General features: G+C 39.4%; 1 protein-coding gene across 1 annotated transcript; it reads left to right on the top strand.

Annotated features, from left to right (window-relative positions):
* Positions 1 to 27,476: 27,476 nt before the first annotated feature.
* Positions 27,477 to 56,623, top strand: SDHAF3 (succinate dehydrogenase complex assembly factor 3). Its single transcript, XM_005518819.3, has 2 exons — positions 27,477 to 27,646; positions 56,248 to 56,623. Exons 1-2 carry the CDS (start codon positions 27,485 to 27,487, stop codon positions 56,446 to 56,448), a joined length of 363 nt encoding a protein of 120 aa, XP_005518876.2. The 5' UTR covers positions 27,477 to 27,484; the 3' UTR covers positions 56,449 to 56,623.
* The last annotated feature ends 15,466 nt before the right edge of the window (positions 56,624 to 72,089 follow it).

The raw sequence follows: 72,089 nt of genomic DNA, 5'->3' as shown, positions 1-72,089 counted from the left end.
GATGGAAGGATGCACATGTGAACTTGGGATCAAAGCCTGTGTGGTCCCTCAAACACTGGTTCAGGCATTGTTTTAGTCATCCATCCAAAATGGTCATCCGTCTAAAAGGGTCATTTCCCACCCCTGGAACAGCCTTTCTCTTCCAGTTTCTTGTGTGTGCCCAAAAAACACCAGGCCTCCAGTTAATGAAGCAAACCTGTCACTTTGGCATTTCCATAGCTGATGGATTCACTGCCAGGCTTGGCCACAGACTAGGCTCTGCTGGCCTCGCTTGTCCAGCCTGTAAATTGTACAGCACATAAAAACCATGACATACAATGTTAGGAATTAGAATTTGCTTTTTTAGGGCAACCTGTGACCGTCTCTTTCAGTTGCCAAGGAGCTGCTGACAGGAAAAAGCGTATGCTTGCACCTATTTCCCCCAAATTGCAGCAGTGTGAGTGAAGAGGGGAGCTAGGGCTTCTTGTTAAGGTCAGCTGTAGCAGCCTGAGTCAAATGCGGGGGACAAGATGATGTTAAGAGATTCCTGAAGACGCAAGACTCCTGCCTGCATCCCGCCTTCCCTCCTTTCTCAGGGCATGTGTTCCAGGGTTGCTGAGGGGTTGCTTAGGTGTTTCTTGATGCATCACAACCTTCCCAAGGCAGGGCATTGCTTCACAGTCCCCATTGAGTCACAGTCAGCTCCTCCAGAAAGGGAAATATTCAATGAACTCGACCATTCCTTTACGTTTTGGAGTTCTGTCCACATGAGCTCATGGGGCAGATGGGGAATTCATATTATTCTTCCATTCAACAAATATGGAGATGTGCTCTGAGCTGGGTAGGATGTTTCAGGAAAAGTCTGTCCTAGTCTTTTTTTTCCATTTCCAGCCCATATGCTTCCATTGCAATATAACACTGGCCTCTTTCTAAGGAGCAGCGAGCCACCATCAGAAAACTTCTCCCAATGGAGTTGCTTCAATTGATGTGAGGCCCAGTGGTTTCAAATAAAGCCAAGACACAAGTCAGATGGAGCCCTCTCCAGATCTGCAGTTTGGGTCAGCAGTGAGAACTGCAGAAGCATGGCTCCCTGCACAGTTTCCTGAAGTTTCCATAACAGATGTTTGAGCATGGATCTGGAGCTGCAGGGTCAAAGCTGCTGCTGGAGCTGCTGCTCTGATGCAGAGCATGAGCCAGCACCACTGGAGAGCTGAATGTAAAATTTCTCTTTGCCAGAAATGCTACAGGGAAAATATTTGTTCTAGCTGCTCTCGCTGCCCAGCAGCGGTGCCATAGGGAGGGCACTGCAGACATCTGGCACGGCAGACAGTGATGGCAGTGACATACTGGGAAGGGCCTCCAACCAAGAGCAGGGGAGGAAAGGACCTCAGCTGTGGCAGCAGGAGGGGCAGGCATGAACGACTTCAGGAAATTCAGCATCCTGGATGAGTGGGCAGCTGGGCTGGATGACTGTAATGATCTTTTCAGGCCTTAAAATTTATTACTGTAGCTCTTAGCTCTGGGTAGCCAAAGGCAGTTGCTCCTCGAGGAAGAGGGTTGATTCATCTCCAGCACAGGCATTCACTCTGCTTATTTTCTCTCGCCTGTCACATCTCCTTCAGCTGTAACTCACTTGTCGGCCTCTCAGATAGGAGCAGGGTTGCTGCCTCTCTGCGGGACTTCAGATGTGAGATAAATCCCTTTGCATCCCAATGCCACAGGAATGCTTTCCTAGACCTCTGACATCTCTGTTAAAAGATGACCGCTCAAAGAATTCGAGGCACAGCTCTTCAGGCCCTTTGGTGTGCTTTCAGCAGGGCAGGGCAGGGCACGGCTGCTGGCTGAGGGGCTCAGGGAAGCCCGCCTCCGGGCCCTTGTGGATTTTAACTTACAAATCTCAGGAATTAAGCTTCCAATTTTCCTTTTACTCTTTTCATAATGATCTAATATGTTGTTTTCCTACAGAGGTCAGCCAAACTTTTATAATTTAGACCTTGAAGGATTTGCAGATGATGGCAGCCTTAGGAAAAAATCTTGAAAACTCCTGCTTAGCTAATGCCTGTGCAATCAGCTCGAGTCAGGCAGTGTTAAACCTTACACAAATCCATGAAGAAATTAACAACAGCAATTAAATGGAGGGAACAGTGAATATGAGAAGGGACACTGAACAATGGATAAGGACACCTTGCAGGTCAAAGATTAAAATGGCAAATGCACGTGTCTTGTCATATGGTTTTGTTTCTATTACTTATTTCTTACGTGGTCTGCCTGGCCTTACCTACTAAGTTTATCAATGTGTATTCACCAACAATGCATATATCCTAGCTAGCAGCAGAATATATCTACAAAATGACTTAAAACATGCATCTGTCATAAAACCCAAGTTATGTCCAGTTCTTCAGCTATAGCTTTGCCTTTTTAATAATACTTCTAAAGTAAATATATGCTTGGCTTTCCCCATGTAATTCCAGGGAATTACATACATTATTTTATTTCATCTCATCTCCTGCCTTAGGTTTTATGTCCTTCACTGAAATGCACACTACCATAATTCAGACTTGGTCTTCTAAAAGTACCCTATGCGGTACAGGGGAACCTTCTTCTCTTTCATCTTTCAGAATCCAGTCTGCAGCTGCAAGCAGCCCTGCAGGGAAGTTGGATGTCACTGGCTGCGTTGTCACTGCTGTCTCTTCAAGGGGCTCTATAAGGTCACCACCATATTTATAAGCACAGAGGAAAAGACTTTTCTTTTTCTGGTATTCATTTTTTCATCTTTGAATTACATCTTTGTCCTTGAAAGAGGGCCTGCTGCAAGAAACATCAAGATTCTCTGCTTTAAGATTCATTTTACATTCCTGTGAAGATCTTAATTTATTGGAAAAATTGAGGTTATTTTCTTCTTCAGCTAAGACTTCTTCGTCACAATGTTCTCTAGTCAGTGACTGAAAAATAGCTCTTGGGGCTGTATAATTTGTGCTTATGCAAGCCTGCTAGTTCTTTTATTATTAAGAAAATGCCTTGGTTTGGAAATGAGAAATAAGGTGGTTTTCTTCAGGGGCAGATTTTGAATATGCAGACACATATTTTGAGGAAGAGTATCCCCTGGGTGGATAGCTACAGAAGGAAAATAATTTTAATTAAAGATATTTAAGTGAAAATACATTTTGATTAATAAGAGAAATAAGGTGTGTTTTACAATTTTTCTTTCTTCTTTCAGAAAGCATAAATTAATTTTTGAAAAAAAGTCCAAAAGGTTATGGTTGCTTCTGCATGACTCATCATACTTTTTCATGAAGATGCCTCCTATTCCAAGTGAGATCTTTGGATCAAGCAGCAGAAGAAAGAATGATGGAGACATGGCCAGACAAGGTTGTATGGTTTATGCTGTACAGGAAACCAGAGCAAATGATTGCTGTGTTCCCTTCTGGCCTTCAAATCTTTTTGTCAGTTTCATAAAAAGTTCCACTTTTTCCTCACATGCTGCCAAACAAGATGGCACCACCCTGATTTCAGAATTATTCAGTATTGGATAGGGTGTGTGCTTGATGATGCCTGGCTTTGTGACTTTTCATCACTTGAAGGAACAGCAGTAAACCCTACAGCTCTTTACAACAAGGTGTGAATGGTCACATCTTCCTTCTTCCCTGATCTCCGCGGGGAACCCACCTGACACAAACCACCACCATGACCCATGTCCTGCTAAAGCAATAGAAAGGGTTTCCATTGGCTTCAGTGGGAGTGGACGGAAGTTTTGTGTGCCCACGTTCCCTCTCCTGGTTCAGTACCTGGAGCGACGGAGCTGTAGATTCTGCCTTACCCTATTCATTGCAACACTCCTGCTTGGCTCTCAGCTGTCCTTTCTTCACCCCATTTTGCTGGAGGACTCCACTGTGATGCGTTCGATATAAAATTTTTTCTTCCTCTGTCACTTGTTAGTGAATTGAGGCTGCTGAGAAAACCTTGTCATGCTTGCTGTTGCTCTCTGCCTCAGTGAACTTGCAGTCTAGAGAAGGTACGGATAGACTGAGAAAGCCATTGCCCTTAAGCCTGTCCTCAGTCTTTTTTGCTGTGTTATACAAAAGATGACAATTATCCTCTCTGGCTTTGGAAAAGAAGCTAGATAAAATGCAGAGATTATGAAGGGGAGCAGTCACATTACAACAATTCTGGGCAAAGAAATAATAGTTGTGGGTGGAGTGAAAGGATGGTAGTGTCATCCAAATGTGCACTGGTGCCAGTGTGAGTCTTTCCAGCCACAGTCAAAAGAACTTTATGAAGCCCTTTGTTTACTCTCACACTATGATATAAAAGGTGAAATATTCCATAGACTGAAGTGACCAGGATGTCATTAGTGTTATTTTACATAGGATTTCAGGGGAGATGGCTTCAGGGGTCCATACACAGGATTTGGAGTAAGGATCTCTATCAAATGTAGGGTTTTTTTTCGGTGAAGTAATTGGTGGTGTTGCAGCTTGAATGGAGCAGAGCTCTTTATTGAGGGCTGCACATTTAATCTTTTCTCACTAGGACTTCAGGAACTAATAGAGTGTTAACAAAAGAGTGAGAATCTAATTTTTCTGCACATTTTGTTTTTATAATTGTAATATTATAGTGCTGTTTACTCAACCAATATAAACCCAGTGCTCTTGGCAAATACTTACAATGCGTGTGCTCTGAATTTATTCTTTGCAAAGCAGTCTTTACACGCCACAGATGAAAATGCTTCAGCCTTTATTTAAATAGGAAATAAAAGGGATTGCATTACTCTACTTCTTTGCAAGCTGAAAAAAAAAGGCATTGTCCTCTTTCAGAGTTCAGATTTCATTTTCTTCAAATGAAGTTGCAGTGGTTAGATTTACAAACCCTCTATTCTCTTTTTTTTTTTCCACAGATCTGCAAATTTCCTATCTTTAAAGTGTTTGCACAGAGTCAAAAAGGAAACAATAGAAACACAAATCTTCATGCTGACATGAAAAATGGCAAGAGCAAGATTTAAACACTTCTTAATACCAGTGTAGCTGTGAGATTACTTTTAAATTATTTTTTCTGAAAATCTTGTACTTTATTTATGAGGGCAAATCAGAGTGTAAAGTAGAGGAACCATTTCTAAAGATTTTCTTGGACTGTTTAAAGCTACATATAGACATATAATAGAAACACACGGACCAAACTACTATTGTGTTTTACACTTTGGCATTTTTGCAAACTTCTGTAATTATGTCTTTTTAGTACATTAAAACAAACAGCAAGGAAATAGAAAATATTTCTTCCACAGCTGTGTTTACAGCCTTAAATGTGTTGGTTTTTTTTTTCTCAACCAGGCAACCAGTCTGAGCTAAGAGGTTTCCCTGCTGTGTAACACAGCATAATCAGAAGCACACACAGCACCTACCTGGAGTATTATAATACACAAGAGTAGTGGAAAATTAAAGAAATAGAATGGAAAAGTCAATAGCTTTTTCCAGTGAGACACATTTGACACAACAATAGACATACTTTTAAAATATATAAATGTACATAAGATGTTGGAGGATTTCTCTGAGTGAAAATTCTGTTCATACAGGGGGGAAAAAAAAGAATATTCAAACTTTCTTGAAGAAATCCAAATTTTAATTGAAAAGTTTTAAAACAGATCCCCATTTTAACACAAAGTGAATCATGATTTTACACTTTTTTTACTACTTTGGGGAGCATATTTTACATAAAAAATAGCGTAATAAACTATTCCTGGTAAAATGAAAATAATTTAAAATAAAATAAAAGAAGTCAAAATTGAAAATATCTGAAAAATGTTTTTTAGTTGAAATCAGCAACACCTTCAGAGATTTCCTGGAGAGTTTTAATCTACTTGAATATCTGTTGAGAAATGATACTGAAATTTTTTTATTTTTACCACCATTTCTGTAGAAGAAAGAAGGTGCAAATTCACTGCTGAAAATTATCTTTCCCTTGAAGTTATCAGTATTACTTTCTGATTTTCAGCCATTGCTAATATGATGTAACCACTTTTCAAAAAGTTCAGACATCTTTAGGTAGGATTTTATTTCACCAGAAAGTTATATGGATCTTGTAAAAACTTTGAATTATCACTCAATAATTATTCCAAATGCCATAGGAATCAGAAATTCTGATAAAATTTTTGGGTCATGTAAAACATACATTTTTCCTGACTGAAATGAAATATTTTATTTTAACTTCAAGTGTTTCTTTCAGTTCTTTCATTTAGTATAAAGGAAATGAAATAAATTATGTAATCATGGAATAAAAATGTGTTGTAAAACATCAAGATGGACTTTCCAGGCTTTCATACTACTTTGTCTTTTTTTTTTTTTTTCCTCAGTATGGACAGCTGAAGATAAAAACTTCAGAAATCTAGTGATGAAATATTTCTGTCTAATCAAATTTACAGTTTTTGTTAGAAAAAAACCTTGTCTGAAAAAAAGTGATTGGAACCTACTTTATTCTTTAAATCAAACACTGGCCAATGAAGCATTAGCCCTGAGAGCAAACAGGCACATGGAAAAGGAGGGTCATGAAGCTGGTAAGGAGACTGGAGCACCTCCCTCATGAAGACAGGCTGAGAAAGTTGGGGCTGTTCAGAAAAAGAGAAGGTTGTGCAGAGACCTCACAGCAACCTTCCAGCATCTGGAGGGGCCCTGCAGGGAAGCCAGAGAGGGACTCTTTGTCAGGAACTGCAGTGACAGGACAAGAAGTAATGGCTCAAACTGAAAGAAGGGACATTTATGGTATCTAGGTGGAAGGAATCCTTTACTGTGGTGAGACACTGGGACAGAGAAGCTGGGCATGGCCCCATCCATGGAAGTGTTCAAGGCCAGGCTGGAGGCAGCTTTGAGCACCCTGGTCTAGTGAAAGGTGTCCCTGCCCATGGCAGGGAGATCGGAACTAAATGATCTTTAAGGTACCTCCAACCCAAACTATTCCATGATTCTATGATTCTGTGATTCTAAAAGTTCTCAGCAGCTTAAACTTTAGGCAATTTCTTTTGTCTTGTTTGAAGGTTCTGCCCATGAACTTTGGGCATAATCTGGTCAATTAACCTTCATTAACATGGTCTTTGCAGCTTGCCTTATTTTAGCCACATAAAGTTCAGGTTTCAAGTCTAGGCCAGTACCTTCAGCTTCCATTGCTGACATGAAGAAGGACTGGATGTATCTCAAGGTGGGATCACTCTCCTAGGAGAGACATTATGGGACAGCTGTGTGGATGAAACCCTGAACTTCTATCAAGAATATGGTCACACTCAAGTGTTTAGGATACAGATGGATATCTTACAGATAATGTAAGCTAATATAACCTGTCAGGAGTAATTTCCAGATTACCTATAATAGAGTCTGAATATTTAGCACTCTAAGGGCATATAAACCAGGACAACCACCAAGAACCATCAAATAAAGGTGTTTTTGTTCTGTGTGCATATATTCCACGAGTTTAGTGTTTGAGTCTTCAAACTCTTAGTTAAACCCATTGTCTGGCATGAATGCCACCCCAGGCACTATGAACAGGTATTCAGTCACAGGGACAAGTGTAGCATGTTCTCAGGAGAATCTGAAGTCAGAATACTCCAAAGAGAAGTGTCACAACTCTTCTTAATAATGAAGATAATTAAACCTCAGACACCATAGTCTAAGCAAATGTCATGGCAAATTCATTGCCATCAGAAAAATCATGTCAAAAGTGTTTTGGAGCCAGGCTGCTCCCACTGGTGCAAGGAGATCTTAACCATAGCCTTCCCCAGAAGTCAAGTCAGGTCAGCACCCATCTTCTGCAAAATCTCAGCTTATCATCATGAGCTCTAGTTTTGTCATTGGATAAGAGCCACCAGATGAAATTTTGTGTCTGTGCTGCAGTAGATGAAGCTGGTGGCTTGCTCTTCTAGCATGTCACACTTTACTACATCCTCCACAACACCTGGCTTTAAATGGGACTTTGAGAAGTGTTTAGAAATAGTTTTGGTTATGAGAGAGCTTAGCAAAGTCTGTATCAAAGCTTAATAAGGTAAACGCAAGCTATTCCTTAAACTTGGGAGGTGTTTGTTTAACTCAGTTCACATCCCTGGTGGGCTGGCCTTGTCCAGCATCTCAGTACCCACACTGCTGCTCACTCACTTCCCCCACCCAGGGGAAACAGGAAGAGCAGAAAGAACAAAAGAACTCCCAAGGTGCAAAGGTAGTTTCATTCGTGAAGAGACAAAAACAGCAAGCAAAGCAAAGGCCCACCACCTCCCATGGGCCAAACAATGCCCAGACAGTTGCTGAACGTCACCAACTTGGAAACTGGCTCTTCATCCCTCCTTCTTCTGCCTCAAGTTTTATTGCTGAGTATGATGTGACAGCATAAGGAGGTGAACAGCTGCAAAAAACTGATCATTCCTCAAAGGATGTGTGAATTTCTAGGCACTTGTAACCATTAAAAACAGAAAAAGTAGATATAGGGATAGATTTGTCCTATCCTGCTATGCCTAGAGAGTCCTTTCTTTAGGATGGTATTTGAGTCATGGAATGTGAGTTTCCTTAAGGAGGATAACTGGATAAAGAAGCATTTTGTTTTTCTTTCTCTCTCTTTCAAAAGAAAAAATGACTGTTTACTTACACAAACAATGCAGTGAACCTTTCTATTCCCTTTCAGAAGAAACCTGGAGTTGCAACCAGTTAAAAATCACTTTCTGCAACAAAAAGCACTGTTCTGCTCACTGAGATATTTATAGAGGAAATTAGCACAACTTCTTCATGAATCTGCTGGATTAAAAAGTGATGTGGCTGGCAAACACAGTTTCCCTTTTTAGCTTCTTGCACATTTCTGTCATAACAAACATTGTCCCCCAATTGTGGCACCCTTTCGTTTCACAAATTTTTGAGTGCTGCTGGAACACACTGATATGATTCTCTTTCATTTCTGACACTGTTATGTCATTTTATGGATTTGCACTGACAGCATTTCATTTCGACATCATTATAGCACCTCAACTGACTTTGCACACTGAGCACACCAAGAGGCTTTTGTGGTGATGCTATACTAAGAACGACTAGAATAAACAGGTTATTAACATGATTACAAATAACTTCACTAAAGATTAAGTATTATGCATGACTATGAACAGATTTTTTTTGGTAAATTTTCATCTGTTGCAAAATATTATATTTTCTATCTTTTACAAATGGTCAAGAGATTCAAGTTATAGGTAAAGCTACCCTGCAACTGGAGGATGCAGAGCCTGGTGGATTCACAGACTGCTGTTATGGCTAGCAAAAGTGGGCACGGCACTCACCAGGAGTCAGGAGCCAGTCCATCATCTTTGGTTCCTTGAAAGGTGCCTGAGCTGGGCAGCAAGGTGCCCAGGTGGGAACTGAGACACCTCCACCTGACAGTAGGAGGAACCAAATAGGGTTTGACCTGTCAGTGTTGGACCAGCTTCTTAAGGTGTGATGGGATTTTGTTGGGACCATGGTGGTACCAACTGCAGAGGGAGGCTGGAGAAGTGAAAGGTGTCTCTGCCCAAGGCAGGGCAGTTGGAACTAGGTGATCTTTAAGGTCCCTTCCAACCTAAACCATTCTATATTTCTCTGATTCTGTGAATTAGCAACACTGCTTTAATTAAAAAAAAAAAAAAATAAACTTAGGAGAGTCTAGTTCTACCCAGAGAGGTAAAAAATAAAAGGAAATTGGAGAAAAATACAATAACAGAAAACAAATAAAAAAAGGAAGAACCCCTAACCTCCAACACATCTCTTCTTAAGTCTTGGTGCTGCGTCTTAGAGATTCACAGCTGCACAAGTCAGGGTGTGCAAAGGAATCCCAAGTGACAAGCCTAAGCCAGATGCCTTTCTGAGGCCCCTGTGATTAGAGGGAATCTATGATGGCAGAGGTGCTCTTGAAGTGACATCCATGTAGGCCAGCAGTGCAGCCAGCCCAGGATCAGGTATATTCCTGGGTGCCATGGCTGGTGTCCCTGGTTCCCTGAGTTGAGAACTCCTCTCATCCAGGTAGCTGGGCTTGCAAAATGCAGATTGAGATGCAGATTGAGCTCTGTGTGGGAGCACAAGACAAAAGGACTGTCAGCCTTTGAGACAACAAAGGCCACAAAGATGTGTGACAGCTGGTCTGGTCAAGGTGAATGGACACTGAGAGACACTTCAGGAGCTGGGAACTGCTGACCTTTTGGATGTCAAAGTAGATGAAGATGGGTGAAGACTCCTTTGTTGAGGGTGCTCCTCAGACACACCAGCTCTGTCAGTTTCTGTGTTACTGCTCTGTGAATAAATGGAACTAGACATCTAAGACTCTGCTCTGGGAAAATTAGAGGTAGGGAAACCTGGTCTGACTGTATGAGTGGAGTGTGGAGTGAGTCAAGTGGCCCTCCCGTCGGCACACTGGAGCTGCCCTCTCTGAAGGACCTTTAGTCCCAGCAGTCCCAGTCTCTGGTCTTGGGAATGTGACTGGCAGAGAGTCTCAGAATGAATGGTTAGGCTGGGGTAGTTTCCTTAACACCTGAACCTTGCTGCAAGACCTCCACCTGCACCTGAGCGTTCCCAGACTTGCATTTGCTCTAAGCAAGAAAATATATGCAAACTCATGCACAATTACATTGAAAGTTATAGAATATTTAAATAGCAGCAGAACCAAATACAGCAAAATTAGATTTTTCAAAATGTGCAATATTCAGAAAGCATTCATTCATGTCCCTTCTGGAAGTGTGTTCTAACACAGGCTCTAATTACATCATCAACCACTATTTTTTTAAAATGAATTGGAACATTTGTGTTGGCGAGGATATCCAAGGCATGCTTAAGGAGTGAGATAGGTCAGTATTTTTACTGCAATTTTAAAATTAGTGATCTTTACAACTAGTGCATTTGGTACAACAAGTAGAATCAGTTATTTCTCCATGGTCTTCTGCAGAAGTGGGAATTTTCTAGTTTCTGTAGTATGGAAATGCCTTAACAAACTTGATAATGTTTTTCCTTAGGTGAAACGAGACAATGAATAGCATTACCTCCACTGTTTTAGATAGAAAAATGAGACAGAGGACACTTACTGGAGTCTAGATTAAAGTCAGCATTTTGGGCTCCCATATCCATCTTGCCACTGTCTCCACCTCTGTGAGGATATCCTCAGGCAGATAGAAAAACAGAGATCTATTTTCCTCTCCTTTACATTTTATTCTTTACATTTTTCTTCTCCTTTACACCTTCACACTGCAATGGCATAGTCAGTTGTATGGGAAAAAATGTGCACCTGAAAGAAAAAAAATTGATGGTGTGTTTTTAGTCAGCTAAATCCTCAAATAAATGTTCCAGCAAGCTCTGGATGCATGGGATAGGGAACAAGACTGTGAGGAATCAGATGAGGAAGTAGTGAGCTGGGAATGCAACTATTTAAGACAGTGCTGCATATTTTTTATTTGATATTTATGGATCAGCTGATGTAGATCAAAAAAATTACCAGGGGCAGTTCTAAATGATCTTATTCGAATGAGAAATCCCAGGTAAATGTGAAAGTCTGGAGGCACAGCACTGGGAGCTCAGAAGCCTGAGACTGCTCTCAATTGAGTAGTACAAAGTTTCCTTCATGTGCTTTGGAAAACCAGCAGCCATAGCATGTATAACAGGAATGTGGAATGGTGTGTAGGAAATGGGTATGCCACCTGTAGCCTGATCCATGAATTTTTAAGTTGATGTTTAGTCACAAATTTTATTTTTTTTTTGCAAGAGAATACTTTGGAATATTAATAAAGACTAGTTCTGCACCATGGATAGCTCAAGTTGCAGGTAAATTTATCTGTAAGACAGCAGGTGAGGCTGCTGTGATCCTTAAACATATTCTGTCACTGTACAGCCCCGAGGACACTGCTGTAGTACCTGTGGACCTCAGTCTGTTTGTTCATGCAAGTGCAAGAGTTTGGTTGTCTAGACAGTCGAAGGGGTGCTCATTTATAGGACCTCTGTATGTATACCATACACCTCCTATCCAAACTTGGGAACAGCCACAGTTCCCATCCATACTTGTGGGTGACCCACAGAATCCCAGAATGAACTAGATTGGAGAAGACCTTTGAGGTCATCAAGTCCAACCTATGACCAACGCCATCTCATCAACTAAACCATGGCACTGAGTGCCACGTCCAGTCTTTTTATAAACATGTTCAGGGATGGTGACTCCACCACCTCCCTGGGTAGATGATCCCAGTGCCCAATCACTTTCAGTGAAGAATTTTTTCCTGATGTCTAACCTAAACTTCCCTTGATGCAGCTTAAGACTGTGTCTTCTTGTTCTGCCAGTGGTTGCCTGATGGAAGAGACCAACCCCCACCTGACTACAACCACCTCTCAAGAAGTAGAGAGTGATAAGGTCACTTCTGAGTCTCCTTTTCTCCAGGCTAAACAACCCCAGCTCCCTCAGCCGTTCCTCACAGGGTTTGTGTTCCAAGCCCCTCACCAGCCTCGTTGCCTCCTCTGGACACATTCAAGCGTCTCAATGTCCTTCCTAAACTGAGGGCCCAGAACTGGACACAGCACTCCAGGTGTGGCCTCACCAGTGCCGAGTACAGGGGGAGAATGACCTCCCTGCTCCTGCTGGCCACACCATTCCTGACACAGGCCAGGAGCCATTGGCCTTCTTGGCCACCAGGGCACAGGGCTGGCTCATGTCCAGCCAGCTGTCACCAGCACTACAAGTCCCTTTCTGTGGGGGCACTGTCCCCGTTAGAAGTATTCAAGGTCAAGCTGTATGGGGCTTTGGGCAACCTGATTTAGTGAAAGATGTCCCTGCCTATGGCAGGGCCTTGGATGTGATGATCTTTAAAGGACCCTCTCAACCCAAACCAGTCACCTACCAGTGCAAAAGTCTCCCAGTCCAGGAAGAGTTTTAAATGTTTCCATGAATAAGCAAGAGGATGAGCCACTCTAAGGGAGGAACAGTGTTTCTCTTTTGCCACCTCAGCTTATTCCTGAGCTAGTGAAGCCTGAGCAGACATTTGTGAAATGAAGCTTGTCCTTTCAGATCCAAGCCTATGCCTTTCAGCTGCCTCACCCCAAGACAGATGTGCTGCGCCAGCCTCCAGAAAACCTGATTCATGGCTTCATCCATAGCCCATTGCCAACAAGCAAAAGATTTCCGTTGACTTCACTCAATTTCACACTGGCCCCTGGGACTCAAAACACGCTGCAGAAGGCCAGCTCTCTGCTGAATCTGTCAAGTGTCTCCTGTGTTGTTAGAGCCAGCAGGGCCTCACTGGTTGCTGCCAGCAGGGAATTTAGGTCTCTATGCCATTTCCAGTTTGCAACATGGATGTCGCAAGATGATGGGTAAATGATTTCTCTTGAGTTGTTACTGATAAAAAATATGTCAGACTTTTTGGAAAACCCTACCTCTTGTTCTACTGCCAAGTGTTTCCTTCTCTATTACTACCAAGTTTTGACTTCAAATGGAACTTCCAAATTACATCACAAATATTATATCATGTAAATTTGGAACCTGTTAACATAGTCCAAAATAAAATAGCTGAAAAATAACAGACTACAGCCTCTTTTCATTACACTCTGAAGGTCTAAAAAGTTCTGGAGTATAAATTCTCAGTCCTGTCTGAGTACTGAAGAACAGATGACTTCACAGCAGAATGAGCTGGTTGCCTAAAGAAGTTTTCTAATCCATGAGACATTATTTCTATCTTCTTCTGTTGGCATCTTTTGTAATAGTTTATTAACAATGATTTGTGTCCTGTTGAGTAAGCTGTGTTTGTATAACACCATTGGCACTACATTAGCTGAAGCCAAGGGTACTCTGACTAGTTAGTCACAGCTATCAAATGCTTGGAACTTAATTTTCACTCTTTTCTAGCTAAGCATTTTTAACAAATATTTTGCTGCAGGGTAGAGACAATCCTAAATACTCAACAGTATTGTTTGCAGGACCAGACAGGCATTTGCAGCCAGATGAATATGTTTGATGTGCTTTTGCAGTGGAAACACAATGACATCTACTGGCTGATGAAGACGGCTGTCAGTGTCTGCTGCAGCAAAACAGTCCAGAGTTGACTGTGCAAGGAAAGGGGGTGACATTCTTCTGAGAGGCAGGATGACAAATCAGAACAACACCCATTGATACCTCAAGAAATACAATAGAGATTGAAAAACAGAAAATAGAAGGTATTTTATTTGTATGCCACTTGTTTATTGTTAGTTGAAAAACAAACAACACAAATCCTCTGATGATGCAAAGTTTCTCTGTTGTCCTCAGTAGTGGCTGTCAGAATTAAAAAAGTTAAAGCAACTTACACTGAGTGTAGGCAGCTAAAACTCACAAGATCCAGAATGCACAAGGGCCTTCTCTCCTATTAAAGAAAGAGATACATGTACCCTAAAGTGATGCAGTTCTGCACGACACTGATATTAGTGCATTTTTTCTCTTAACACGATGCAATCTCTGTAAGTCTTGTGCAGAAGACTATACCTAATCAACCCCAAAGGCATGGTGCTCCAGCAGTATGGTATTCCTCTTGCAAATAGTGTTGTTAAAAGTAAATGAGGCAATCAAAACATGTCTGTTTCTGAAACTGCCAATGCTAACAAAAGCAATGAGAACAAATTTCCTACCAGCTCACACTTCTTATGTTTAAAATGCGTATAATTTTGAAGTCCCTTGTCTTCCATCAATTCTGCTCCTGTAATTTTTAGTTGTGTTGCCTCAACAAAATGATGCAGTGCAGCAGAACCAGCTCCTCTGAAAATCATCATGCTTGCTTTCTAAAATGGATAGGCTGTGGAAATTACTCAGTGAGCGGCACTAGGTTGGAAATGTTATACAGCCAGTACATCAGTGCAGCATCCAGAAGAGCAACTGTGTGGAAAAAAAGTCTTTGGCTTCTGTTCATGGAAGCAAAACAATCCAGAACTAAGGAATACAGCATAGACTAGATCTTGTCCATGGCTGTACAGGCTTCTAGATGATGACAAGAAAATAGAGGCTGTCCAAAATTAATGAATATTGCGCATGGAAGTAAGAGCAGAAAATACAAGCAATGCATTAAATGTGGTCACCATACTCCATGGAGACTTTAGTACCATTTCACATTGGATTTAGCAGGAGTCAAGAATGTGCTTGTTATGGAGCAGCATCTTGTATAATGTGAGTGCTCCAAAGCTCTGTACAATTTTGCATGTCACTTAGATTTCAGCCCTTACAGAGGAGATGGGGGAATGTGAGCAAAGGGATTTGATCCTAATGTCACAACCCTACTGCTCAATAGGCCTTTCACGATGCTGTTGCAAGGAAAAAATGTGGCGAAGAGAGATGGCATAACACAAACAAGCAAAAAATGGTAAGGTCTTACTTGTTCAGTCTGTGATTATAAAGATCTAAAAATTGTCCTCATAGCAATAAAAGAGAAATCTGTGATAAAAGTGGTCTGGCCATCAAAATACTGCAGGAAGTTCTCACCAGACCATATACAGCAGATGATTCCTTCTTTACATTGCATAGCAGTGGAACAGCTGTGGGCTGGATTTCCCTCCTCAAATAATTTCAGAGCATCAGAATTGGCATTTGATTCCTGACTGGCAGTATTCAGGACCCAGGATCAAATAGGAATGTGCACATCTGTGAAGCTGCTTGTTTGCATGTGTCATCCAGGGTTTTGGTTCTGAAAGGCTACATTCTATTGAGACAAAAAAAAAAAAAGCAAGAACAAGGAAATGTCTTCCATATTTTTCTGATATGTGTAACTTTTATAAACAGAGCTCTCATGGGATGTGAACTGTCATGTTAAACATAGTGACATCTAACAATGAGTAAAAAATAAATCAGATGCAGATTTCTGGGCTGCTGTCCTATGTTACCACACCATCCATGACTTTTGCAAGTGTCATGTATGTTAGTGGTTTCCACGCTGCAGTAACTGGGATGCAACCTGAAAACAGTCAGTGTGATACTCATGTCCCTCTTCAGTGCTAATATAAACCCTCTCTCTTTTATGCTGGCAGGCGGGTGCACCATGTGTCCATGGGTACATTTCACAATAATTCTGAGTAATAATCACTCTGTGAAGTCCTCATAGTTATTGTCTTCACTCATTTGACTTTTATTACATTTCCTATAAACACACTTACACAGAAATATTAAAAAATATTTGTTTAGATAATAAAGGGTGAGTTTCGGGGTTTTTTTCCCTTCCTTCGAAACTCCAAAAATCTGCTGACTGTCTTGACTAGCCGGGATGTAACCTTCACTCCCCCTCCAAAAAGCATTTCACTGCCTCGGTTATTTGCTTAAAGTGATACTGTGATGTCTATCTGGGATCTAAAGATAGCAGCTTTAAACACAATTCTTTTAACAAACCAAAGACTCATGGAAACATTTCTATGTTTATAATTTCCAGTGGATACCTTATTGCAAATCCTTATTGCAAATCAACATCTTCCACTCAGCCAATCATCCCAGACAATGCAGCCTTATGCTCATGCATGGGAGTTAGGGAGTAAAAATTATGAGAAATTCAGTACTTAAAATTGAAATTCATCAACTAATTTTGTTTAATTTGGAAGAGTGAGAAAATACAGAGGAGCAGTTAAATACTAAAAAAATTTATGAAGCCTCAGAAAGTAAAGGTGGGAGAGTTAAGCACCTGGTTAGAAACATATCTGGAAGAACATTTGTCCCCAGGTGTGCCAGATCACTGCTATTTCCAGTTAAACAAAGTTAGGAAGAGCCTTTTACATAATTTTCTGCATAATTTTCTGCATTCCTGTCTTCAATTCAGAGATCTGTTTGCATATTTGGATGCATAATTATGTACCTTCTCCATATGTAGAGATGAACCAGTGAGCTTTGCATGCACAGAACTGCAGTCTCCACCTGGATACACTTCAGGAGTGAACTGTATCCTGGAAGATCCTGCTTTTTGGGACTACAGAGCCTATGCCATCCTCAGGACACTTAATCCAGACTCTGGATGTGAAAAACACTGTTTCCAGCCTTAGAGCCTCATTTGTCAAGCCTAAAGACAGAACTCCTCTAGGTCATGCAAAACTGGACGCAGGAACACCCTGGGTGAGGGGTGAAGCAAAGAGAGGCAGGTGAGGATGCTGATGTTGAAGCTACACTCATCTTGCCTTGATCCCTTGCTGGTCCTGGGTAAATCTCTTCATTTTCTTCAGCAAGGAGACACCCAGCGAGGAAGAGATGATTACTAGACAGTGAATAAGCCAACTGTGGAATGGCTAAACAATATAACCATGCTAATAATTATTAGCAGTTTTTAGTCCTCATCTCCGTTAAAATACATTTTTTCATCCCGTGGCAACACTCATCCTGTGGCAACTGTCCTTCTCTGGTCCTGCAGTGTGGCACAATGATGAGATTTGGCTTACCAGCCTCTAGAGAGGAGTTGGATAGAATAAAAAACTTCCACTTTGCTAAATGACCAAATAAAAAGAGTTGTCTTTGACCACTTCCCATCCTCCTCCATCCTGAAAAGACCAACCAGAAAATCGAACAGGATGTATATAAAATACAAGCTTGTGAGCATCTCCCGGTAGTTGGTGTTCATATGGCTTTTGAATGTTTCAGCATATCTTCAGTTCTCTTTGATTCTTCTGAGGTTATATGGGTGGTTGCTGGCAGAATTACACAAATGCAGTCTTCATAGCTCAGCAATCCTTGGATCCAGATTTGGAGCTCAATGTGGGTGGCATAGGAGTAAAAGCCAATAAGAAGGCTAGGACACTGTTGTTACTTTCAGAAACTAAATGACTCAGTACAGAGCCTTTGCAAGCAGCAATTAAAGAACCAGAAGAATGTTTTGTAACTACTAAAGAGTAAGAGGGAAACCTCATTTTTTTTTGTAATGATGTTTTATTTTCACTCTTTAATGAATGTTTTAATTTTGCCTTAAGATATATTTCTGTTACTGAATGTCAGCTAGAGACAATCAGTATCTTTCAAGTATCTTTTGCTGCTAGGGCATTTCCACCTTTGCTGTGGGAACACCTTGAAGTTCATTTTAGGGTTAAGGCTTCAGATCTCAATAGCTGCATGTTCCTGCTGTTGAGAGAGCCTCTACAGGATACATAGAAAGCATTTACTAAAATCCTCATAGACTTTAGATTGATTTGTATGGGTAATATATCTGATGATGATGATGACAATGATCTATTGTCCAAAAAATTTCAAATAAAAAACTGACACATTCATACAATGTGGAATAATACAAAGTTGTCCAAACTTCAGAGACAATATCAGCACTGAATTGAGACACAGGCAAGCCTTAAGTTGTTGTACCATCTCTGACACTGTTTTACTGAAGGCTAGGTTGGCATGATGACTCAGTTTCTCATGTTTCCCATATGTGGAGTGGCAATGTGGTACTCTCAGACAACCTCAGTGTACCTGGAGGCACGTGTTGATAGGCAAGTGTGCAAAGCAATCAGTGAGTGTCAAGCACACACACACAGGACACAGTTTATATTGTGGAAAATACTGGGAAATGTTATCAGAAAGAAAAAAAAAAGCACCATATTAAAAGCCTTAAAAATCTGATTACACAATAAGCCAGGAAAAATGGTTTTGGTATGTTATTTCAGAATGTTACAGTAACAAAGCAGTTTTGTGTGCACTTGTGTGTGTGTATGTATTTGTGTCCATGGACATACCTATGTGAGTTTGAAGGGGCATGTGGGCGTAAGTGTATGTGTATACATTTATATAAAGACAGGTATATGAACACATAGCACATACTACTTGTGTGGCACATTTGTGGCATATCTATTCCTTTGCTTGTACAGCATCACATGTATCAAACAGGCAATACTTGAGAAGGAATTGAAAGCATTTATTGACAGGAAGAGAAATTATTTGTGTTCTAGTATCAGAAAAGTAATTTTTGATTTTGTTTCACTTTTTCTAAACCATCAGTAGCGTTAAATATTTCTCAACTGGCTGTTTACCAAATTTTAATAGTTTGGTTAGCTGAAGAATTAAGCTTAGGATCAGACTGCAATATACACATATTTCATGGGTTTCATACACTCAGATTTCTCTGACTTGTTTACAAAAAAAAAATAAAAAATCAAGAATCAAAAATCGCTAAGCACTTCCACAGGGAGGGAGGAATTACTCCAAATTTACACTGTGAAATATTCCAGTTATTGTCATGACTAAGTTTTCAAGACAATCACCATATCCCAATGGATTTCCAGGAATATAAAATGCAGTTCTCCTAGGAAGGTTGAAAGGAAGGGGTATTATCTGAAGACCTGTTAGACCAACCGACTTCAGACCTGCATGGATAATGATGCCTCTGGCCCTAGTGAGGTGTAACAATTTTCAAAACATGTTGGAGATGCCTGTGGATTTTAGAGCACTTTGAAATCCAGGTCTTAAAATGAGAAGTTTTGCTCTCAGGGCATAACTTTGAAAGCAGAGTGCAGGAAGACAGTAAATGAGTACCATCAAAGCCCTCTGGAAGCTGTAAAGAGCAGTTTTGATATCTGAAGCTGCACAATGGAAGGGATTACAATTCTTGTCCTTTTGATGAATTTCTGAAGTACTGATCCTCTCAAGTACATCTTTTGATATCACAGCCTGAGATTTGAAATATCAGCCTGATATTTGAAATAGACACTGTACCTTAGACCTGGATGGGATTCTCCAATATTTCACAATGACACAGTAATCATTTGAATTTTAGAGCTCACAGAAAAATAATCTGTCCTACAGAATGTAGTTTTCACCACAAACTCCCAGAGTATATCTCTGCACCATTAAAGAGTTTGCTTTCAGAATAACTGTCAAGGATTTTTAAATATGCATTATCTTTATACCCTATTAATGAATACAAAAAATTTATAACTTATATACGGTGGGAAAATAAAATTGGAGAATGAAAAATGCTAGGATACTTTGTAATTGCTATATCCCATTAGTGAAAAGTCTCCAACTTCTTTCCTTTCAAGAAATTGTGACCATCCTGCTGTCTATATCATTAGACTGAAACAGTTGAAATTTTTTTCCCCGACATCTTGGTCTGTGCTTTCTATACCACCTGGAGCTACTACTGCTCCATAGCATACAAGAACAAGTTATCTTTCAACATCTTAGGTTAAAAACAAACCTCAAAGAAGTAAAAAACCAAATGCCACTTGCACAAAGCAGCAAGCAGTTTGTGATCACTAACTCACTTGTTTTTCAGTCTAAAAATTATTCCTGTGGCACCCTGCGAATAAGTTTTGTTTTGGTTTAGGAGAAGTGAAAAGCCATAATTCACAAGGCAACAACAATAAACTCATTATTAAAAACCATATCTCGCAGAGGTGATCATTTCAATACTAAGAAATGCTACATGTCTTTTGATCACCACTGATCCTGCCTTCAGGTGGTTTGGGGAGGGGGTGGAGGGAGGAACTGATTAACAGTGATAGTGATGTTGGATAAAAAGGGCTTAAGGAACCTTGAGTATTTATTTAAAAGCTTTTTTTAATGTGGTATCCTACAGTTCTATCCTAAACCCCAACCATTAACACAAGATGTTATATCAAGAAACCGCATAGGAAAATCCTGACTATCAAGAAATGTAATTACAAATATTACCAGATCCAGTGAATAATAAACCTTGGATGAGTAGCCATCCAGATACACCCCCAGTCTGCAGTGTGGTGCTGGGTTTCAGGGCAGGGAACACAACAAAAGAGCACAAACAGTTTCAGAGCTACACAGTTTCATGTTGGATTTGTTTTCCTGATTGATTACAACATCAGAAACTGGATGGAGACAAGAGATGCCTATCCAAGGCTACACATCAAAGGTAATGCCAAGTGTTTTAGCATGAGGCCAGTTAAGTATTCCAGAACCTGGCCTGCACATTAATTGTCCTGGACAGACTGGATGCATTCAGAGGGCTTTTAAAGTGCTAGAGATCTGAGATGGAACATGTGCTTTGCTGATAGTATATTGTTTGTGCCAAAATAATGAATGATGTTGGATAATGCATGCTTCATTTTAAATAGCAAACAATGATCTGGATTTGTGAAACAATAACAATGTTATAGCAAGGCCCTGAACCTGAGCAAACCTGTAACCACTGAGCAAAGCTTGCAACCACTGAGTATGGTAAGAGGAGAAATCCAAACATTCTCAAAAGCTGTCAAAATTTATGTTTGGCTTTGAATTTTGTGGATTTGCCCTGCTTTCTGCTCTGAAGTGTGCAGCACTGCCTGGACACTTGCAGCTGCGTCCCCCATGGTCAGTGCAGTCAATGGCTTTGTTTCTCTCCTAGTGGGAAGGTACGGGCCGCCAGACCAGTAAGAGCCACAGGGCTCATGCTTTATCTGTGACATGTAGTTTGCTATCTGTATACCTTAAAAAAGCAAGAAGGGATTTCCAATTGATCTGTGATTACTTTGTGGAGCCAGGGAGAAAGAGAAAGCACAGTTTTCTTCCCAGTCCTCTTTGGCTCTAATGCCAAAACTGAAGCAGCCACACAGAGAGCCAAGGAAACTTAAAAAACTTAATTAGTGAAGAAAGCAAATAAAATAATACTATGGTGTGTTTACTCAGAGCTGCAATGCTGCCAGAGAAACCTCATAGCTTGCATTTGTAAGCTATGCTTTTCATATAAAACATATTCAATGAAAACAGGAGACAGGACAACAAGCTTTCTTCTAACTTCATTTAAACATGTTTACATTGCACTTTAAATTCCTCTTGGGTTAATGTGGAGCTGGGCTAAAAGTTTGGAAGTGATGTAGCCTAACTACCTTTATCCCTTGAGTTTAGGCTTCAGGGCCTGACAGCATGTCACCTGGAGCTCCCAGGACACATGGGCACCACTGGCCAGAAGGGGCTCGCTTATGCTCCCCTCCTGATGCTTTGAGGCTGGACTATGCTTTTGCAGTCACATATATGTGGTCTTTTCTGCAGCTTTTCAAAATACTAATTTTTTAATTTGATCATCTACTCACTTGTTCTGTTTCCCCGCTCTGTTAAAAGCATCAACATAAAAATTTCTGCACTCTTTTTGTGTTATTCTGGAAGGAGTTTTAATGGATTTGTGGAAGCATCTTTGCATGGCCTTAAGTTTTACAATGACTTACTAAGTAGAACAGGGAAACAAAGCCTTACCTATGAATGGTGCACACTTCATTATATATTTGAAATAAAAAAATGTGTGCTTTCAAATTGTATTCATTTCAACATCAGCATTCTGCTCTTAATTCACTTACTATGTGAATAAAGAGCAGAATATTGTATCTCTTGCAGAATTTGAATGCAATTAAACAGAACAGCACACGTGGCAGATTAAGTAAGTGAACTAGTACTGTATTTACCAAAAGGATCGTTCACAAGAGAAGAAGACGCACAGCAATTCCAAATAATTGACACTTTTAAGTTCTGTTTGAATTTTCAAAAGTAGAATAAATGTTTTGTAATATAGGTAATCTTTTGGGTGCTTTCTTTGAATGTTGAAAACAATAGCAGCTTAAGGATGAAAAAGATTTCCAGTTCATAGTCTGACTTGGCACCATCTATAAAAGAAGGTGTAGGATTTTCCCCCTAAAACCATCTTGCCTGCCATTCCGCTGACTTTTGATGCTCTTTAATCATTCTACCCAAAATTTAAATTTTGGATCAGTTCACTGAGTAGAACTCTTTTAGAAAATTTCCACTGAATACTAGATGTTTCTGAAAAGAGATTAAAGAAAACCCTCACAAGGTTAATGGCAATCTCCTCTTTTTCTTTCACAACACTTCCCTGAGACAAGCTGCTGCATGTGTGCTTTGAAACCCAGCGCTGGACTAGGGAGAGGAGATGAAGGTGGGGAGATGGGGAGCAGGAGGGTCCATGTGCAAGCCTGGCACCCCTCTGGGCTGATATTGCCTACACTTGGCTTGCTCCAAAGCTCTGCTCACACATATTCAAGCAGAAACTTGACAGAGTTTGGTAGCTAAATTCTTTGAATGTTTTAACACACTTGGCATCTTTTATGTCTGCAGGAGGCAAGCAGAGCTTCCTCAGGAGCTGTCAAATATTTGTTTTGGATGATACAGATCATGTGCTTCAGATGAAAGTACTAGAAATCCTGCAATGAATGAGTGGCTCAAGCATAAGCTGAACCAAAGCAGAACTTCCTTTTAATGTCCAAAAGTACCAGCATGCCAAACATGTAAATAATTGACTCTAGTCCAAAACCAGCTGACTGCCTCTCCCTTCCAAAATTATCATGTGCTGTATTTATTTCATCAGAAATATGTTCTATTTGTTTTCATCCTACTATCAGATGCATGTGTGAGTACCTGAAGCTATCCTGATGAGTTGCACCAAATTACATTTATTAAGACATCCTTCTTCCTCACTGACATGGAGCTTTTGGAAGAAAATAATCTGTCCTGTCTTACTACTGTGATCTGCTTGGAGCATACCAAGCACAAAGTGTGTGAAGAACACTGGGCCAAGCATGGACAGCCAGTTGCCTCTGCAGCCAACATCAAACACAACCAGTACCTTCATTAGTTGTATTTCCCCAGGCCCTGGCAAAAGAGCTGGTCCATTTCCAGCAGCATCCATGTATAGTAGGGTCCAACTTTTGGGTGGGTTTTGAAGCAGACAGTCCCATGCTAGGACTTTGCTTCTATTGAATCATGGACAAAACTCTACTCCAACAGAGGTAGAAGCATCCTCAGAATCTCTACAGTACCCATGGCTTTTTCGAAGTCATTTATGAAAGTATTAATTTTCTGTTTCCTACAGTGCAGGAATAATTCTGCGTCTTTTTAGTTTATGAGGAACATTGGAAGATGCCACAGAATATTTAGTAGACAACAGTTCTTTGGCTTGGATTTGAATCTGCCTTGGTCTGGAATAGCATGCAAAAAGAAACTGTCTTGAATCTATTCAAATGTTTAGAGAGTTTATTAAAAACATCATAATTCTGAAGTGAGAGATGCAATTTTATTGTGATCTGCATAATGCAAAAAAAGGAAATGGGAAAGGGCTATATTTTTTTATTTAATAGCAGGAAATTAGACTGTACTTTAACATTTATCCACAGTTTAAAGAAAAGATTACAGATTATTCTGTGGGGTATATTTTAAATATGACAATACAATTTAGCTTCTGAGGACTATCAACAGTTCTGGAAAGAAATATCACATCATTGCATTCTATATTTAATCATTTATTTTGATTCACAAAAAGAACTTCTATCAGGATGCTCTTGATAATTTAAAAAATTACAGCAATTATACCACCTCAATAAATACTTCAGCTTCATCTTCTTTAGTCAACATATTACTGATAAAAGGAAAAAATAAACATGGAAGTGTTCCTTCAGTCTTTCTACATTTGGAATTAGGACTGTAGCAAACAACATGGCCATTCTGGCAGATTCATGGGGTCAAAAGTTCAGAAGGATGGCTATGAAACCCCTTTGCATCTATGCTTTACCACAGATTTCTTGTATATCCTTAGGAAAAAGCTGAGATGCTATTCATACAGTTACTAGCCATGCAAATATAGATTTAATATATTGGCTAAGCCACTCCACCTGTCTTTGTGCTGACCTATTTGCACAGCACTGCCTCCCCAGATCCAAAGGCACTATGATGGAGTATGGCACAAAGACACTGGTATTTTTGTAGGATCCACACCAATTCTAGCACAACAAACACTGAGCCAGTGCTCTAAAGCCCAGTCAGACACAGAATAATCCATTATGGGTTGTCTAAATCGTATGTACCACAGTACATCTTTCTATTGACACATGGAAGGAAGTAGTGATTAATTGCCTCCACCTGCCCCAAAAAGAGTGGGATGAACCACACTCCTGAGGTACCTCTTTTTTTGATGCAAGCTAAGAAGTGCTCGCAGGCTGTGGAGCACCAGGAGCAGCAGGACAGACACCCCAGTGCCCTGCACAGAAGCAGTGCTGCCTGGTAGAAGAGGCAGGCACCAAGAAGAGGCAAGCAAAGGAGTTGCACTCACGTGTGTTAACTAAAATTGTGTCTGGATTCAAAGTGTGGTACAGATATTTCGGGTACTGATGACTGAGAAGTCATTATATGGAAATAGTATCTCTAATATTCTATCTTAATGAGTTCTGATGGTGAGTTCTTTTGTGCCCATACACAAAGAATATGGCAGTCAATTGCCTCTGCTGCCTCTCCACATTACCTGATAGTGCAGAGACCTTTGAGGACCTAGGTACATAAAAACTGTTAATAGACAAAGACTAACAACTTAGACTGTTATCAGCAGCTTGATGAGCTTACAGCTCTATCTTCTGCTCCATGGGGAATTCACTGGTAAGTCCTCACTCCTCTAGCAGCAGCTAGGGAAGGCACAGGAACAAGGCTCAAGAGCTGCAGCTAAAGCAGCCTGGAGGTGCAGAGATGCTGCAGGAATCCTCCTGGGCAGGAACCACTTGCCCCACAGGATGGGCGAAAATGGCTTTTGGTCTCTATGGACAGAAAGACAAGATGTAAGAAATGTCGAAGGTCACAGATCTGCCTGAGCTGGTATTTCAGCCTGGTGAGTATCTGAATGGAAAAGCGAGTGCCCAGCAGAGGGCTTAAGCAGGCCATGGAAGGAAAACAACTCCTAAAAACCACACAGGGTATGTGTAGCAAGGAGAAAGCTCTCAATGTGCAACATGAGTATGGTGGTCAAGATATAATGAAATATTTAAATAAATTCTCTAAATGAATGTACCCTGAGATGATTCAGAGGAATTACATCACTGCAAAGAAGTGATACAACAAAACAGTTTTCTAACTTCAATCCTCTTAAACTATGAATATATTGAAATATATAAAATGCATTAGGTCCAGAAATCCTCCCTCAAATAAATGTCTGCAGAAAATACAGTTTGAAAACATAGCAAGACAAATCAATTCAAAGATCAGGCCAGGGCCCGACTGCTCACTCCAACAGCATCACCAGCACAAATAGGACAGGAGACTGTTGTTGAGAGTAGTGAACCTACAAGCATTTGCTTTTATTTCAGTAACTTTGTGTTACTGGGAACTTCAGTTTTCCGTCAATGAAGTGCTTAGGACAATAAATAAACATAAAGAAATAGTAGACAGTAATATAGCCTCTACTTTGCTCTTTACTCTGTTGCTCTCATATAATAACTTGGGCCTTCCATGAAGCAGTACATTTTTATGTAATTTCCCAATATTTTAGTAAAGCTTAATGCTCTCCAGCCCTGTGGAAATATTTCCTTTTTGTTTTGAATCATGAGTAATTTCACTGGCTGGAAGGAGCTTAACGCTCACCCGTAATGAGGCAGGACTTTTGCCACTGCTGCCACTGCCTGACTGCTTTTTCCATAATATCTGTGACTGTTGACATTTCAAGGTTTTTCCACATGGGCGAGTTGGATGTGATATTAAGCTGCTGAAAAAGCTTTATGGAGAGCTAGGGAGCTGGAGTTTGAGCTGTAAGTAGGAGGTAGGAGAAAGCAGGAGCTCGGTAGTGACAACGTGGTGGCAACAGAGTCCTGTTATAAATTTGTATTGTGATATTGGCTTTCGCAGATGAATATTATATGTTAAATACTTTTTAGCTATGTATGTACTTTTTTCTTGCTAACAAGTCTTAAGCTTAAAAGAATTTCCTAGGTACAAGGCAAGGGAACCCCAGAGGGCAAGGACAGTGGGGCCCAAACTCTTATCAAGAGAACAATAGAAGCCAAACTGTTATCAGCGGAAGATATGAAACCCATCTGCCCTCAGAAGAAGGATGAGAGGCCCAGACCCTTATCAACAACTGACCATCTGCAGAAAAAAGGAAACCAGACTCCAAAAGAATGCTGACCAGCAAGAATAATGATGACCAGCAAAAAAATTATGATGACCAGCAGAAACTGAGACTGTGCAAAAGCATGATCTAAGAAGGCGGAACCAGGGAGGGGACATGCTTGAATATGCATTAACCCCTCACAGCAAGGAGGGGATAAAAGGGGTATCCATGGGATACCAGGTGTGCTCTTGGCAGCGCGCCAAGGCACCCGGCCGTTTTAACCCTTTGCTTTATTTCTTATGTCTCCTAATTGTCTTTTATTTATATTAAATTCTTTTTATAATTTATTAAGTGAATCTCGTTTTTAAGAGTCCCAAGCAGCCCCACGGAGGCACTAAGTTTCTTGCTACGACTCATCTCAGTGAAAATGTAAGTAAATCAAATTTAAGCGTACGAAGCTTGGACTTAGTGGCCTAATTATTGTGCCACATTCTACTCTGGTATAAAGTGCACTTTTCGTTCTTTTGGTGGTGAACCTGGAGGCAAAAATGAACTTTGTCCATATAGATATCGTGATCGCTGCCACCCCCACCCGTCTTTGTGGAACAGCATCCTCCGTGCATTTTTACAACTGCTATTTGCAACCGCACGGCTCGGTACGGCTGTAATCGCTCTCGGCCGCCCGGGAAGCCGGGCGCTGTGTGGGCCGGCGGAGCAGGCGCAGCCCGGCCCTCGGCCCGGCCCACGGCCGCCGCCATGGCGGGCGGAGCGCGGCGCCTGTACCGCCGCCTCCTGCAGCTGCACCGCGCGCTGCCGCCCGCCCTGCGCGCCCTGGGCGACCGCTACGTCAAGGAGGAGTTCCGGAGGCACAAGGCGGCCGGGCCCGCCGAGGCCCAGCGCTTCCTGCGGGAATGGGAGGCAAGTGCCCGGCGGGGGGAGCGGCGGGGCCCGGCGGGGCGCGGGGCGAGCCCCGCAGGGTCAGGGACGCCGGGCGGTCGCAGCAGTTCGGAGGTTGGACTCGGAGATTTCAAAGGGCTTTTCCAGCCCAGCTGATTCTCTCTCCTCGGGCATGCTCCCGTGAGGGCGAGTTCCTTATAGAGCTGCAGAATGCCTTGTAGCTCCATGTCTCTAGGCAGGTTATCTTTTACGGTTCTCATTGCCGTGCCTCGGATGTGTGTGATCATATATATGCACGCCCAGGTATATGTAACAGAGTGACATCAGTTATATAATTAGCTATGTATAAATATATAAATAAAAATACTCGCACCATTATCTGTATGATCTATAAAAATGCATTATATAAGTCTATATAAATATTTATAACTACATACATAACTAATTGTATCATTATAATTAACTAAGTACATAGGTGTAAATGGCTTCCCGGTGAACTTGCATTTCATTTTTGAGTAACGTTTTTTCAGTGTGGCCTAAGGGAACAAGTCTTAATGTGAACATTGCTTCTCTGCTTAGCACCCCTTCGCCTGAACTTGGTGCTTGATTTCACCAAGGAGAGAAAAACAGATCATTCCCAAGTGATGAGGTTGTAACAAGTTTCACAAGCAGCAGAGCAGGGAGACCCATGAGGTGCTTTCCCCACATGCCTGCACCCCAACAAATACCAGCATATTAATAGGTCCCAAGAAGTCCACAGGGCAGAAGAGAAGTTTCTCTTCACAGAAGAGAAACTTCAGTTAAAGCATAAACACAGCTGCAAGAGACAGATGTATAGACAATCTTCCCATTATTTTTCATGCTCCCTGGTACCAAGCCATACCGTAAGTAAATCAAATTTATATTATTATATAAATCAAATTTAGATATATTATATAAATACTGGCTTGGTAGTACTTTTGAATCTCAAAACTATTTTTCTTTCTGTGGAAGGAAATTCTGCTCTGCTTTGCATTGGAAGGTGGTTAGCAAAGGTAGAATCCGTTGCCTCCCAGTTTACCAGTGGACGGGTGATGCAGGAGAACTGCCCCATCCCTTCTACCTGCAGTAGCTGAGATCTTGTGGGTTAAAGTAACTTGGGCTGGGGCATCAAGAATAAGCAGGAGGAAGACTGCCTGGTATTCTCTACAGAGGAAAGGAATAAGTGTATTTTAATTGCCTCTTGTGCCAACTGATAGATCCTCGAATCAGAAAAATTTGTACCTACCTCTCAAATGCCTGATGCTATTGTGATTCTCAATTGCCTTTTACTTGATACTGCTGAAATGTTTCCGCATCACTGCTTTCAATTTTAACGTAAGCTGAAGAGACAAGTTACAGGTTACTATTTTCAGTGCTAAAATCTTCCTTAAAATAGTTTCAGAAAACATTGAAATGTTTACATTGAAATATCTTTAGCCGTTTTTAAAGTGAAGTAAACAAATAGTGAAAATATTTCTCAGTTTTGAAACGTTTTAAGAGTAGATTACAGGGAAAATGGTGACAAAAATTAGACTACAAGTAACAGAAGTTTAATTTTGAAACCTGACATTTAGTGCTATTAGATATGATATGTTCATGGAAAGGAAACTAATTTAATAACTGTTTTGAGTGTGTGAGTATAAAGAACTTTGCAAATATGTCTGTCTTCTAACAAGATGCTAGGAGATATTAGCACATAGTTAGCATGTCTCCTCTCATCTTTAATTTTTGTTTTGTTCTGGGGTCTTTTTCTCACCCAAATAATAGTCTATTTCAAGTGTGATATTTAAATCAGACTTTCACATTTTTGGCCTGTGAGACTTGCTTTGCATCTTATGTTATCCTGTGGTTCCCAGCCCCAGGAAGACTTGAACTAGGTAATTTAGGATAATGGACTGGGGACAAACTGGGATTAGGTAACTCAGGGCTCTAATTACACGCTAATTAATTTATGTTGGAGTCAGTCCTCTGTCCCGGTTTTGGCCAAGATAGAGTTAATTTTCTTTGTAGTGGCTTGTTCGGTGCTGTGGTTTGGATATAGTATGGGAATAATGTTGGTAATGTACTGTTTTAGCTGTTCCTAAATGTGTTTACTCTAAATCAAGTATTTTTCAGATGCCCATGCTGTGCCAGTGAGGGGATGCACAAGACGGTAGGAGGGAGGATGGCCAGGACAGCTGACCCAAACTGGCCAAGCAGATATTCCATACCATACAACCTGTAGAATGTTCAGTATATAAACTGGGGGAAGTTGGGCGTGGGGGGTTGATTGCTGCTCAGGCATGGGCAGGGCATCAGTCAGCAGGTGGTGAGCAGTTGGATTGTTTCTGTTGTGTTTTATTCTTTGCACTCTTCCTGGGCAGCAGGACACTGTTTTGACCAGAGATAGGCTGGAAGCTCCATGACAGTTCTTGCAGGACTTACCAGCATAGCTGTGAAGTGCCTGGTTCTTGCCTAAGAGTCACACAGTTAGCCACGAGTGAAGCCAAGATACTGCTGCTGCATCATGTACATGAACCATAACTGTACCTCTTGCCTCTAATTTTATTAAACAAAACAAAAAACAATAAAACCAAGCAAAAAATCAACCTAAACAAATCACTAAACATTGATACAAACTGGTTGTTTAAATTTCCTGTTAAGTTTCTTTTTCTTTGGAAAATTTGTACTTACAGCTCTGATAACGGTATTTTGGCATGTTGCATTTCCAACATTTTTCTTCACAATTTTCTTTTTCGTTAGGCTAAGCATATACCTTACTATATGCACTTTAATGTTGTCAATATTCAGCTTACATCTGGAAATGTTCTTTCCTCATGCCTTCTGTTGCATTAAGGGCATCTGGTACAGAGTGGCATGATGTCTCGTGTTACAGAAAATTAGTATTCTTAATTTATGTTAAAGTAATGTATCTTGATGTATATTCATCAGAGGGTAAAGATTATGGATATGATGATTGCAGTGATGTTTCTTGACTTTGAATGAGGATTTCAATATGAAGTGTAATCTTAATAAGTCATCTGAAATGCTTTTTGCATGAAAATTTCCAAGGATGTCTTATTTTAACATGAAACTACTTAACTATTGTTAATACTCTTCAGGCCCTCTTTGGGTAGTCAGACCTTCTGGGTGTGCTTCAATATACTAGTTCATAGCCTGTGGTGTGCTTTCTTGTCCTCCAATTTGATTCATATTAGCTAAAGGTTTAGAAAACAGGCCTGGCATTTCAATCACATTATGGTTGCCTCAAATGATGGCCCTGCTTCCCTTGCTATTTAAATTATGTTGATTCAGGGGAGCTAGGGGTATTAATTCGAGCTTGTAGCCAGGTGGGAGTCAGCCTCTTGTCTCAGGCAACTAGGGACAGGGTGAGATAGCCTTGGGTTGTGCCGTGGGGAGGTTCAGGTTGGATGTCAGAAGGAATTTCTTCACAAAAATGGTTGTTAAGAGCAGACTTCCCAGGGAGGTGGTGGAGTCACTATCCCTAGAGGTGTTCAGGAGATGACTGCACTTAGTGCCATGTTTTGGTTTACAAGTTGCGTTTGATCTAAGGTTGGACTCCATGAATTTAGAGATCTTTTTCAGTCTGAATGATTCTGTGATTGTGTCTCACAAATGGAACAAATTGCCTTTATTTTTTGTGAAACATGGTGGAAAACCTGTAGGGAGTTTTCTAAGATTAGCTTTAAAAATAAAGGGGGGAAAAAAGTGGTAAAATCTCTGAAATTGTATTACTGTAGTAGGTGAGTGGTTCATGTTGTTTTCCTGTAAAGGAGATGAGAAGGGATCTCATCTTGTTCAGAATGCACAGGAATTGAGGGATTTGATGTTAGAGCCAACCATGTAGATGGCTAATGAAGTTTTGTAGGAAACCTAAGCTGACCTATTTACATTTATAAAATAGAGAATCTATCCATTGAATATTCTTGGAGGAGTTTTTAAGTGGGTACAACCAATAACAGACTGCAAGTCCATATGTGTTTATATAAAAGTAGACTATAGATATTGTGGTTTTCCTATCATTGGTATTGGATTGCTACTTTGTGTCTGGAAATCTGCTTGGAAATATTAAAGGGAGATACAAAGAAAGTAAGCTTTGTTGTTCAGGAATTATGCTTGTTCAGGTAGATTCAAATTAAACGTATGAATTATTAATATATGTTCCTATCTATTTTCTAAATATTTAATATTTTAATTAAAATAATTGGTACTCGTTTACAGGAGACTACTGATATAATTAGATTGATACTGATTATTACCTTGGAATGCTATTGAATTAATGTTGACAGGTATGATAAGTCAATTAGTTCAGCAGTCTCCTAAATCATGGTAGCTGATGAGAATGCTTACATAAGATAAGTAATATTAAGATAGTATTGATTACTTCCATTTCAGATTGCAGTAGGTACAATATTCAGTTAAATAATTTCAGTAACAATTTGTTTCACATTTTAGCTTTAATTTTGAAAATGACCATTTTGCACTTTGCTTTTTAAAAAGCCCGATCCTCTAGATGAGAGAGCCTGGACTGTCTTTAAGACAAGCAGAATCATTCTGCAGAATTATACAACATTTTCTCAATCTAATAAATTTAATAAATTGCCTGTGAAATTCTTTGGCCACTCTTGACCCTGAAAACCTTTTTACAAGCTTTCAAATGAACTGTCACATAGCCTCTCAGGAATGACTAAATTGTTAAGTCGGTGTATTTGATGCAATACAAATAATTGTCATCCATCAAATTTATTTTCAGTTGCCTGCGTCACTTGCAGTATTTACTTTGCTGGGATGATTGTGGGATGCTGTCATATCTCAGAGTATATAGTTGTTCTGATATGTCTTTTTCTGCTCGCTTACAGAAATTTTTTGCTTCTTAATTTTCTGGGTGAGTATGATTTTCCCTCCCCTTCTTGATTTATTTTTAAACTACTGGCACTCGAAAATATGTTGAAATGTTGAATGGAGAATTTGAAGAGCAAATAGTCAAAGAGGGTGGAAGAGGAAATTGTGGCCGGTACTGGAGTCTGACTAAAATGGGAATGGGATGTGTGGGTTGCCTTTGGTGCTGTCTTTCAGCAAATAATGTAGGTAGTATAAGTATAAAATGACTGCTGGCATTCTGAATTCTACTCTCAGTTTCAGTGAAGTACATTATATAAGAGATGTTTTCTTTTCCTGACAAAGAAATATAATTTTTTGGAAGTAAAATATGTCTTTAGGTTTTTTGCCATTTTATTACTTTTATTAAAGTCGTGAAATAGGATTTTAGAGTAGTATTTCATTTTAACATTCCTGGATACATCGGAATTTGCTTTTAGTGATTTTTATGGCTATCTGGATGAAAACCTTCTTATTGAGAGTAAATTCCTACTGAGTCCCATGTTTTTATCCCCCACTTGGGGTGTTCACTAGTTGTTAATTTGTAAGAGCTAAATTTGAGTCAGTTTCCTCTATTTTCTTTTATATTTCTCAAAAGGTAGGAAGGAATTTTGCACTTTCCTGAGAGCCAGGGAGTTGTGGCTGGTAAACTGAAGAGCATGTGGAATTTGGGCATGAATGGCCACAGGAAATCAGGCTGCTGCTCTGTCCTGGCATTCCTGGTGGCCTGCTTGGTTGTAGGATTTGAAGTCTACCTCTAATGAAGTTTTGCCTGGGTATACCCATGATTTGGTGAGGGTTCTGAATTAGTATTTATGTGCAATTACAAAGGTTGACCTTTTGTTGTGAATCCCTGTTGTGAAGTTTCATGCAAATGACATATTTTTCATATTATGGCATCACTTCCATCCTTCAGTGCTCTTCCAGATTTGGATTTAGAAGCAGGAGCTGGTGTCTGCTTCTCTTCCCTAGAGAATCCAGGCAGTCTGGGAGCTTTCTGAGGTGGTGAGACTTTGGATAGCCTGGTGGATACCCACTGCCTTGTGCATGATGCACACCTGTTGGAGGAAGGGGAATTTGTTGCTTCTCACCTGGAAAGCAGCATCATACTCTTTCAGGGTCACCTGGCAGCTGTTGAGGCCAGTGATTTCTTGCTGTTTTGTTTTTTTTTTTTAATTTTTTTTGTCCTCTGTACATACTGGTTTTAGACCTTTACTGTATTTTTTAAATTTAAAATTTTATAAATTGTGGCATCAGTATTCTCAATGCTCTTGTCATGTTACCATGCCAATTATCTGTATGCTATCATATCTATGATTGCATGTAGTTAGTCAGATGGTTGTTTTGATAACTGCTGATCTGCTAGTTGAAGTTTTTATTTTGAAATTTATTTTATTTTATTTTATTTTGAATTGTTTTGACACAGCAGGAAATGATATCCAGGTCCTAGGGGTGACATCCAACAGTAATGTCAGTCACTTGCATGTGCCAGTCACCTCAGGTACATTGCAAGTATAAATACATGGTGTACAAATAGGTTTATAAATTGCAGATGGTTTTGTAGCATGCTTTGGATGTTTAAAATGTGGCATGAATTGAATCCCTGAACTGAAATTTCTTGGCAGAGTATAGGAATTTTATTAGCCGTAGTTTAGATTGAGAAGTTTAAGTTGCTGTAGAAGTGGGATGCATCTCTAATGAATGTTAACAGTTGATTCCTTACATTGAATAGCACTGGAAGGGCATATTTCTCAGGGTTAATGCTCTCAGGGTTGAAGATACTGTAGAAGTTTTGTGGATGTCTGCTCCATGAGCAGAGACCTGTACCTTCCTAATGAGTACAGGTGCAGTACTCAGGTACCTTCCTAATGAGTACAGGTCAGCCAGTGTGAGAATAGAGCTGTAAATAAAGAAAACAGCCAGGCACAGTAGAAGCAGAACCAGTAATGGAGCATTTACAGAATTGTCAGTTTAAAAGGTAATTCAGGTTTCCATCTAGTGGTGGTATAAAATTCTGTCCAAGCCATATGAGACAGGATGTGCGTAGCCATGTTCCTAGCGTTCCATTGTACTTGTACATGTGGTATGTGTGTGAAACTTAGGGAATCAAAAGCCTTTATTATATATAAATTATATTTGTAATAGCACACAAATTTCAGGGCCTACAGATTTTTTTAAGTTAAAGCTGCAGTGACCAGCAATCTGTTATTTTGTGCATTCAGAGATCCAAATACTCTTTGAATGTAAGTTTATTTTATTTGCTGTGAATTAGTCTGATTCTTCTTTTTCAGTATTCCTTGACAACTGTTTCAAAATGTTTAACTTGACACAGGTTACTGAAAGCTAACGGGTGTCTTAAAAGGTTTTCTCCAAGTTGTATGTGCTCAAGTATGAGTGTTGTTAAATTTCTTGCTTTCTCTTACATGTAGACAAAACAGAAAAAAAGGAAAAGGAACAGATGGGTATTCTGATTCTTTTGCCCTGGTTATTACATTTTGCATTATTTTGCCCTATTACATTACATTTTGCTCTCATGTCATAGCCCTGTTTTTAGTATTTAAAGTATTTTGCAGTAGAAAACCTTACCAGGTTAGGTTTTCAGATGCAAGTTAACAGCGACTGAAAGATGGACCAAGAAGTGTGATGCTGCAAGGACATTTATTGACAAAAGGCACAGATATTTGTGTTGTTTTAGCTGCTGCATAACAATTTCCAATTGTTCTGTCTACATGCGATTTAGTACAGACCAGTCCATAATGTATATTTTTTCTTTTATACAGTTACCACTGCAGGCTGTTCTGTTCTTTGGGAGGGGGACACAGTTTCTGCAGTTCCTTCTTTATGTATCTTTCTCAGTTTCTGCAGATCTTTCTCACACCTTTTTCTCACAGTTCTTGCTGTACAATCTTCAGGAATTCAAGTGTATTCATGTTTTTTAACTCATTCTGCTCTGCAGCACAAGGTATTGAGGTCTGAACATTGCTGCATTTTAAGACAATGTAGTGGGTCAAACAAGCAAACAGAGTATGAATTGCAGTTGCAAAGTTATATGGATTTCTGCTTGTTTGTATTTTATTGACACCTTCCTTCTAGCATTTGTTTGGTACTTGTGTGAATATTGTCAGCATGTAGTGTTTTGTAAGCATGGTAGGTTTTACCGCCTTGTCAGTGCATTTCCACTATCAACACTGTAAACACTGCCAACTTTCTACAAGTGCTGTCAAGTACCATATTTTGTAATTACTGCAATAACGAGTGCTGTAATTGCATGTACTGTATAGATGTGCCTTTCTGTCCTGTGTAGACAGAAAATTGATATTTTCTGTAAGTTAAAATGGCATCTGGAGCACATTGGAATAATTGTTTATAAACGTGGGGCTTTTTTGTTTGTTTTTTTTTTTTTTTGTTTTTTGTTTTTCTTCTTTCATTGTAATGTCAGGTTGCACAGAGTTATGCATAATTTAAAGTTCCAGATTTTTTATGTATAGAGCTATACTTAGGACATACTGATGTGTACCCATTGAAGAATGAAAAGGGTTTTTTACACAGCTTGCTGATACTAAAGTAATTTAATTGTATATTGGCTTTTGCAAGAAGTTGAACCTTAAATTTTGACGTCATAATCTTGGTATTAGTGGCATCTTTATCAGCATTCATGTTGCTTTAGCTGTCTTTTGTAATGCCAAGAGCTTTGGCTGTTTTGAGGCTGAAGCTGACTGTACTTACAACCATATGTCTTTCAAGTGATATCCTGCTTTTTGTGCAGCTCACTCCTGGGAGTCCATTGAGCAGAAAAATTCTGCTAAAATATATTTTATTTCTGTGTCTCAAAGCTGCTAATTTCCAACTGTATTTTTGAAGGATATAATTTAGAAAATATATTTAATCATAGTATCTGATAAAATGCTTGAACTTCTAGCTTTTAAAGGTCATTTCCAGAAGTTGTGTATAGGTATTTCTAATGAATAAGGTAGAAGTCCCACTAGAAGCAGAGTTATTGAGTGTTGGATTTTAGGCTTATTGGTATGTAGGAGGGTTGAGTCCTGTTAATGTGCTGTTTTTTACAGAGATATTAGTGAGAGACAGAGCAGTCTAAGATGAGAGAGAGCGTGATGCACTTTTTTCCTCACTTCAGTAACTAGGTAAATCTGTAAAATACCTTCTAAATTGACCTTGCTCCCGTATTTCAAGACTGGCTAACAACAGACATGATGTAGATGCATCTTCCCTTTCTCTGTGGGAATTACTGAATGATGTAAACTTGACAAACTAGTTTTATGCAACTTTATAGTATTTTTTTCCTTCTTGCTGAACTGTTCTGTTCTGTTATTTAGAGGAAATGAACATTAGGTCACTGCAACATTCTTTTTTACTTTTTTTTTTCCTTCCTGAACCAGAAGAAATGTGGTGGAAGGGTTTAAGTCCCCATAACCAGTGCTTCTTTGGAGAGGTCATGGCTGAAGGTATTGGGTGGAGTTGGAAGTACTGATATTTGTGTGGAATAAGCCAGAGCAAGTGGTTTATTTTTTTGTGGGCCATCAAATACCATTTACTTATAATCAGTTTCTTGCTTCTTACGATTGCATAGTGAAAGCATGTGGTCTTTGCAGTAGAATTTGGATTGAAGGCCTGTATTGAGGTAAGAATTCATATTACATTAGCAATCCTTGAAACTTAATCACCTTCTGACTGAAGTCTGTAATGCCCTTATGTGTATTCTCATGGCTGATTTTTGACCTGTGAAGGAAAAGTATTGTTCATAAGTTTGCAGTTTTTAAAGTGTACACATGATGGCAGCAAATACTTAGCTAGAGAAGCCTTGTTCCTATGCTGGAAAAAAAAAAGGCTGTTGAATTTTTTAATACAAACTAAAATTTGTGCAGATTCAATTATTGTTAAATTATTTATTGAAATATATATTGAGAATTGTTAACTTACTGCTGCAGATTTTGAGAAGGCTTTTCAATTAGAAAACTTTACTGGACTTTCCACCTGGTTTAGTCATAATATTGTCATAATGTGCTTTCTGGTTTGGATTTACAATGGTAAACAATACTCTTGGGCACAGGGTGTGAATCTTGTGGATAATGCTAAGCAGGGCCAGGAGTTGTTCTGATCCTTGTGGGTCCCTTCCAACTTGGCATATTCTGCAATTATAAAATTCAGATCAGCCATGGTAGTCCCCAGGAGAGTATGCCCAGAGCAGATGGAGCCTCAGTATGTCGATACAAAACTCTTTTAAAAAATTTTATGTATTTATTTTTTTCATAATGGATCTATTGAGTTTTAAAATAATTGTATTCTTGGAAGTGTATAGTAATAGTCTAAATGCAAATTTTTTTTTCACCAAATGAAAAGCCTTATTGTTAGTAATGTCACATTTTAGATGCTGTTACAAAATGTGTATTGCAGAACACTGTTTAGAGTAGGAAGTTTTCTTTAAAAATGAAAATATAGTATAAAATATTCCTGCTTTTATTTATGGATGCCAGTGAAACTTTTAAACTGGATCGCTTTCTCGTTTTTCTGCCCCTTTCAAAATGAGTATGGTATATGACAGTCGTCCACCATGATATTTTAAGCCAAAATTTTACAGCTTGCCACAGTTCCAATAGTAAAACCTTGTGGAAGGTGTAGGTCAGCTTTTGGCTGTGGTACAAGCAGGCTGCTCTAAAATTATGGATATTTTGGTTCATGTTCAATTACTTGTTCTGTCTATGTACTTTTTTTGCAGTAGTTCAAACTTGATTTTATGCTTAGAATTAATTTTAAGGTGTTCAACAAATCATGATATTCACTTGTTTTCTGGGCCTCTTAAATTCAGTTTATTGTTCACAGTGAAGTACCCTGGTGAGCTATTTAACATCCATTACAATGAGTCATTTTAAGAATTTATTTAAGACATCCGCGATGTGGAGGGTTTTAATTAAATAGCAAACATGTCTTTTGTTCTTCAGTTCATCTGCTGACTGAGAAGTGAAAAGAAATCTCATTGGTAGCACTAGCAATGTTGTTCTGGTTCATGGGCAATTCAGTAATGGAAAGGAGTTACACTGTTGAGAAAAACATCATCATCCTATCAATCAAGAAGGAAGTGAGGGTTTCTTTGTGAATAATGTGAATTCTGATTTGTCTTTTAAATTTTTTTTATTATTTGTTCTGTTGGTGAATCTGATTTTTGTGGTGTGCTTATCTGCCAGCAGATGCCACTCCTCAGCAGCAGACTAGTTTCCCAGACTTAAACAAATAGAAGAAAATAGTTGTGGTAGAGCCTTGTTTTTAGAAATGATGGCAGTTTGCCTAAGATTGCCTAGGATTGTCTTTGTTTTCCTCAATAAGAACAACCTATGCTATAAACAATTAAATATTTATATTTTACAATGGAGATGTTTAAAGGTTTGTTTCCTGCAGATGCATTAAACCCCAGGGCTGCAAAAATGGTAGTATGTGGGGTAAGATGCCTTTGTTCTTCAAAGTATTTTAGTTGAATAGAGGATGACCCAGAAATCCTATAGGACTCAGGGAGCTTCATTACAGAAGGTGTAAAGGTGTCTCTGTTGGAATTGCTGAAAGGATGTAATGAGAAAGACTTGGAAGCTGAAGTCTCAATGGCTTGCAATAGGCCAAGTCCTTGTAAAACCTTGAAGTATATGGAAAAACAGATGGCCCAGTTTTAAGTGTAAGAAGGAACTAAGAAGCTGTGCAGTGAAAATAGACAAGGAAATCCTGGTAAGAATATTCTGTTTGTCATTTCTAAATTTTGAATATACATTAATTCTCCTGTGATTATGTGTCCCAGGACATGAATAATGACATACTGCTATCTCTAAACTTCAACAGCCATCTTTTTAACAGCTGGTGTTTTGGATATGGGCAAGGCCTGTCTTGGCCTCTGTAGACATCTGCAATAGAAGACTATTTTGGTAATTGGTAAATATGGCCTCAACCCCTTCCATCTGTCTGCCAGTAACAGAAATACTCCTGATTTAGCTAACAAGTTTTTGATTTTTCACACAGAACCACCTGTGTGTGTTGTTTCGTTCTAAAGGGTTTAGTTTTATATTCCTGGTGAGAGAAGATCTGTTATAAATACATACATACACATATTACGCCTCCTCAGCTTCAGAAATAATGCAGACTGGTGGGAAACCTGTCAAGATCTGGGGATGCCATTTGAGCCCTGGAGAATTAACTGTGAAAAAAGCCATCAGTGCCAGTTTTATTGCATTCCTGCATGCTTCCTGGGAAAGTTCTCCTTCAGCTTGTAGTTTGTGTTCTATAGTTTGGGTTTCATCAGCTCTTCCTTGGAAATTGTATATTATGCATTTTTTTTTTTATTCCCATCACTCTCAGGAAAAAGTATTTCTGACTTCATCTGACATTACAACAAACTTTTTTCTCCTAAGGATGTCTTCTGGAGCATTAATTAGTATCAGTGTTCCAGTGTTAACAAACTTAAGTGTTTCATAGACTTATTTTTCTAGATTTTAATTATTTCCAACCTTTTGGAATTTTTTTTTTCTGTATTCATGTATCTATAGCTGTGCAGTCTACATGCATTGTGTATTTCAGGGCTTTGGCACCATCTACTTCATTGAGTATTTAATGGCTTTGAAGCAAAGCATATTGAAATCACAGGGTGATTTCAGTGGGTTCTGAAATTGCAAGTGTGGTGGACAGTGTCCTCAGTGCACAGTAGCTCTGGGTGAAGTTGAAATTCCTTTCAACTCTTTTACTGAAGTATGAAGTAAAGCTGTTCATGTATCAGAGTGTTTGGTCAAGAGAAAAGAGTTGTAATTTTGTAGTTGGAGAATTTAAACATTTCCTGTTTGCATGCAAGCAAACTTTTGTATTAATTCTGCTTGACAACATTCCAAATGTTGTACTCTGCCATGCAGAGCCTTAGGAGCCTTCACAGCGATGGGGTTTTGGAAAGAGTTATCTCAATACAGAAACTACACACCACAGAGGAGATACTAGGAAAAAGTAAGCAGTATATAAAATAAGATTTTGGCTTGGGAATAGGAATACACTTCTTGCAGAGTGTGCTGGGGACTGTTTGGCTACAGCATTGTTGAGCTAAAGGTGGGTCTGCACTGCTGAACTGATGTGCTTAGGCTGCTTTGCAACTGGCAGTGGAACAGCCCATTTCCATGCTGTTAAACTTACGCTCCAGAGCAGGGTGGCCACATCCAAACTGCCTGCTGGGAACAGTCGCTGGTCTGTGCCAGCTCACTGGCTGAACTTGGGAGTTGTTTCACATAAAGATGGTTATCCTGGATTAAAACCTCTGCCAGGGACTGTGGCATCAAGCTCTCAGGGTGGGTGGTTGAGTACTGGTACCTTCTCAAAGCACTCCCTGGCATTGCTATAAGTTGTTGCTGCAGACTGTCAGACTGCTCTGACTCCTCTGCTGTCAAGTGCAGGTGCTGCTTTTGTTCTGAGTTCTCTCTGTCACATATTAGCACATTCTCAACAACTGTTGGATGTATCTACCTTTCTCCAAATCAAGAGCTGTCATATCTGAAATCCGTGTGGAGATTGTGCTGTCTGAGAAACAAGCTCTGAGCTCTCTGGTGCTGTTCTGCTGCTGGTCTGGTGAAACAAGAAGAGGCTCTCTAGGCCATAATGAAATTGCATGTCAAAGCTGGGCACTGTGTCTGCACAGTAGCATTTGTGAATGTTCAGCTCTGGGCAGGTGGAAAGTATTTTTCTGGAAGGAAAAGAAAGTGAAAAAAAACCACCTTTGCTGTCCTTCTAACCAGGATGGATTGCCAGTAATGTGTCTCATTATTTTGCATCCTAGATCTGTAAAATATTATTTGAATACTAACATTTTAAAAGAAATTAGTTTCTGATTCAATTAGGAGAGAGCATTCACTGCTATTTCAGAGGCCTCTGGAGAACATAGTCCAGCTGCTGTTCGTAGTTGTGCTTTGTGTTGATAAGACAAGTAAGCATGCACTTTTTCATTACTCCTTTTTACTGGCCTGCTTCTGAAATATAATGGGCCAGGGTTCTACTTTCTTGGCCACAGAGATGAGACTTTGGGAAGATTGTTTTGTATGGTGCCTCTGAGAGGGTGTTTATGGGTGAAGGAAAAGCTGCTTGAAGAAGCCCTGTTAACTTGTTTGGGTGATGATGGGTATAGAGAAACTGCTGAGTTCCCTGGAAAAACTAGAGCTACTGTCATCTTACGCAATACCTCAAGGGCAAGCAGGCAGAAAAGAAACCTTCAGGAAATGCCAATTTGTGCATTAGAGCATTTCTAATTATTCTTTGTTATCAATGAACCTAAACTGGTGAACTGTTAAGATGTGCTGTTTGTAAATTTTGATCAGATTTTGAGTGCTGTTGCATAGTGTGTACATTGTTTCCAGTGAAAAGGAGTTTTTGTTCTTCTTTTCACTTGCATTTTGTACAAGTAAAGCTTTAGTGACTTCGGTATAGTGAGGAAAATTATAAATACGGTGTGTTTCTTTTCTGAAAAACAGCTGCTTATAAAGTTTTGTGTTGGTTATGAAAGAATAGGGTGGAAACTGCCTTGTCTGTGTGTTAGTAAAAGCTTGTATACTAAAAGAGTTTGAATAAATCAGCTGATTATTGAATACTGTCAATATTCTATTACTGATCTTTTGAGTATGTAAACTTGTCTTAGTGAACTTTGTAGTTAATTTAGTTATTTTGAAACAATTGCCTTGGGGGAAGAAGAGAACTGTTTGATATTGTATATTTTCAGTGCTGAAACACTTGAAAAAAATTTGAAATCTGATAGTCCTCAAAACAAAATGTCAGAATTTAACAATAACCTGAGATTTGTATTTTAAATATTTTTAACTTGGGGGTAGTCGTTAAAATATAACTTGGACTAATCCTGGGTTTTTAATGAATGGAGTAATAAAGCAGAGGTAGCCTGGAAGAACTTGGCTAGAAGGGCCATTTTAAGATCAGTTTGGTTGTGGCCTCATCCAGTCCTTTACACAAACCCTTTTGGATTTTGCTGGTAGAGGATATGTGGACGATGCGTAGAAAAGATTTGACTTAAAGTATACCTTTCAACTGTTAGCTGAGAAGGTTCCCAAAGTTTCTTAGTTCAAGTTTGTTCAAGCAAAACTAACTACAATTCTAAAAGTCCGTTGTAACCTGTTGTATTCACAGCTGGTTGGCACTGCAGTACAAGTGCTGACTCAGCACTCTGAAGGTACATCATCACTGGCACTGTTGATATCCTTTGTGGCACATTTAATCACTTGGTTTCAATCCATGAGTAATGTAACCTGAAAAATTTCAAATCACACTGTTGGGTTTTGCCTAATAATTAGTTAAGTTTATACAGAAAAGTAATTGTGTAAGGTGTGATGTTAGCAGTGTGTTTATGCTTCAACAATATGTTTAGTGTTTTTTAGTTTGTTTTTTTTTGCAGAGACACAAGTCGGCCATATAAATTGCATATGTCATTGCAATGAGGATTAACATGTTAGACAGTGTGGAATGTAACTGTGATGGAGCAACTTTCATGGTAATTAACAAGAGCTTGGAAACCTGTATTATATTGATGTGTATGCTGTCTACATCATTATTAATTTTTATTGTATTGTTTTTGATGGATTGTTTGTGGACTTACTTGCACAAATGCACACTTTAAACGTGTAGTAACAAGTATAAGAATAAAGTGTATGAGTTTGCGCATCTTTTTCTTTTGGAAATCAATGACATGGTATCTAAAATACTTAGTTCCAGTCTTTCATGGCATTAGATTGGTATCTAAGAGTTTCACTTGGATTTATTTAGTGTAGCAGAAAGCATGCAGCAGTGTGCAGTGGATTTAATTGCAGTGTGAATGAGCACTTTGAATTTGTTTTTATTTGGCTTTGTCTTTTCTTTCTTCACCTTCAGATGTTCAGTTCTGTTATGTGAGATGAAATTCTCATGATCCCTTGTACTATTTAGCATATCCCACTTGTGATTAAAGCTTTTGGTACAGTGGTGCACCTATCACTGAGTACTTACCAAGTTTCTTGCCAAAAGTTTCCTTTTCCCTGAGTAATGGAACTTTTTTGGTTTTGCTTGTGATTAGGTAGCTTGTAGGAGCATTGTTGAGGGAAGATAGATTCTGAAAAACATTTCAAATAGGTATGATAATTTTGACAGCAGCTGTAGCAGAACTTTCCTAGGGAAATTCTCTACCTACCTGATGAAATAAAGCATTACCAAGTTAGGTTCTGTACCAGGAAGATGTTTTGCAAAGTTGTTATTTGTAAATTCACTGCTGTAGTGGATATAGCAGAGTTCAGTGAAGATGAGGACATCTGCTTTATTTTCTCATAAATATAGTAGAATACAAATGATCCTGTCATTTTTCCCCAATGCTGTATAGTCCTGTTTCAGTGTTTTCGTCTCTTGAGACATTAAAAATTCATGTTAAAACATTATGCTTTGACACAGAGATGTTATATTTTGTTCCAGTTTTCTAGGGCAGCAGTCACTAGTCCAGGCTAGTCCTTCACTACAGCAGCAGGTGGACTTCAGGCTGACTTTACTGTAGTCCACCTGCCTGTGGGTCAGAGATCCATGGGGAGCTTTCAGTGTCTAGCCCACAGGGACATTTCACAAGCAGCCCAAAAGTGGGTTTGGAAAGAAGTGTTTATTCTGGATTTTCCCTGTCTTCTATGATAGAAATTATACATGTGCTGGGATGGCAGAGGAACCCTTGCAACCCAGTGCCTTCCTGTGCATGGCCAGTGCTCAGAGCTGTGACCTGATGCAATGTGTGCTGTGCTCACCTGCTGCATCTCATGATGCAGGTGAAGGGGAGGGCTTTCCCCTACATCACTAAACAGATGTAGTGGGACTGGTCTAGGCTCCCCTCTCCACCTTAGGATGGTGCCTTCACAAATTACCTTTTTTCAAAGATACACAAAACATTCTGCAGAACAGCAAATCATGCTAATAGTCATCCCTCCTTTAAGACTGAAATAAACCCCTGCTCACAAAGACCTCATGAATTGCCATTCACTGTGATCCATTAGGTTCTGCTCTGCTTGTGGGCCGATGTACACAAGACTTTCTTTTCCATATTTGTATTGGCTAGCATGCAAAATAAATTAAGATGTATAAACAGCTAAAAAATAATTCAAGTTTTTATTGTTCAAATAGCATTGCATTGTTTTAAATGAGTCCAGAGTAATTTTAAAGCCATGCAAATATAAGCTGAGATAATTCCTTAGTGTTGAAAAGTCTTGAAACACAAATGAAACCTCTTGTATTCAGCTTTAGTATTCGCTGACTGGTAGGAGCCGTATTTATTGCATCATCAATGAATGGCAGGCAGAGATTTTTCTAAACTTATTATATAGTCAATTTAAATCTCATCCTGATCATATACAGTAGAAAAAGAACTTGGTTCTTAATTCAGTATAAGCAAACAGTGCAGTGATTTGACATTGATGCTAATGATAAGGAGTATCATTGTATTAGTGTGCCGAGAGCAGCTGAGCAGATGTGGGTGCACCATGCCAAAATGATTAAACAGTACCACTTAGAGGACAGGTAGTTTATCATGGCCGTTTTGGACATAAAAGTAGAATGTGACACTTCCATTAATGCTATCTTTTGCAGGCTGCTTCTGCTCCAAATGTTAATGCTTTCTTTACCTCTAAGTGAAGACTGGTACATGGCTGTGGAAGCACCTGTGAGGGTGCCAGAGCGCAGAGATGAGCTCGCCCAACCAATCTTAATGTAGTGCATCCCCATTTCTGAAGGGTTGCCCCTTCATGGTATTTTCATGGCTCTGGTATTTTCACATGCTTTTTAAAGTATGGAGGTAAATTAACTTCTATGCCAGTTCAACACATATCTGTTTGCCTGGGACTAGACAGCCTGTTTTTGCACAGAGAAAAATGAGGGGTGAGAATTTTTAGGAATATGTAGGCAGTCTGGATTTTTGTGGTGAAATTTTAGAGCTTTGTTAACTGAAAAAAAGTGAAGTACATACAGCTCTAAGCTATTTGACATACTTGATTTCCATCCCTTTATTTTTCTCCTATCCCATTTTCCCTGTCATTTGCTAATTGAAAGCAAGCCCCCTTTAATAGCTGGAAAAACTCTGGCAATAGCAGGAAAAAAAAAAAAAGAAAAAAATTAGAACAAGTATAGGTGAGATGCTTTTGAAGTATTTGTTGTATAGCGATTACAGGAGGACGTGTTGAGGCTTGAGTTTGATATGTATTTGATCTCCTCAAGAACAGTACAGAATATGTGATGGATTTTTTTCAGAAGTACTTTCAGATTAACTGTCTCTACAGTACTTTATTGAATTTCAAAACTTGTTTAGCAGATGACTGAATTTTTCTTTTTCATATTCTGCTTAATCCCTCCAGTCTTCTGTGACAGCGTGGCTGTCACTTGCTGTATTGTGGCAGACGCTATAAAAATCCTTTTAAATGTCAGAGCTGTTGGATAAACCGATAGTGACTTGCAGATGATTACAGAAGTTTTTTGATTTCTCAGATTGGAGGGTTCTTATGTAGTCAATAAAGATTCATGCTCCCTTTTGGCAGCTCTTGACACATTTGCATTCTTCACTTAACTTCTGTGGCTAGTTCTGAAGTAGTTCAGAAGTTATATAAAAATCTGCAAGTTAAAAACCCTTGGTAAGATACATAGATTTGTAGACTTTAGAGTTTTTTACCTTAAGAAACTGGTGAAAGAGTAAGCTCAGGTTTGGAATGGGAACTTTTAGTTTCTCTGAGCATCTTTGTCTGCAGTTACACCAGAGGACTCTCTGGCTATATATGTTAAGGAACTTTATGTTGTAATTATGAGAGCAATAAAACTAAAGAGGAAGGAAATGCTGTGATTTAGTCTATTGCTTGGAGGATATGGAAGACTTTTTGAACAATGTAAGTTATTAATTTCATTTGACAGATGTGTAGGTGTATGTATATACAAAGCATTTGTCTGGTCTAAAACTTGAATGCCATTTAACAAACTTTGTTGCAGTGACAAGAACTTTAAAAATTTGCACTGGGTCTAGCACAGATAGTAATAAGTTAACTTTTTTGTCTTTCATGAAGTTAATTGCAGCAACAAACTTTTTTTCCGTAGAGTGAATTTACAAATATTAACCAGTGTGTTGTTTATTGTCATAAGGAAAATGCTTGTTACATCAATTTGCATTTATTTTCATAGAGATGTCCTACTGCTGCTATTTAAAAGTAAGAAGGACTGAATTGCAACCAAATGATTGTGGCCAAACATACTGATTTATTCTTACAGACCAGGACCTTCAGAAACTCCAGACTAAATGTCATACTTAGATAAATAACACCCTTATAAGAATTCACCTGTGCTTCCCACTGGCAGTATTTTTTTAATTTTTTAAATCCTGAGGCTGCCTGTGTGTAGGCTTTCTTTTATTGATGGTCAGTCTCCTAAGTAATGCTCTGTGAAGAGCACACCTCAAAATGTTTGTGTCTTGTTGAAGAAGCAGGTAGATAAACTTCCATGACTCCTTGTTTGTCGTTTTAAATGCCTCCACAAGCGCTGAGGTGGGGCTTGTCTCTGTCTCCTGTTACTGGAGGGACCATAGTAACACTGGCCAAAGAAATCAGCCTCTGATTCAGTGTTTTCTCATGCCAAATCTGCTTTACTGAATTAGCATCCCACGTATTGTATTGGAACAGATAACTTTGGCTATGTTCATTTAAAACTGGGGAAGTTTCTGTCGGTTTGTCCCTAGGGGTAAATGCGACTTGTACACTAATAACCTTCTTGTATGTTTACTAAATATTGCCAATGACTTTTGACTTAATTCGTTCAAACACGTATTTCTTCTACAGGTCCATTAAAGTAAAAAATTCAGCGTACCCTCAGCAGAAAGGTTATTTGTGGTGTCATGGAAATCAGTACAAGATGCCTATTCGTGGATTAATTTTTCATTTATACTTTAGGTTTTCTTTGTTGTTGTATTTGTTTAAGGTTTTGTTTCTATTGGGCATGTAGAAATGTATGCAATGGAAAAATAAAAAAAAACAAATCTCTTTTGGATATATATGTACACTTTAAATGCATCATTAGGTATAAATTGAGTAGAAGAACATGTATGGAAGTCTTTGAAATGTTATCATCTGGGATATATAATCTTTTGCATGTTCTTAGTATCTAGCGGTCTGGCAACTAATGTGGTTGTCTTGGAAACAGGCTGTATTTTCCTTTTGTGAATATCTAGATGGAAATCATCATCTTCCTTGAAAATCTAGAAGTAATACTTCTGAAAGAAATAACTGCAGATTTAAGATGCTTGTCCTCTGTTTAAAGAAGTCTGTAAGTGATGTTTGCATTGTGAGCTTTAATTATAGTTGTGTGCTTATGTTGCTAAAACAGTCTTTAGTGGGTTTTTTTAGGTAAAATTCCTGTACTTAGTGTTGATATTTGTCTGGGAATTATCTGCAGTGAAACACTGCCAAGATTTCCTAGCTTAATGTTTAAATAGAATATTACAGTGTAACTGATGCTTTAGAAGTGAAATTCCTAAAACCAAACTGATACTATGACTTCCAGTCTTTTCCCTTGCCTTGTTTTAAATTAACAACATGCAATAAATCCTTGGGTATTCTGAGATTATAGCATAATATTTGCCAGATAAAACATTGCTTTTTTATTAGCCAGAGAGCTGCCATGCATGACATAAAATGTCAAAGTAAAATGGAAACTGAGTCAAGAAATAACCGTATTTCAAATTGCTGGGTTTTTATTGGGATTTGTATGAGAAGATGAAATAATGTTCTTGAAATTTAATTTTTCTGGTCCGTAGCTTATTTGTCCATATTTGTCAGCAGTCTGATAGTTTGGTTTAGCAACAGTGTATTTTCATCCTGCTTTTTACAGATTAAGGTCTGGACTGAATAATTGTCTACATTTTGTTCTTAAATTTTTGAGTTTAATAAGTTTTCTAGTGGAGGTGTTAATATATTTATCTTCCAAGTAATTTTGTCTCAAATAACAATTTAAAAGGCTTTTAAATGTGGGTATGTACATGAGAGAATATTTTTTTAAGTCTCTCACTGTTTTTATCAGTGAAACTCACACTTTGAATGATACAACCTCTCCAAGGATAGAGAACCGTGGCAAGATCTTGTTTAGCCATTGGAACCCAATTGCACCACCATTTCTTTTGTTCTACCTTCCATCTCTTCCTCCTGCTTCATTTCTTGTGCTGCACCCACATTTCAGATTGATCTCTCTTTCCAGAACTTAATTGGCCATTTTATTTTTGCTTAAATGTCCAAGTATGTTCCAAATTTTTTCACTTCCTTATTCCTTAGAATAAGATCAGGCTTTCTGTGTAAGGCTTAAGATGAAGCTTATTGACCTAAGTGGAGAGAAACTTAAAGACTTAGACTATGGTTGTTACCAGATGATGCAAAAAGCTTTTAGTGACCTGTATTTTGGCCCCAGTGTACAATAGTGGTGTAAGTATTCTGCACTCAGAAAGAAATAAATAATCACAGTTTGTTTTTCCACAAATGACAGTAATCACTCTAATTGTACTCTAATGGTGCTGTGTTCCATTTTGGATGCAATAGCATTTATATATGTTTACCTTGATGGCCAGGCCATAAATTTCCCACTTTCACCTCAAATTAGGATCTCATAAATCTTACATAAAAAAGGATATTAAAATAACATGTTATTTAAGCTACAAACGAAGCTGAGTTAGTCCTTGAGCTTTTTTCACATTCCTCTAAATAAATATAATTTCTTTCAGTTTAACAATATTAGTTAACTGTGTTCAGAAAAAGCAGTCCTTTTTATACCTTCCTGATCAAATAATAATTCTTCATGCTGATCACTAAGTATTACATAATTATATTCCCTGGCTCCATTTCAGCTGAACAATTTTTCATTCTTTGCTCCCAAATTGCAAACAAGCAAGCAACTGAAAAAAACCCAAAACCCCAAACCCCTTATGGTAACAATTCTATATTCTATATTGTGCATCATTGTGTTAATGTGATCAGTTCCCTGAAATTGGTTGATAGTCACATACTAATATCCTTCTTGAATATCCTGGGAAAACCTGATATTGTTAAAGTTCTCATGGCTTTTCTTTTCAGATTAACTGTTAGTAAACTTCAATGTTTTCTTGTTCCTATTCTTTATGATGCATATATTTTGTCCTGGAGAAATCTGTTTTACCTCTGTGCATTGTAATTGGAAATGTTGACATGCTCTTTCATCCCCAGAAATGAAATTATGTGTAATTCAAATTTAGTTCTAAAGATAAAGAGGAAGTACAGTTTTTTTCTCTCATGTGTTTCACTTTAGGATGTTGCCACATCTGATATCAGCAGCATTAGAAAAAGATAAAATAAACTCCAGGGGAGGGATTTTAGAGTCATTCAAGGAGAAATGGTATTTTTGTTGCCTTATGTAATTAAAAAAGTACAAAACAAAATAACTAATGGACATTTTTCTTTTACCATAAGCAAGGAAATTGATTAAGATAGCTGTTACCTACAGCCAGAGACACAGAGGCATGTAGTAGCTTTCTCAGTGAAGAGACCCAAATCTCTGGAGGACAGTGTATCCAGTCATCACATCATGTTTAAGACAGAAGTTTCTCTCTCCAATGGCCAGCACAAAGACAAGCTACATCTCTAGCTTCATTTAGCATGTGATATTTAGGTGTAGGCAGTCCCATTGCAAGTGCGTGACTTGGCTTGAAATGATCTCTGCAAATCTTTCCATCTAATAATGGACTGAAATACAAAATAGCTTATCCAAGCTGTACTTCACACAACTTGTTTTAGAGCTTCTCATGAATTACCATAGCTATTTCTTTCTTGTATATGCTTGGTATGTTGTTACTCATATGGTGTCTGCTGAGGTGATTCAAATGCTGCACGAGAAATTTGCTTTTTCACCTTCTTGCAAGACTTGCAGTGGAGCTGGACATCTTTATTCCCTAGAGGTCCTCTGCTGTGCTAGGTACCTCAGAGTGAAAGTCTTAATTCTTCATTCTGTTGCCCTTTTCCCAGCAATTACTGTTAATTATTCACATAAGAAGCTCTTCTAATGCTGCCATAGGTCATTACTTGGTATCATTCAAATACCATTTGATAGGTATTTTCAAAAGCAGGGGGAGGGCTTACGCAGAACTCTTTGTAGTATATTGGTTTTTCTTTTTTTTACATGTTAATGGTGTGACCTTTACAAAACCAAAACGGATTTGAAATTTAAAATTTGAAATTGATAAAAGATTGCTCCTGTTAGAGCATGTGGGACTTTACAGAGGTGTTTATTCACATCAGTTAATTAAGTTGGCAGTAATTGTATTTTATACAATTTTAAAAATGTTTAGGGCTATTTTTAATAGTCTTATCTGGTGAAATATAGGTTGTTATGGGTTTTTGTGTATGTGAATGCATGAAAATGTTCACTGAAGTGGTGTATTGAGCTGAGCTTAAATGAGGTAGAATTTTCATGGGTTTATTGCTGCATTTCTAACTATACTTACGACTTCAGGTAAAATTTATGAAGATACTCTGGAATTTCATGAGGTGTAGTGCCCATTTAAAAAGCACTTCTGTAATATTGTATGTTTTTCTGATTCTCAGTTTAACATCAAAACAGTTTTGCAGTAAAAAAATACAGTAAATAATTTGCAGAATTCTATCTGAATTAATATGAAATAATTAATTCAGCATATCTGTGTACAATAATAAGAACAGGGTGCTCCTTGCTGTGCTGTTCATTCACAGCTGTTTCTTCATGCTGCCACCTTGGCAGCATGTATTTGATTTTGTTCTGAATAACAGCAGAAACAGTTGAGATGCTGCAATTTGAAATTAACTTCCAGGGAGCGATGACAGTGGCCTGTCAGGCCGTGCTAATTTTTTTTATGTCACCCTGAAATAAATGAATTTTAAATAAACAGATAGCATTTTTCTAGTGCCTGACCGTGCTTTGTTTAATGCATCTCAGAGTAGCATTTTCTGATCTGGCCACAGTAATGTTTTTTATCAGTGCTGTCATTAATTTGGCTACAGGTAGAGATAGTCTTTTTGGAATGAATGAATACTTCAGCTTTATACTTGAACTGCTTAAAGAAGATAAAAATTTTAGACCTTTTTAAAAGAGAAAATCTGAATAGAAAGTGAATTGTATAGGTAGTTACTGTGAACAGACATATCTTACTGAGATTTTTTGGAGCAATTGTCTAAAGTGCAGCATTGTACATGTTTAGGAAGATGCTAGAGAAAATAAAAATTATGATAATAAAAATTATGATTGTTGTTCTTTCCAGTGAAAATGGGCTCTTAACCCATTTAATTTTATGATTAAATAATAAATGTCTATCAGCAATTGTTTAGCATATGAGATAAATGTGTGTCAGTGTGGACTGTATCTGGTAGGACTGTATATATCTGGCAGTCAGGAAGTGAGGCTTTTGGTTGTGTAATTTTTGCTTTTATTTTTCTATTTAATCATTTCTCAACTTGGAAAACAAGAAGGCTGATGCTCTTTCTGTAATGTGTGGTATTTTAAACCTCAAATGTCACCCATCCCCTTGCCCTTTTAATGAATTTGTGCATTCTGTGAATGCCTATGAGTCAGAGAGCAGAGGAGAACTCTGTATTTGCTTCACTTAGTGAATTTAAACAAAAACCCCTAAGGTTATTGGCTATAGCAAACACTCACTTTCTGGTTTTTGGTATAAATCATTTAGAGGTGCAAGCATTATGAGTTAAAACTCATAAGGGTTTTAAGAGAGCCTGATGCTTGGGTTCAGCATGCATGCTGTAGATGCCAGTGATCTGAGGTAGAAGCATGACCTCCTCTTTCAGGTGAGGGATCTGCCTGCACACTGGTGATACGGGGTGTGTGCAACCACAGAGACACCCAGCTTAAATATGCACAGCTTAAAATAATTATTGTGCTAAACTCAGTAATAATAATTTATAAAAAATTCTTAAAACTACTGAATTTTCTGCCAAATATGTTTAGCTTATAGTTTCTTCATCCAACCCTACCTCCCAGTCCCAGTAACACATTTTAAAAGTTTATTACTAATTGCACCCAGTTTGTTAAAAGAAAAGCAGAAGATGAGGCTTTTCAGCCTTTCCTTTCCTTCTTCTTTAATTCTGTTATGTCCCTGTTTAAAAATATCCAGTTTCCCCTAAATGTTAAAAATACCACTTTCCTAGTAATTCAGCTCTTAAGCTTCTTCTGTATAGTCTACAACTTCTCTAAAGTAAAAGCTAAAATATCCAAAAAAACCAATAAAAAAATGCAGTGATGTGTCCAGTCTGCACGTTGGACTGTTACCTTGGGCCTCCTTTAGGGTGAGGAGGTTGTCTGTGATGTGGATGGACAGCAGGGTGGGATTTAATACGAAATAAATCTTTTGAATGTAAACGGTCAGGAGAGGTGGTTGTAACTTGAGCTTGATTCTGATCCTCTGTGTTTCTGGTGGCAGTCACATACAAGGGGGAAAGGCTTTTGCCATTCAGGTGGTGATTTGGGTTTTGCTTGCTTTTTTCATGTAAAAGCCCAGAAAGTTTACAGCTGGTGCAGGCAAAGGATCATTGTAGTAAGAGCTACTTCCAAAGAAACAATCAACCAACCTAAAAATCCACCAGGGAGGAGTGCTCCTGTGTCCCTGTGCTATCCTTGTGTATGCTGAGGCTGGCTCTGTGAGGGTGCAGGATTACTTGTGTTCCATTTTGTCTCCTGTCTCTGTTTTTGTGTGAGCACAGTGCGATCCATAATTGAAATAAGATGCCCTTGAAAAATCTGCTAAGGATTTGTGTCATGATTGACGACAAATGAGTTTTGTTATATTTGGAAGATGTAGTTAAATATAACATAGAACTAAAGGCAGAAGTGAAGTAATTTTCCTTGTTTGAGGAAGCTAAGCAAGAATTTGTTTCAGTTCTGCTGGTAAGGAAGATGACACTAGAAAATAGTTAAATTCTGTATTTATTAAGTTCTAATGAAAACTAGACCATACATGAATATACTGCTTCTTATTACCTGAGAGGGACTGTGATTATTGTATTTTATGATGGAAGTTATATTATTGAAAGAACAAATGTTAGATTCTCCCACTTTTATTTTTCATTATGTTTTTAAACCTGTTACAAAACGTTGGAGTTCACCACATTAAATTCATTTGCTGCTAGGAAAATGGCACATTGTCACTAAAGGACACAAAATGATTCACACGAATGTCTCTCAGTGTTAGAACAGGAAAAAAGGCCACTTTGTTCTCTGACTCCAGTATTTATAGATTCTTGACAGTGACCAGGGATTGGATAATTAAGTTACCACCTTCCCAATCACACTGGTCATGCAAAACGTCCATCAAAAGACATTTCTTAGAAGGAATCTGATAAACAACTTATATTAATAGAACTTTCATGGGAAACTAACTAAAACTATGAAAACATTATCAGGAGGCTTTAATTTTCAGGGTGACAGCACATTTTTTATATAGGAGCTGAATCTTAAATTACTATGTACCATCAAATCATGTAGTACCTTTCCACAAATCACTGATCACATAATAATAGTATTAGTTTCTGAGGGAACACTAATGTATTAAACAGTTAATGCAGACTTTGTTTTTTCTTCATCTGGTAAGACAAGCAGAAGAAGTGAGATACACCATATAGTTCATCTTGCTTTCAGCACTTTCATAAAGGCTGAAACATACTTTCTTTGATGCACCACTGGCTTTTGGTAAAATGAGGTGAGAAAGCTCCATTTTCTGTCAGGAGCCAACCAGATCCTAGCATGATTCCACTGTCCAGTTTTGAATTTCTGTTCACATTGCAGATGGATGTGAAACTTCAACCATTGAGGCTTTCTGGCATGTACAAAACATTTGTTCAGCTAGAAAATGAGTGGGGGGAAAGAGCCAGCAGTGATGTCCAGATGGGAGCCCACTGGAGTGCTGTGAAGCAGAACACCTGGTGTAAGGAGTAGGGGATGTCCATGACCCTGTGTCTGGGTGCAGGGCACCTGTGAGAGTGGGCATTGCAGCTTTGTTGAGGACCACCACTTCCGAGATCTGGATTCTATAACGCTGATGTGCTGTGAGATGAAATGCTGTGATGTTAGATGAAAAAAAAATAAAAAAATTGCAGACTATTTGCCAGTAATTAATTTGATATTTTTTGAAAACAGTTAACAGTTTGTAAAATTGTAACTGTTTCTTAACTGGACTTATTTCTGGGTACCAGAGCTCATGCCTGCAGCAGTAGCTGCAGGCTGCTCCCAGATGGTTGTTATTAGCAGTGGGAGGGACCTTTTTCCAGCTGTGGAACCTGCACTGATAGGACACTGCATGAAGGGGTTCTTGGGGTTTGTATGTTCAGTCAGATCTCTTGATAAGATGGAAAGACTTTTGCATTGCTTACTTTCAGTATTGTTTCTGAATTATATGCTGTGAATGTTGTTCAGTATAATTAAAGTGGTGTGGGGTTTGTTTGTGTGGGTTTTTTGGTTGTTGATTTGCTTTTGGGGTTTTTTTTTATGTGGCTTTGTTAGTTTTTGTTTTTTGTTTTTGTTCTTTCTCTAGACCAGAGTCACTACTGAATGAATTGTTCTGTTCAGAAATGCAAAGATAGAATAAAATAGAATGAGCTAGAATGGTTGATGTGTAACTGTCAGTGTGTTACTGGTCTGCTGGGTAGCTTCAGAGATCACATTTGTTCAGCTGCCTTGATAAGAAATTCTGTAAATTGCAAAGTTGAAGAATTAACCAATAAATTTTTTATCTTATCATTACCATGTGATTGTTCAATCACTGGGAAAAAACCTATTTAGTTTCTTTTAAACCCTACACCAGCTCTACCATGAGGTAATACCACTGAGGTATAAGTTTACCATGGGAATTAAATGTGGTGTCACTGTTTCTGAATGCCTATTTAATTTAAAAGCAGGAGAGGTGATGTTGGGAAGAACCTTAAAGAACCAGTTTGATTCAGAGTCCGTACGAATAAAATTTATTTTTGTTTGCCTCAGTTTTAGCTATCTGTTTTCTTTAAATATACATGAATTAAGCTTTGCAACAGGGCTGGTAAGACCCTGCTGATTTCAGTGAGGCTTGACATAGTCCACTAACAATGTAATGTATTTATGTTAGTGTCATTTTGAAGTTTATCATGAGCTCATGAATATCTTTCTTCTCGCCCACTTCTCTGGAATTATTAGACATACAGCTGAAGCAGTGGCTTTAGTTACTTTTGTGGTAATTGGATTAACAATTCAGTACACAATGCCGACGTTTCTTTTAGCTGAAAATTGGGAATAATGCTTTTCTGGATGGTTACAGAGTGTTTACATAGTGTTTACAAAGTGTTTACAAAGTGTATCCTATTGATATCCTGCTATATAGGAAAGATTGTTTTAATACATATGTTAGATCTATAATTAAATTTTGTTTTGTTTTCAGTAGTAGTATATGATAGGGCATTAATCTATACATATATGAATTTTAAACTAGCTGCATAAAATTGACTGTAGATACTAGAAATGCTTTAATAACTTTTCTTTCTTATCAAAAGTGTAAGGTTTTTTAGTCATTTCTTGTCGATTAATAGACTGTAGGAGATTGTGTTAAAGTACGTTGTTACAATAAAATGCTATTAAAAAAAGTTGACCTGAATCTTGCTTTTGTCAGTTTTGTGATCTTTATATTTCTTTCTCATTAGAACTATGCAGCACTGATCCAGCAACAAATTAATGAGGACAAACAAAACTTGAGAGAAAAGGCTGTATATGGAATCCAGCTGACAGAAGAAAAACTTAATGACTTCCGTGATGAACAGATTGGGCAGCTGAAGGAACTGATGGATGAGGCTACCAAACCTAGTAAAAACACCATTTCTAAAGACTCAGAATACAAAACTTAAAAGATTGAAAAAATTATTTTAATGCATATGGAAGTGTTTTGAAACTGCTTTTTCCAGTTGTACATGAATGTGGTTTCTGTAAGATAATGGATGCTGCTGATGCTATAACTTGTCTGAAATGGATGCGTTTGGCTTTTTGTGCAAGAATAAATGGAAAAATTTAATAATCACAACACTTTTATGTTAATTGCATTGTTTTTTTTCTCCTTTTTTTCCTTCTAATGGATGTTGAAGACAAAGAATTTGGGAAAAGTAAATTGACATTTTTAAAATACGGAGTTGTTAGTCTTAGTGTTTCTTGTTTTGTAATCTTGGCACCTGTAGAGCAAAACATCTTTCTGTTTGTCTGTCATCCTCTTCCTTAATGGAAAATTTGCTATTAGCATTTATTTTCCATGGAGGTCAGAGAACCAGCCAGCAGAGAGCTTGCTGCACTCCCTTGGAGAACTCATCTGTAATCCACGGACCCTGTTGTTCTGGAGAGCAAAATTTCTCCCCCAGAGACCTTTGCAACCCTATGTTAATCCCTGGTTCACCATTGGTTCTTCCCTTTACTCTCCACCCCCGTGCCTGCATCCCATTGGTTACTGGTTTCTCCCTGTCTCTCACCTTCCCTATATCTAGCCCGGTTTTTCCCCAGTTGAGAGAGCTTCTGTGCTGGCTCCCTCCACAGAGGGCCCTGCTCTAATAAAGGCTGATTTCTCTGTGGAATTGCTAGTCAGAGCTCCAGTCCTTTCTTCCCTGCGTTGCCTGGGAGAAGCTGCTGCTGAGCTGGACATCGCTCGCCGGGCCAGGAGAGGGATGTGCCTGTTGCTCTGGGAGCCGTCCTTCTCAGGACGCTTCTTCAGTAAGGTCACGGCACTCCTGCCATCCCGGCCACTGCGGCAATTTTCTGGTGAGGATTCAGTAGACAAAGGAAAGGTACTAGAGTGGGTTTGTTTTCATGGAAAGAAATGGGCAGTATTAGAAAAGCATACTGCCGGTGAAATTAGAAGTTTGCTTTCTTCTTGAGCTAATTGTGAAAAGTACTTTAAAATAAAAGATGTAGCTCATAATTAAATTAACCTTGAATCACTCTTATGCAGAAAATTCTGCATTTTTTTCAAAGCTAAGTTCAGATTATTGTTAGTATGTAAAATTTTTAAAAACCTTTCATGAGTGGGTTGTGCTGTAGTTTGAATTGTTTGAATTAAAAGGTTCTTTAAAAACTTGGGATCCTATATTGTGAAATATTTTGTACAGATCAAGATTCGTAAGTGATCACAGAAATTCTGTTGATAATACTGTGTGATGAACATTATTAATTTATTTCTAATAGGTTAAATCTTCAGTAAGATAATGTGTGCTTGTTGTAACATATACTATTGGAACTAAAAAAAAAAAGGGGGGTTTTATCTGTTAAGAAAAACACACCCCTTTCTGTGCAAAAGACAGCTTTAATTTCATCTTCCAAACCTAGTTTTATATTATTAGTTTTGTTCTATTTCTGGACCTTTCTCTGTCTGTTACCCACAGCACATTCAAGGCAACAGAATTTCTTTGCTTTTGTGGAATAACAGCTTTGACAAGAAAGCACATTTCCATCTGTCTCAATTTGTAACAACATGCTGTTTGCCAGAGCTGCGCTCCTGGATTGTAACAGAGTGGGGAGCAATTTCAGGAGCAGCCTCTTTTTTTCTCCTTTACCTCTTTTCCCAATTCTTTGATGGGATTGTAGGCTGCAAGTTGCTCATTTCTACTAAAAGTTCACTTGTAGGATTGCTGTGTGAGAGACGTGTGGTTGCTTTGCTCCATCTTCCTCTGGCACCCACCGCCTTGTATGTGCAGTAGGAGCATGCTGTAACCTCAAACACCCAATGCAAACAGGATGGAAGGGCAGAAATGACATCCAGGCTGCAGGGCTGTTCACAGGTCCTGATTCTTGGTGCTTCAGGGGCATGGTTGGAGAGAATGGCAGCTCCTTCCTGGCCTGCTCCATACCTAGGACGCCTCAGCATCAAAGTGGGAAGCAAATGGCATGTGAATATAGGAAAGTTGAAAATTGTCTCTGATACTGACATTCACACACTCCTGAAGTCTTGTTCTTTTTACAGTTTAAAGTCTGTAAAAATCTAATCCAGCTCCAGAGTTTAGGGCATAAAGATTTATTCTGTTGCACTTCCATCAGATGTAATCAGCAATTCCGTCACTAAATCTATTTGGTTTTCATACCAAAAGTAATTTTCATGTGTTGGCAACAGATTTAGTTTCCAGTACTTGATTGGTAGTAGACCTGCTTTCCAGTCAATGTCCAAGTTGCTTCAAATTAATTTCAAATACTGCAATTTAAAGCGTCATTACTTTTATCAGTATATTTAATGGCACTTGTTAGTTCAATTAAACTAGTTAAAATACTTGTTTTGCATCTGTCTACTCACGTATGCACCGAGATTTTTAGAGGCTAAATTAATTAATAATGAAAAATTGCTATATGGTATGAAAAACTTAAGCTTGTAATGAGACCGAAAAGGAGTTGTAGTCAAGGTAAACATTTTTACGTGCACAACCCCGTTTCTAGTAAATCCAACATTTTTTTCTTTCATTCCTAGCAGTAGTTTTTATTTGGTACAATATTTGTATTCTTGTCTAAAACGACTCTCACAAAAGCCAAAATTCCATTACAGGAATGAAGCATCTTTCAAGATTGCTGGCTTTAAGACAGGCAGTGCTAATAGTAAGGTGTGCTCTGGTCTGAGCAGAGCTTATGCGAGTGGTGGGGCCCTACAGAAGCTTTGTGATGCCAACACTGCCATGCATTAAAAAAATTCTTTGATTAACAAGTGTGGTTAGCTGACAGTTAAGTTGAGGAAAACAGTGTGCTTCTCATCGTGGACACAGAAAGAGAGTGACACAGATGCTGTTTCTTTAATTTCTGGGATTTTTTAAGGTACAGGACACTTCTGTGGGTAACTTTACACTTGGTTTGAAGGACAATGAACAGAAGAAAGCATCCATCAGAAATGCTTCAAAACTTCAAGCAGTGTGCTATTTCAAATGGCAAGAGTTGCCTAGGAAAAAAAAAATTCTACTTACCTTATAAGGAAAAACAGCCCATATCACTTTAGAAAAGAGTACAAAGTCTTGAGTTGTGTTTTCTGTGTTGTATGCATTGCTGCTATAAAACTCACCACTGAAAGTCTTCTACCGCCCTTAAAAGACTTCTCTCCATTCAGCTTAACCATTAAGAAAGATCCATTATATTTTGTTGTTCTCTTCTGGAGCTAAAAAAGAGTGATACAATTCACTTGGCTGAGCCTTATCTGGGGTAACACTTTCTGTGATTTCCTGGCAGCTGGTAGGAGTTGGAGGGAGCTGAAGTTTTAAGTAGCTGGAAAAAACACAAGCTGAAGTCTTTTCAACAAGTAAAGAATTTTCAGAAATCTCTCTCATTAAAAACTACCAGTTTTGATATGCAAAGTTATACATCTTAAAAAGAAATAAAGTGCCCTTCTTTCAGTGTTCTATTATGCCTATGATGTGGGTTTCTGCTTTTTTTAACTGACTGCCTGGCAAGAGCTATTAGGACATATTTATTCCTTAAAAATAAATTAATAATTTAACATCTTGAAGGTAGGATTTATGAAGAAGTTTTATTCCTTAGCTATTTGGATTGTAATATTTTGGAATTATTAGTGGACATTCTATTTCTTCTTGAATACGTATTTGTGAAACACTGACAATGCATGGATGAGTCAGTGGCTGAATTTTAGTTGGCTTCTAGGTAAAAATATTGGACAGTTAATGAAGGAACTTTTTTCTGCCTGTCATAATCTATTTTATTTTCTACTTTCTATAGCTAAACTAATAGCAGATAGAAGGCTGAATCTTCCAGCAGACTGATTTATCCAAGTGGGACCACGAAGGATCTGTGTACCTTTGATGTAGAGTGAAAGATGAATCACTGTGAAAAACAGCTCACATTCTGGGGCAAAATCAGTCTGTATGTGCTATCCTTAACTGTTGTCCTAGGGTGACTGGTATTATCAGACCTCTTGGAACGAATTTAAAGGTAAATGCTTCCTGTTGGATGGTGTAGATGCAGGAAGGTATAGATGCAGCAGCCCGGGTGTTGCTGGGCTTGTTTGATAAACAGGACTGACTGCCTGACCCACCTCCCTACTGCTCCGTGTCCTGGCACTGGACCAGGCGTGGTGTGCCTGCCTCTCAGTGAGCAATGGTTGTGCTAGTTTGAAAATAAAACAGCAGGAGGTTCCAAATAAGTTTAATAGGAAAATTAAAGGCTGTAAGTGCAGAAACACTGGCTTAAACTGGCAGTCAGAATATAACCTCACACCCTGGTTGGTCCGGGTGGTGGTAACAGTCTGATTAAATAGTAGCTGCAGTCCTGTTGAGATGACCTGTTCGGTTTTGTCAAAAGGGTGATCCTGTAGAACAATCTGGTCTTTCTCTCTTGAGGACCAGTAGTGGGTATCGAGCTCTTGTACTCTGGGAATCCAGTGATAGTGCCTCCATCGTGTTCCAAGCCTCAGATTGTATCTAGGTAGGAATGTCTGGTTCCTCCCCCTTGGCGGGGCATCTCAGTGCAATGATGTAATTTTATGGGAGACCTTGATGTCCCATTAGCAGAGAAAGCCCAGAGGGAGACCAGGGATGAGTCATGGAAAAGATAAGGGACCCTGCCCCACCTATTTTAACAGTTTATGAAGATGGTAAAAGAATACATAATTTTGGTTATATCTTTCATTGTAACCTAAGACAATGGTGTATGGAGGGGTCTTCTCCATTGAGCCACATCAGGAAGTTGGCTGTAAAACTGACACAAAAATGGTGTTAGAAGTGATAATATTTGCACTTGTAAATTACCTGTTCTTGTTACGCATCTGCTACAAAACCACTAACTTTGGTAGGAACATTTTCAGCAGTTTCAGTGTCCTCAGCTCTGCTCAGCCTTGACAATGCTGAGTCCTTCCAGCTTTTCCAGTGGCTCTGCCCACCAGGTAGGGTACATGTAGATCACAGAACCAAATTTTATTTAGATGCAACCTTTACATATGTATATACAAAGTATTTATTCATTTGAGAGTTGAGAGCTGTAAGTTAGTGCATAAATTCAGTGCATAAGAACTGAATGGTTTTGCTGCTTGTAGCGGTGTGTCATGAGGAAATATCAGGTGTTTCGATGATCCTGCACAACTGTTATGTGTGCCTGAGGAGTTCAGTGTTTCATCTGCTCTGTAACCATTTCAAAGCTAGTACTTGAAGTATAAACAAGAATCCTTTGTTTAATAAAATGAGCTTTAGTTATGGAATATTTGTTAATTTGTTATAAATGCTGAGGAACATGAGTGCTTATTACCACTGTAAAGCCCTTAACAAGTCATTTGTTGAAACACCACGACTTAACTTCTATCACTGATGAGCCTTCTGGTTTATGCCATTTACGTTCCTTGAGGGTTGAAGTGAAATTTTTGTTAAGCAAATGAATATTTACCAATTTTTTACCCAAAGGCTCCTATTTCTGGTTTTGACTGGAGAAAACACAAGTACAGAATCTGAAACATTGATATGTGTTTACCCTGTGAGATTAACAGCAAAACCAATAAAACATGCAGAGGACTCTTAAGATGGAAATTCCCTGTTGAGGTTGTATCAAAGGCAGGATTTCACTTAGCTTTATTGTAGTGGAATAATGTACAGAATCTGTAGCACAGGAAGCCTCCCAGAGCAGACTACTTGAACACATATTAAAAATATCATGCTGTTATCAGTGAAGTCACCTTTGATTATAATCCAGTATATTAACTTTTCAAAGCTGACAAAAAATCTCTAGTTAATCAAATAGTTAAAACTGACTTGAGAACTCCATTAGATTCAACTTATAATGTAGGCACATTCTGCTGGGTAGAGGGAAAATTGTCCTGTCCCAAGTATCGTTTTAAGATGGTGTTGTACAGTGCCCCCAGAATGTACTCTCAGGTACGGTAAAAAGGAAACCTTGTTTGTGGCTTTTCTTTACAAATCATGTACCTGAACTACTCTGTTTTTTTCTTCTGAGTTAAATTATACCATTCTTGTCCAGTTCAGCTATTCCAAATTAACACTGTCAGTTGAAAGATCAGCTTGGAAAAGAAATTAAGTGCATTTTTACGTGCAATAAGGTTTGTTTATATGCATCTCTATTTCAGCCTGCTTTTGTCCATCTAGTCACAGAATCACAAAACGACCTCAGTTGGAAGTGACTCACAAGGATCACCAAAGTTCAAGTCCTGGCCCCATATAGGATAGTCCCAAAAATCACACGATGTGCCCAAGAGTGTTGTCCAAATGCTTCTTGAACTCTGTTGAGCTTGGTGCTGTGACACTTCCCTGGGGAGCCTGTTCCAGTGCCCAGCGACCCTCTGGGTGAAGAACCTTTTCCTATTGTCCAACCTAAATCTCCTCTGGATCAGTTTCATGCAATCCCTTAGATCCTCTCACTGGTCACCAGAGAGACTGGAGACCAGCAGAGCACCTGTCATGCTGTTGGTTGCTGATTTCATATGGGGGAACTTAGACTGAGAGAGGGGGAATCAACACCTCCACAAACAACTCGGATGCCTAATGACGTGTGACAGACATGTTGCTATGGTGTGGACAGGAGTGTGGCACACACACGGAGCTGCACATCTGCAGCCCTTCCTTCTGCTCACTGGCAGCCCCCTGGCAGCCAGGGAAGAAAGGATTTAGGAAGAATGGGCTTTATTAAAACGTAAGTCTTCCAAGCATCTCTTGTTACTTTAAGGTACTTTCCTCTGGAGAGCCACTGCCGAGTGCTGATCCATCACACAGAACACCAAAGCCGCAGGCGAGGTCTTGGTGCTATCACTATCGCACTGTCTCAGACTGTGGGATCCAGTCTTCCTCAGGTTCCAAATTCCCAAGTTTATCCTGGAAAATTCAGTTTGTCCACTGCAGGAGAGAGTGGTGACAAATGTCTGTCGGCTCCCTGTGCTCAGGAGTGCAGCACTGCCTGCTTGCCTCCTGCACTCTGCACAGCTGTGGCAGGTTCATGGCAGTAACCTGGGACAATTACTTTGATTTTGGTGCAAATATAGCAATGCAGCCCCATATTTTCTAGGGATTTAGTACAGTGTTGCCTTCCTGATCCCACAGTGGTGGCATGGTCAGAGGAAGACTGGCACTGCTTAGTGTTAACATTTTCCCTTCTCCATTGCTTTATTTGTCTTAGGCAGTTTGTGCTACAGCACTGTGCTTTACTGCATACAAGTCCTACAGAGGTAAATCCAGTACTTCCCACCTGCCCTTCCCAAGCCCCCGCCTCACCCCAGATCTCAGGATAGCTTTTGTGTCTAATTTGGCCTATGCTACTCACCCCAGTAGCCTGCTTTCAAAACTGCAATGAACAAGTAAGTTGGAAAATATATTAACCTCTTGCCACTCTCCCGAGCCTTAGGTGAGACTGCAGGATTGGAATTGTAGAACTGAGGAAGGAAAACATTTTTCATTGTTGCTATGGAGACTTGAGTTTATGTAGCAATGACTTATTCAGTTTTCTCTCTCCTTGATCTTAGGCCAAAAAAAAAACCAGAAAAGAAAAGGGACATGAAAATATCACAGACAAAACCTCTGGGACATAAGATTTCAATTGGCATGACCTCTCTGCAGTATTGCACAGAAAAACAAAGATGAAAGGAGTGAGAAAAAGGTCTTTGTGTGTCAAGAGAGTCTCTTTCTGCAGAAAAGGAACTAGGAGGAAGTTAGAAAAGGAGCCAGGACCACAGTGAACATAAGAGCAACCACTGCTTGCAGTTTCTTTGGAGTATCCAGTGTTCCCTATCCAGAGCCACTGCTCCAGCCCTGCAGTTCATGCAGCCTGGTCATGGTCAGATACTAAGAGAACAACATAACATTTTTAGCTATAAGACCTACCCACATTTTATCTGTAATATGCATCTTTCAACAACAGGGACATGGAATCTGGGACTTTACCTCCTCCTAAATGGCTGTGGATGTGGTCTGCCCTTGCTAGTCCATCACCTAAAGGAAAATCTGCTGTAGCAACTGTATGGCAGTGCAGTGAGGAAAAACATGTGCCTGTTCCTTATGAGCACACGGTCAGTAAGGGTATGATGGCAGTAGATGAATCCTGTACCAGGCTCTATTGCAGATCAAAGCATGAAGTGTGTCTGATCATATTGCTCCAGTAAATCAATTATTTCCAGTATTTGAAAGCAGCTCTGAAGTTTCAAAAAATGACATATCATAAGCATAATAGATTGCCCTTAAAAAAACCCCAACATATCCATACAAAAAAGTGGGACTCTGCCAGACAAAAGGTATTTCCATGTTGCAGGATTTAAGCCCTGGAGTGGAGACAAAAGGCATCCCCAACACTGTGATCAGGTTTCAGAGCACTGTGGAGAAAAACCCCTTTTGGTTTATGAGCACTGAAATCCTGTGCTGAAGGAGCAAAGAAGGTGACAGCCATATGGCTCCATCTCTGACTCCTCAGATCCATCAGCAGCCTCTTCTGGTTGTCATGACTCAGGACATAACTGAATCCATATGCTTTTCCACAGTGATGCATGTGTCAGTTCTGAAACAGCAGCCCAACAAGTGGAAATGCTGCAGGACAAGTAAATCAGGTGGAATTAGCTTCTCCATTTTCTCTTCTTTTTCCACTGTTTAGCTCTGCGAAGCTGCAGCTGGCTCCCAGAGCAAGAAGTGTTTCTCCTGGCTGTTCCTAAACACCTGTATTTGCCTCCAATTAAGAGCAGCCGGGTGGAGGGTGTACATGTCTGTGCTGACTGACAGTTATCAAAAGACTGGTTAATGGCTTTCAGTGTAAAAAAACAAAACAGAAATGAGATGACAGGGGACATGTTGCAGTAATTTACTAGTTTGATCCCTAATGTTGAACTGTTGTTGGAATTTTACCAGATTATATCAAACCAACCATGGATATCAAACCAAAAGCTCACCAAAATCTGTACAGTAAGACAAAACAAGCAAGGAATATCGACCTGAGTGCCAAGGAGGTGATGCCTTAAGAGGCTACCTAGAACAGAGGCTAGACAGTGTTAAAGGAATAAAGTAAACTTACTGAAAAGGCTTTCAAAGGATACACCTTGGGCAGTACAAGAGCCTGGCAGAGGCTACACCCAAGATGGACCCAAGTCACGAGTTTTCACACTTTTATAAGTTTTGGTCCATTTACATATTGGGGTTAATTGTCCAATTACAGCTTCAGGTAATGAAGTTCCATCCTCCCAGATTGCTCTCCTCAATTTGCTGCTGTTTATAGTTTTTGGGTCTGAAGCTGCAATGGTGTCCTTGGTTCTCAGGCTGGAAAGTGATTGTTTTGTCCAACTACCCTGTGAGGAGAACTTGCTAACACTTTATATGAAGTTCAGTTATATACTAATGTGGTACAGAATCTGGATAATATGAAAGCTAAAACTTAAGGCATCAGCTACTTGGAGCTAGGGGCAACCCTGTAAAAGCTATTTCAATGTTATTGACATCCTACAATGCATAAAGTTATTTTGAAACTAATTTTCAGCAAGTTTACAGGCCAAAATACGACTCCTCTCTTCTTAAAAGCTGGATAAATTTAAAAGTTCATGTCAAAATCAGCCTCAAATGGAGAGTAAATTAGCTCCTGACAAAACATCTAGGGAACTGGAAAGGAGATCTTGGGGATTGTTTTAACCCAAGAGTGTCTTCAAATGCTAAGTGCAAATTAAGAAACTGATGCTAGTTTGAAGACAGGTTGGACTTGATGATCCTGAGGTCTTTTCCAACCTTAATGATTCTATGATTCAGCTCTTTATTTTGCTCAGTTTAATTAATTTCTTATTACCATAAGAACTACTTGATTTGATTGAGTTGAAAATTGGAGCAATTTCTTTTCAAGTTGGGGAATAAATACAAAAACTGATGGCAAGGGTTCTTAAGACCAGTATAAAAAGTTCCTGTAAGTAACTTGAGAAATTTGAAAATGTGTGGGCTATATGCCACACAACAATGAAAAAGGCTTAGAAAATTAATAATGTTATTAATTACTCCTGAACAAAATATGAGATACCGGTGAAGCTCTTCATATCACATGACCTTATGAATGGATTTATATGATTTATAATCACTTCTGGGTCTCATCTTTACCACATAACTCCTTCTGTTATAACTAACTGATCACCATGCAATTAGTGATGGAGTAGTCATTTATAAGAGCAAAATTTTGTTTCCCGCTCAAAGGTAGCTGGGAAGAGCAATAAACATGAAATATCAATGCTTCCTGTGGGATTAAATTGCTGTTTTCCAATAGCTGCAATCCTTAACAGCTTGCTGCTGCAGCATGGATGTGTCAGAAATGTGAGCCGTGATATACAGCCATGATTAAGTGAAATCACACTTTGTCTTTCATTCGGCTACTCCCTAAATTAGGTAACACTGGGTGTCACATCCTCTGGGGTGCAGAGGAGAATTTGTGCTGGTGGGAGCCAGGGAATGTCCTCCTATGGAAAGGGGGGACCCATTCCCCACAGTCCCCAGTCCTGCCTCCTCCCTAGGCAGTGTGGCCAGCTTCAGGGGACTCAGACACCTTCATCCTCTGCATGGTGATGATCAGCTCATCAAACCTCTGAGGGAAATCCTGGCATTGTGTTACCCATTGCTCTCAGCGGGCTGAGTCTTGGACTGTGAAGGGTTCATTTCTCACCTGTGTAGCACACCAGCAAAGCATCTCTGGACTCTGGTGGTGTGCTCACAGCAAACCTTTATCTTCCCTTGTGGAGAAACAAAATGGAAGAAACTAAAATTTGCATCAAACCAAATCTGGTCCCAGATGTGTTTGTTCTTGCTGTGTTTTTTCCAGTCCTGAGGAGGCATTTCTTGATCAGAACTGTTTGCTTTTCAGCTGAGAAAATGGAAAGCCTGGCTTGGAAAAAAGACTTCTTAGCTCTTCCCCTTTGCAGGTAAGAAAATCTGCTTGAGGTTTGCAAATCTGGCTATGATTATTGAAATTGATGCTATTTTACTGAAACATCAGAAGCTTTGGGAAGCTCAGGACCCACTGGCCTCTGCAACAGAGGTCTCCTCTGTGCAAATGAGTGGGGGCTGCTGTTGTCTCTCCCAGGGATCTGTGTGGATTTTCTGAATTAAATTTAACATACCACAGAGGGGATTAGGAGAGTACCATCTGTCGTGGACTGCAAGTGAGCCTTTCTAGAAATTACTCAGATGCTGTGTGGACAGGCTGCTTGGATGTGTTTTTTAGCCTCAGGTCACTGCATAGCACCTGGAACACCAACATTTTAAAATGCCTTAAAATGCCCCGTCTTTAAATAAAAAATGAACTTTTAAATAAACGTTGGCAGTAAGCCCCAAAATAGGCTGCTTGTTTTATATTTTTTTTTTAGAAATGATACTCACTTCCTGCCAAGTACCAAGTATGCAGCAAGATGTGCATAAAAAGCACATCTGCTCAGCAGGGGGGGAGGAGTCAGCCACAGAGGTCGCCTTTGGAGGGCACGGTGAGGGGTGGGGATGAGATGTAAGAGGCTGTGGAGGGTGTGAGGATGCTCTCTGAGCCTTGTGCTGCACCTACCAGTGCCCTGCCCTGTGCTGTCCCTGGTCAGCCTCATTCAGCATGGAGAAGAAGGCTTCCCAAGCCCCAGGATTGCTAGACTCAGATTGCATACAGTGAAAATTCTGAGCTGTCATGGAGACTTGACATGCTGGTGAACACCTTGTCTGAGCAAGATTTTTAGTGTATCATCTTCCCAACTGACGGGACAGGCAGCTCCTCCTAGACTTTGGACCATAGGCCTTCCTAGGCCTTTGGTGTGCACCCTGCTTCCATGGTGCTTGGGAGCAGGGTATGAAACATTTTATAGTACTTGGCATGTCTCTATTAAATATTTATAGAGGTACTATATTCCAGTGAATTTTATTGCTGGCTCATGCAATTCAGATGATACAAAATGCCCTTTCTAATCCACAGAAAATAAATCCATCAGCACTGTAGGAATAAGATTTGCAACTGGCAGCATCACTGACTAACTGGAATCCAGAACAAGGAGAAGCATCATTCCCCCAGGAAGCCCCAGATACAGGGGAGGAGGTGGCAAGGTTCACCTGTGTCCATGGAGCCAGGCTCCTGCTGCTTGTGTTAGAGAAGGAGATTTGTCAGCATCTTGGCCTGAGAACCAGCCTGAGTTTCCAGTCAGAGCAGCACAGGCTGTGGTTGAGGAGAACACATTGAAGAAACATTGCTCATTGTTCACCCTCACACAGTTGGCATAGAAAAAACCCAAACCTGTAGACAATTTCACACTCAGGTCCTCTGCTGGAAGACAGAAATTGCAATGATCCATAAGGTCTGTCTAGAAGCAAGAACAGTATTTCATTTGGTTAAGGGGAACCTTCCCATTCCCTGAGCACATGCATAAATGCTGGTGCGGAATAAAACCCACCACAAATGAGTTTTCATAAAAAGCAGAAGTGAGTTATGAAATCGTGTTCAATATAGTGGTGTTTTTCTTTTTCCACTGCAGGATGGACTCCAAGGGATGCAAGACAGAAAAGCTTGAAATTAAAGTCTTCCTTTTCCATTGAGTTTTATTATAGTTCTTCCTTTGTCTTCCCTTATTTTTGTCTTGAAAGTAACTTGTCTCACCAGAGTGTCTGGCTCTGGCAGCCCCATCCCACAAGAAAAGTAGGTGGTGGCAGGTCAGTTCTCCTTGCTGCTCAGCCTTGCCCTGCTCCCAGGACACAGCTCTGGGCCACAGCTGACTTTGGGGGAGATATTGGAGTAAAAGAGACATGAGCCAAGAGTGGCAAGAATTGGTTTCATTTGTTTTATATTTTCTGCTTTTTTTCCCTGAGGTTTTTATTTCAGGGTAAAAGTGGACTAAGGGATTAGATAAAGAAGAACTGAATGAAGGGGGCTTGGATCAGTGGCGATGAAGGAAAAAAGAGCTGGAAAAATAAAACACATACTTGTCACAGGAGTTCCACACCCACTTTGTGGGCAGCAGTCTGCTGGATCCACCAGAGACCACAATACTCCAGGCCACTGGATTATCCAGGAGCAAAGCTGTCATTTTGCAGGAAAGCCACCTTCTGTGTTGCTGTTGTCCTGCTTTGGAGTGTAAGTTCAGCCTTGGTGAAACCAAACACTCAGTGGCTGAACTGGTTTTCTGCATCTCAAACTTGCAGACTGGGAAACATCACCATTCCCGCCTCTCCATGCTCATCTGAGTTTTCTCAGCTGTTAGCAGGACAAACTCCTAAGTGGTATTTCTGTTAAGAAGGCTACTTAGAAACAGACATACAATAATTTCAGGAGCATCCTTATTTTAATGTAGCCTTATATGAATTTGTCTTCAAATCCTTCAGATGGCTAATTCTTCATTGTACATGATGATTCATCATTAAAATAATAATCACCTTACTGGCTGCATAGCATTTAATCTTTCAGCAAATAAAGAAGTGATTGAAACTTGTTCCTATCACACCAGAACAAGTTTGTTCAGAATAAGAAAATAATTATGTTATTTTTGTACAAATTGGTATAATGAGCTGTCTCTGTGCTATTATCTCTGAGCATTAACTGGCTCTATTATGCAGGATAATACTCAGAATAATTATTACTTATCTGCGTGTACATACACTGAATAATAAAATAATTAGACCTTTTAAAACAGAGGATAGAAAAGATTCCATTTACCATAATTCTGACTTTCTGATTATAAGGTTGGAATAAAAAATGTGATATTTCATCAGTGTGTCAAGCCACTAAATGCTGGATTTCTAGAAATCAGTGCAGGCTTTTGCATAAGGTATGTATTTTGTCAGTCTAGACTGAGCAGAGATTTACATAAGGATGTGAAGGATCTGGGCTGTTGAAATTCAGAGATGGATAAGCCTGCTGAGCACAGCAAGTGCTTTGTAAGAGTGGTGCTACTGCTGCGTGCAACTGTGCTTTGGTGCAGGGGCTCGCGGTGCCTGTCCCATGGGAGCCTGCACATCTGGAGCGCAGGGAGGGGGAGCTGGGCTCCTGCAGCTGTGGAAGCTCATCTCTTCTCCTGGTGGAGGCTGCTTCTTTCCCTCCCAGCTGGCCGAATTCCTCATGAGCTGGAGTGAGCACAGTCTGCCTGGCTGCTCAGGCTGGTCTCGTGCAGGGCTGACCCAGCCATTGCACCTCAGAAAAGTTGTCTGGGCTCTTGGGCAGTATGAGCACCCTGGACTCCCCTGAAAGAATGCACTGCTATGGCAGGTTACCTAGGGAGCCAGCATGTGCTCAGACTGCCAGAGTCTCCCATCTGTCTGATGGGGCAGCTTCTGCTTCATGTGCTGGGAAGGCAAAAGTGATTATAATGGTAAATGCGGTGATGTCTTACTGTACAAAAAGGTAAAATGCTCCAGCCCTGGTATTTTTTTGGGCATATCTGAAAGACACATGTCCTTCAGAAATGGAATCATAGAATCATAAAATAGTTTAGGTTGGAAAAGACCTTAAAGACCATGTCTGTAAGTACCACATCTGTACATCCTTTAAATAATCACAGGATGGCGACTGCACCACTTCCCTGGTCAGGCTGCTTAAGTGTTTAACACTTCCCAGGAAGAATTTTTTCGTAATATCTCATCTAAACATCCCTTGGTGGAACCTGATGCCATTTCCTCTCATCCTGCTGCTTGGTACTTGAGAGAATGGACTGACCTCCAGCTCACTACAACCTCCTTTAGTTGTAGAGAGCGACAAGGTGTCCCCAGGGACATCCCTGCTCTCCCCAGGAGAAGGGTGGGGAGCCTGGATGCAACCCCCAATGGCTGCCAGCAGGGAGCAGGATCTTTAGGGTGGTGTAAGGCAGACCTCTCCTGCCCCAAAAGGCTCTTCAGAGCCAGGAGACAATCATACACTTAGGGATCAGCTTTGAATGTGATTGCAAAGCAGACAGATCCTAGGGATCATCAAAATCTTCTTATTGTACAGGTCCAAATGAAATGGAATCAATGGGAGACCGCAACTGCAGAGAGCAGCATTCAAATGTTAAGGTGGGGAGATGAGCAGTGCTCTGAGCTTCACATTTTTGGATGTTGCTCATTATTTTCAGAAATTGCATTTCTGTATATCATGCACCCAGTTCTCTTGCCTTCACTCACAGTTCATGCCAGGCTGGTTGTGCACTCATTCTTGGTCTGAGATTGAATTTGCTTCATTTGCCATCTCAAGAGCATGACCTTCTGACTTGGACATATGCTACACAGTGGTCCTGAGGAATGGCAGTGGGTGTTATCCACTTCTTGGTGAATAACTATTTAAGGGGAATTTGCTTGGCTGCTTGTTTTTTTAGGACACCTCAGGAATAACTGAACTGTGTCAGACAATGAAGAGAAACCAATTCATCTCCTACTCTCTTGCAAACCCCAGACACTGAGTTAATCACAAAAATGATTAGGAATTCGAAGCAGACTGGTGGAACATTTTAATTCTGTTTGTTGAGAGCTGTAAACATAATTGATTTACATTTCTCTGCAATAAGTTAATTTGAGAGAGTGCTCCCAATGTGAATAATATCAGATTCAAGGCTGTATGGCTTCCAAATCTCAGTGGCTCCACTGGAGAAAATACA

The sequence above is a fragment of the Pseudopodoces humilis genome, chromosome 1 (assembly GCF_049639895.1).
Source record: "Pseudopodoces humilis isolate 2021_Gansu_Grassland_sample_001 chromosome 1, ASM4963989v1, whole genome shotgun sequence".
In the NCBI taxonomy this organism is placed as follows: domain Eukaryota; kingdom Metazoa; phylum Chordata; class Aves; order Passeriformes; family Paridae; genus Pseudopodoces; species Pseudopodoces humilis.
Note: the sequence above shows the minus strand (reverse complement) of the source record. Positions and strands in the feature narration are given on the sequence as shown.

Bases quoted from the DNA above. Each gene is read 5' to 3' on its own strand.
- SDHAF3 (XM_005518819.3), top strand. From the start codon at position 27,485: ATGGCGGGCGGAGCGCGGCGCCTGTACCGCCGCCTCCTGCAGCTGCAC. The intron at 27,647-56,247 runs GCAAGTGCCCGG...CTTTCTCATTAG, and splicing joins GCTTCCTGCGGGAATGGGAG to AACTATGCAGCACTGATCCA.